This window comes from Echiichthys vipera (assembly GCF_963691815.1).
Source record: "Echiichthys vipera genome assembly, chromosome: 2".
Taxonomy (NCBI): domain Eukaryota; kingdom Metazoa; phylum Chordata; class Actinopteri; order Perciformes; family Trachinidae; genus Echiichthys; species Echiichthys vipera.
Genome location: NC_139827.1, coordinates 19,251,244 through 19,323,332, shown reverse-complemented (window position 1 = coordinate 19,323,332; position 72,089 = coordinate 19,251,244). Strand labels below are relative to the sequence as shown.

Below are 72,089 nucleotides of genomic sequence, written 5' to 3'. Positions count from 1 at the left end.
TTAAAAAGTGGTATCCCCTTAACTTCTCACAAGCTGAATGGGAATTAGAAAATTAAGAAATTATTGAACATCTTGTATGAGTTCATGGGCACCAAGAAATATCCTGTTGAAATAAAATCTGTGTGACAGCAAAGAGCTGTGGCCCCAATATATGGAATTAATAGGAGAACAGAATGACAGTTTTTTTTTAATATAAAATAAAGCACCAGTGAATAACAAAAAAAAGGCAGATAAGAGTTGGCTTTCTGGCTTTCTGGTAACCGAGGTTACCAAAGTATCCTAAAACGATGATAGTGTAAGAGTGGGCATTTTCTTCTTTTAATTTACTTTAAGATAATCAAGATAAGCCAAGAACAATGAAAAAAAGCTATCTTTATATAATATACGATCAGACAAAAAGATCCGACCATATAATTCCTGTTCTTCGAAGTCTTCATTAGTTACCTGCCATTTTCTGAATTAAATTCCAAATCCTCCTTTCCATTTACGAAGTACTTGCTGGTCTGGCTCCGCAGTACATCTCAGACATGCTGCAAGTTTATAAGCCCAGCAGATCTTTCCAGTCGCAAAGTGTCCTCACAGAGCACTTTCAAAGTCCGATGAGATGAAGCACCAAAGAAAGGAACAGCTTGATTTGCTGCTCTCAGATGTGTTCTTTTAAAACCAATTATCCGTATGCATGGATGTGTCTGTTCATTTATTTGCTTATTTGCTCTTTAATGTTTTTCTTTTATGTAAAGCACTCTGTCCTGTTTTTGTATGATTTGGTGCTAAACCAACAGCCTTCATTTGAATTGAATGAAATTAAGTAATACATTCTGAAAAGAAGGAAAGCTGCCTGGTGCCGGAAAAAAAGCTAGCTTTATATGTTTCGGCAGAGCACAGACATGTTGTTATTTAAAGATTTCTTTTTTACATCTGTATGCAACTTACCAGGTTTTCAACTGACACCAATGTTAAGTTATAGACGTTAATATTACAAGTTCAGAGCAAATGCTCAGTGAGTCAGGTGATGTTGTATAGATAGTAGTCAAACACACACAGGAGTTTCAACTATAGGAGACTGCACTTTGTGTGAGGGGACTGGAGCCGATCCCAGCTGACATTGGGTGTGAGACGGGGTACACCCTGGACAGGACGCCAGTCTATCGCAGGGCACATAGAGGCAAACAGAGACAGACAACCATTCACACTCACATTCACACCTATGGGCAATTTAGAGTCATCAATTAATTTAACATGTGCATGTCTTTGGACTGTGGGAGGAAGCTGGAGAACCCGGAGAGAACCCAAGCAGACACGGGGAGAACATACAAACTCCACAGAGAAGGGCCCCAGCCGGGTTTCGAACTAGAAACCCTCTTACTGTAAGGCGACCCTGGCCTGACTTGTGATGCCCCCCCGACCTACGTGGTGAGAAAGCAGGCAGCCCAAGTGAAACAACACACTACCGGTGTCATTAGCGCTGATGCTAATGCTAACACTTCCTTGCACAAATAACTTAGTCATACAGAACTATAGTAACTGATAACTGATAGCATCTGGATACTGCTTTATCAAATGTAATGCTGCATTCTAGGATCAGGCAAACTAAAAGTACCTGTCCACTAGAAACTCAACGACCATCTCATCTCCTACAAATAAAGCTACATTAGCCTCCGCCTTCGCTGGAAAGCAGAGCCAATGTTGACATGTCAGTTCTTCGCAATTCTTTGCGATCTTTAACAGACCTGTCGCTCTGCAGAGAGGTGCGTGACTCCCAAGTAGTGACCGTGGTAAGCAGCTGGAAGGGACGCTGCGACAGATGACAGGCAGGAAGCTTGGCAAATCATATTTCCGGACCGAATAAAATGATTGGTCAGACTTTTATCAGAAATATATGAGAATTGAATGTTGATGGGTTTAAACACTTGGTGGATTTATTTTACATTTTAGTGAGCCATATGCTTATTAGGAGCATTTTAAGATTTTAAAAGAAAAGTATAAAAATGCCAGAAAGGTAAAAATTGCTTTAATTAGCTCTGGTTGTTTTAAAGGTTATATACATAACATTGAAAAAAATAAAGTGTTTATTTATTTTACAAAATAAAGCCTTACAGGAGTTTTGGTACCTTTCTTGAACACTATCTGTAGAGGAGTAAATAATTAGGAATGTTTTTGTTCAAATCACAGTCAAATATTCAGGCGATTGTATGGGTTTACCGCATTCTGTGGCATTAGTCAAGGAAAGTAAACTTCTATAGAACATCTTTTTAGTGACTTCTCTTTTTTCTGTTTTCTTAAAAGTGTTGGCCTTCAGAGTCAGAGCGGTCAAAGGAACAAAGGCCTTTCTTCAGGTTTGTGTGTTGTTGACCTCTTGATGCCCAGCAGTTATAACATATCAGCCATAAGTTTTGTTGTCACGAACCCTGCCAAGGTTGAAAAAGGAAACATTGAATTCATGAAAAATTAACCTCTTCTTCCCTGAGACCCCGTCGGCGGGGGCAATCAGATAGTATAACAACATCCCCCTCTGCAGCAACATGTAGCTTGCATACAGACACACATGCTGCATACCCACAGAAAGCTAAGAATCTCTTCTACACGCTCATATAAACCATTTGTATGACCAACAAACACAGTTACAACAGCGAGCAATCAAACAATATGAGGCGAAAAAACAGAAATAAGAGCAACACAGACAAATAAAGCTGGCACAGTGGCTGCTCTGATATCAGCAAGATTTCACTGCATCCACTCCATAGCAGAGTCTCCACACGTTCCAAAAATACTATTTTCATCACTCTACGACCAAGTTTCACTGATCCAGCAGCCAAATATGACAGAAAACAACAAGCGCATTTGAAAACCAAAACCAGAAATGCTGTCTTACCTTTGCAGTATCACAGTGAAAAGTTTAATCCACAGAAATAAAAACCGCTGAAATGGAAGGACAACATCTCCCAGCATGCTTTGGAGGTCTTTCCGCCTTCTTTGACCTGCTAAGCCCGCTTTTCAAAGGCTCTGATTGGGTCATAGCGCCTGTCCGTCATGTAGTGTAGCTCGTCCTTATCCCTTTGTGATTCGCTAGTCGTGTGGTTTAAGTGAAAAAAACGCTCACAACTTGATTCTATTGGTTCTTACGATTTCAACGAGGTGTCATGCTTCAAGATTGACCAATGTGGACGGGAGATATAGCCCCGCGTAAGGGCAAAGGGGCTCTGTCGCGCGTTAACGCTGTGACGCACGGTGACAGACTGAGGCTGGCGTGAATACACGGACTGACACTCGCTGTTCTGCTGCTTTTATGCACTTTATCTTCCTGTGGCTGTGCAAGCCACGGATCTGTGTCTTGTAAATAGTTGTTTGCAGAATATTTTGGCCAGCACTTTGCTATTGCACTTTGTAGTGGCACATTGTTGTTGTTGCTGTTGCTGATTTCCATCATTATTGTTACTATTTTAATTACTATGTCCCTACTATTATTATATTATTACAGTTATTGTTGTATTATAGTGAATACAGTAATCTGACCCTTTTGGAGACAAATGTAGTTCTTTTGTAGGGTTTATGTGTGTGTGTGTAGGGGGGGGGGGGGGGGTCCTATTTATTTATTATTATTTTTTTTTTTCAAAAACTGTTTTCTCTTAGATCCAAAATGACATTTAAATTAAATTAAATCAATTTTACAACGTGGTACCTAAGAAATCTCAAATGGCACTAATGGTGCCAAGTTGTGCCAAATCGTGCCAAATCGTGCCAAATATGCCAAACTTGAGGACGCCTATATATTTCTTCAATAAGACCTCTATAATTGTTCCTCTGCTTTATTTCAGCAGCATCAAACTTCTCACAGGTGATGTCCAGATGTTGTTCCATGGCTTAATTGAGTTTTTTGGCTACTGTGGCATTATTTTCAAAGGGATATTTATATAAAATGACAATTTTTTTTTGGCGAGGGAAGAAATTCTTCCATTTTTGCTTTGTTCCATCTGCATTTACTCTGACACACTTGCATTAATAGTGCTGCTTACACTTCTGATGCCATCTCACATGTGTAACCTTTATTGTAATACCAAGATAATGCACATAAAGCTTGTAATTACAGAGATATACCCTATTTATTCTGAGCATGTCATTTTCGAGCAGGAACCTCAATTTAATTGATTAAAGAACATCAAGTTATTGAATATGGGATGTCAAAGGTCCCCACTGTGCATGTGTCAGCTTAGCTACTTAATAATAGGGAAACATACACATACTGTAGAGCACACAACGCTTAGCCTTCAGTATTATTATGACTCATGCAGGAATGAAGAAGACAAAAAAAAACAAATTTTGCTTTAATCTTTTTTTCACTCTAAATATAAATGTTAGTCTGTATAACCAATAAAGAAATTTCTTTATTATTGAGGGACTAGATTTTCTGACTGCTTGACTCATTTATTCTTGTGATTACCTCTGGCACATTCTGTTGTGCTATTTGTGCTGTGACATACAGCAGGGATAAGAACTCAGATGCACAACAGGAGGCAAAACCAAAAGCTACTGGAGATACTACTTAGACATGTGGGCAGGCATTAAGTCACCAGCAGGTAGAGAAAATAGACCAAATAAAATATGATCAAATAAAAGCAGAGAACTCAGAATGGCAAATTGAGTGTTGGAAAAAAATGAAAAGAAAAAGAAACCAATAAACAACACATCTTACTCAACAATAAGAATAACAGGATTATGCTTATATGTAGGTTCCCATTGAGAGGAAACGTAAAAGGGACACATAATAATAATTACCAACACAGCATTAAATATTCCAAAAATAATATACTCCATTAACACTTTGAAATACAACACACACAATTGTGAGTAGTTACAAGAGAACCAGTAAGGACAGACTCAGAATCAACTTCTAATTGAAGACTAATAAGCAGTTGTAATGAATATATACACTTTAGATCAAAATTAGAGTATGAATACTTGATTTATATCAAATACTGTTATTTGTTATTGTTTAGAATTGAATAGAATATCAGCTGTGTCGATACCACTGCTGTCCGAGCATGTTTTTCTTTTGTCTCTAAAATAACCAAGACACTTCAACAAAAACCTTTATTTTGTGAAAATGCACTGAGCAAAATTAGAGAACACTTTCAGATACCTATTGGTGTTAATCTGGCACCTGGTGACAATTTACTTAATTGTGACACACCCTATTTATCTGGCAGCTCTTGTGGTTACTTTGCAAGATAGCATGCCGCTCTAAAACCCAGTTCAGACCAAAGATTTGTGATGAGAAGAAAATGTTTTAGAACGCTGTGGGTAAAAGTTTCAGCGGTGTGAACTGATCTGTCCTGACTTGACTCAAACCAACTGATGTTTTCTCCTGCGACTCAGCTTGTCATATCGCCAGCAGCTGGTTTTAGAACGTAACACACGTCCCCTGTTTCAACAGCCAATAAGTCTTAACAAAGTCCGCTGGTCAAGTCACTTATATATAAGGTGGTTCTGTGTAACAAAGCTTTAGCATATTAAGAGTGAAACAGAATGATACTAAGCATGGCGTTAGTGTTATCAAAGATGGTGGATTCATATTAGCAGTACACTTCCTAGTTTTTAAAGGCAGTGGAATAAAAGTCTAACCAAGGCAAACATATAGACACACACATGCTAATACACTTGATGAATTGCCCTTAAGCACAATCCAAACATTTTAGTAGAGATCAGAGTCCCGAGTGGAAGCTGGTGCTAGTTAGTTTATGTGGTCTGGTTTGGTGACCCTGGAGGAAAAAAAGCGGTCTGGTATTGTAGCTTAAGGTTGATACCGTCTGGATTCAAACCATGAGACTTTCACTGGACTGATTTTTATACATGAAATGTTTACTTTTGTCACAATATAATACAGTTGTATAATTACTCAGTGTGTACAGAATTTATATAAAGATGATTTAGCATGCTATCACATTATTATCAATTTAACACATATGACACTTAATTAAATGATGATGCTGATAAGCCCCAGGTTAAAAATAGGTGCAGTAAGATTAAAAGAGATCAGCTCCAGGAAGCGGAAACCTACAGAGTAGGGAGGGTTATTTCAACAGGAACTGGCTGTTCATTGGAGGAACCATGTGACCAGGGGTGGAGGACTCATGTAGCAGCATTGATTGAATGAGAGCCTGTCTGGGAGTGATAGACGGTCCAAAGCCTGGACCAGGAGCAATATTCTTAAGCAATCACAACTAGCCAGTGAACTTTATTGCTGTATAAACTCTTTCTATGTGTTGTGCTTTGGGCTCTTTCTGGTTCTCATTGGTTGCAGCAACAGTTTATCCTTTGTTTTTTTAATAATAAAACATACTTTGAGAAGTAGTTTGGCTTTCCTTAAAAAAAGAACACTACAGCAGTGAAGCTCCCTCTTTGTATAAATATCTCTCCACTGCAACTAAGCTCAGACGCATTGTCAGACGAAACACAAAGAGAAAATGTCATTCTGAAAAACAGTTCTTTCGTGTACATTGTAGCAAATAGCATCCACGTATTCTTTTTACACATTATTTGTACAGCTGCTAATTACTACATTGCCTTCCACAATACTTTACCCACATTATAGTGGAAAAGTGAGATTTTTTCATTGACAGCTGTGTTTAACACTTGAAAATTACATGGTTGAATAATTTGATTTGCTAATTATGTATCTTTATCTCATAAACTCCACTTATTTTTCTAACTTCAACTTCAACAGCTAAAGAACAGCTTAGTAATTTTACTGCACATCCCTTTTCACGAAAGCCTTTAATAACAGAGTGTAAACTGCATTGTGTGTGATGAAAGGGAGGCTGTAACAATGAGGCAGTGTATTTTTAGGCTGTTTCAGTTGTTAACTACAACTGCAACACCCTGAGAACTGAGATTCAGATGCATTTAGAAAGTCTCCTTGATCTCAATTAAAGTAAATTAAAAGAAAAAGTAGATTTACCGCCTCTTCAACCAGTTAAGTTGCAGTTTACAACCATGTCTGTCCAGACTCTATTATTGATTATCTGTGATAATATACAGTATAGTGAAAACTTTGAAGAGAAAAAATGTGTTCTGTCAAAATGAACGTATAGTAACTATTGAGTTTTGACTAAAAACAGGTTTTGTGAGATCACATTGACCTTGACCTTTGACCACCAAAATCGTATCAGTTCATCCTCGAGTCTAAGTGGACATTTGTGCCAAATTTGCAGAAATCCCTTCAAGGCATTCCTGAGATAAAACATCTACGAGAATGGGACATTCGTACATACGGACAACCCAAAAACAGTACTACTTTTGCATGCAGTTTGCATACAGTACATCGAGCTCAGACAGATGATTAATTTACATAAGTAGTGTTATGAGAAAGTAGTGTGTCGCGCAGAGGATTGTGGCTCAGAACTGCCAGAAAAGCAGCAAATTGCGGATGACGTAGGACTTTCTGGTATTTTTGGCATACTACATTTGACAGATCATATATTGGGACATACTAAATAATTTATTGGCGTACTAAGTAGTATGATTGTACGAGTATTGAACAACGTGCCCTCATAAACAACAGAATAAGACAACGACTCCAATGATATCTTAGACTGCTCTATTTATTCAATTATTGGAAACAGACCTTTATAAGTTTAGGTAGTCAAAAATGACGGGCATAAATGAGTCATGGATGGAAGTTGGTCAATATACAAAATGTTACCACTTTTGGTTTCACACAGGATAGAACACCTTTCTCCTTGTTTAAAGTCATGTTTTTTTTTCATCCATCCACCACCAATCTTCCACCTTATAAAGAGTTTTGCACTATTTTAACTATGTCAGCTTACTTTCTCGTTTGCTCCCCCATTAATTACTACGGCGACTAGAGGTTGCTGTCTAACAACAAATGTAAATATGGCTAGTTAAGAGCTGCTTGCACAATCAACCTAGAAGTTTGATTACGGTCTGATATTGGAATGCACCCAGAATGGGGATGGAGGTATGAAAAATGAATTACCTGATTTTGACCTCAGGATGCAGAAGAATGAAAACAAGAAAATGTAGATGTGGTTTAAATGAAACAACCTTTTGCCAATTAGCAATGGCCAGGCTGTAAACAAAACAGTTCTGTTCGAGTAGGTTCAGGACGAAAGGTTGTTTGTCTCCCACAACTTATTTTATGTAACTCTGACTTCAGTAAGAAATGGAGATAAACTGGCTATGTGACTAACAGCATGCAGATGGAATTTAAAATGAAAATTCAAGTCTATTTTGTTATATAGCGAATTTCTTAAGCAGAGCATACTAAGGACGTTGAATCGGACCCGAAGCAGACAAGAGGAACAATCATGAAAATAAATAAATAAAAGAAATGGGACGAGTCCAGCTGGGCTTGATTTGACCCTTTCTTAAGCTATCCAGTGTGTGCTTAACTATCTGGTAACTACCAGATACTACTGTAGATAGTTGAGCACACTCATTCTACAGCTACAGTAAGAAGAAAGCCTTTAAATAAGTATAACAGTGACATGTCACAGACACGTGGTCATTGTGGCTGTGAAGTCATGTGTGTATGGTCTGTTTATTTGATTTCTTTTCATGGTTTTTGTTTGCTTAGATTCACTTAAATAACACCAGAGGGAGATGCAAAGAGCACTGATCACAATTGGTGGCATGCAGGTAAAGAGAGAGAGAGAAAGTGTCCCTGTTTAGTAGGATCACCTGGGCAGGTGAGCGCCCTGTGTCCTTTTCAGTAGGAGAGACAAGCCAGAGAGAAGCACTGAAAAATGTTTAGTCAAACCTGTAGAAGAAATATGTGTTTATAGCCAATTGGTATGGGGCATTGTTTGTCTCGCAGGTAATATTTGATGATACATTTGATGACATTTCAGTTGACAAAATACTGTAAAATTAAGTTTGTTTGCTGGAAATATTTGATTAGATTTGGAGTGATTGTATGAGTTATTGTTGGAGTTTAATTTATCTGATTTTTTTAGTTTAAAAATGGGATTAAAAGTAATTTTACAGTCAGTTAAAAAGCATAAATTAGTTAAATGTAAAATAGTACAAATACTATCATTTAAACATTGTAGGTGCAATAAATATATTTAATTTAAATTAGCACAGTCAAAGGTGACATATAATTGTCATTTTTTGTAATGGCTAAATTGACATGGCTTTGAATTGACAGTGATAAAATTCACTTAAGTCCAGTTTGCTGATTAATTATGGTTTGTCTTTAATCTACAAAATTATCGTTAATTGAACAATTGATATTGACTGGAGAGATTTTTGTTATTGACTGCATTGAACTACTGATTTATTTGTAATGCTGTTTTGTTTCTGTTTCTTTAAGGTTATCAACCCATACCTATACCCAAACATATGCCATCCTGCTCCATAAAAGTAAAGGAACTGTATGAGAATGAGTCAAGTTCAGGCAGGTATTGACTGGAAAACCAGCGACTCGACAGTGGCCACAAAATGCCACCGCGCAGTCGTTACAATGTTAAATAGAATGATATTGCTAGAATCTGAGTTTTGTCTGTCTTGTTTCTAGTTTTTTTTTTGTCATTTTCCTGGTTTATTTTGAAGTTCTCTCCTCTTGTGTCCTGTCTTCTCTTCCTGTCTGATTGTCTCCCGTGTCCTGATTTGTGCCATCGGTGTCCTCCCCAGCTGTATCTTTTCTGTAATTAGTCTTGTCTTTATCTACCCTGGTCCCCTGTTGTTCCTTGTCAGATCCTGTGAGTTTAAATTAAGTCATGTCTGTTCCACATGCAAGTTAAGTTTAAAATAAATTAGTTATTTCTTGAAGTGGCCATTGCCCATTGGCCATCATTGGCCATTGCCCTATTCCATCGTTTCGGTATGAGGATGCATTAAAATGTTCATATCTGAGTCAGTGAGACTCTCGGTACGTTGGCATTTTGTTGAGTAGCGTGTGGAGAAAAATAAGGTTAAACTGGTGTGCTTCTGAAAGTCTCCCAGTCATTTTGACATCATTACAAAGATATGTAAAGAGTCGTAGCATTTTCATAATGGCTCAGTGTACTCAAATGAGGGCTGACGCATGCTGAGAGCATCTCTTCATCCCTCCTTAATATGCAACTTCTGGTACATGGTGATCTGTAAATAGCATTGTGCTGATACCGCATCCTCCATCACTGAACGATGGGTATGATGCCTTAAAGCTGATTGACAGGTTGCATATGGTTCCAGTACATAACTGCATATATTCTGCATAATTGAACTGTGAATATAAAACTTTTATATTCATGTTTCTATTGTCAATTCAAGTTGTATGCTTCTTGACTGTTGCAGTGCTTTCTTTTGTGGAGATTTTTATACACAGTGTTTTTGTTACAATATAATTCAAGTTGTATTGCACATATAGAATTTAAATAAAAATGATTTGGCATCCTTTTACATTGTTATCAATTTAACACAGATGACACATAATCAAAGGATGTTGCAGATAGGCCCCAGGTTAAAAGTAGGTGCAGTAAGATGAGAGGGGATCAGCCCCAGGAAACGGAAACATACAGAGTAAGGAGGGTTCTTTCAACAGGAACTCGCTGCTCATACGAGGAATCGTGTGTCCAGGGGCGGAGGACTCAACCCGTACAGCAGCAGTGAACGGTTGAGAGTGTGGGTGTGAGAATATTGGATGGTCCAGAGCCAAGACCAGGGACCGCCTCAGCAATATTCAGCAATATATTGATAAGCAATCACAAATAGGTTTGAATGCCATTGCTGTATAAACTCTTTCTATGTGTTGTGCGCTGGGCTCTTTCTTGTTCTCAGTGGTTGCAGGTGTTGTGGGAATTTGGATATTTGTAATTCATAATCATAGTTTTGTCAGGTCAGACACAGTTCAGTGTCTCCTCTGTCTCACCTTCTTAATGGATAATGCAAATAACTAACTCATGATGATATATTGGCACATTTGTGCATCTGTACCCTGTGTTAGAGACCTTGTGATGAGAGAGGTTCAGAATGTTCAGAATTGTAATGACTAAGGCATGTTTTTGTTTGGTCTAAAGACGTCACCCAACCAAGGCTATTCGCGTACTGTCCCTCTCCCTAAAAGACTGTGCGAGATTTGGCAAATCGTCATTCCCTACTAGACTCTAACTTGTGAGGATGTGGGGATGAACGTATTTTTGTCTGCAGAAGAAAATGCTTTGGCAAAATAAACCACGGAGAAAAAGCTGATCCTGTTTGTTGATCTTTATTGAAGAATCCATTTCCACAACACAGGTAACAGCTTAGACTGACTGTGATTTCTGAAGACAAAGAGAGGCCTTGGCCAAGCAGAAAATCCTTTGTTGTTTTTATAATAAACTTTGTATACCTTAAGAAGTAGTTGGGTTTTTCTTGAGAAAAACAAACAGCATCTTTTCTTTTGTTTATTTATCTCATACCAAGGCAAACTCCTTGTATGTGAAAATCTATTTAGCAATGAACAAATTAAATATGAGGTGGGGCCTTGTTATCTTTAGCAGTTTAAAAAATTGAGGATTTATGGCTTTATCCACATCGGGGTCCAATAACTGACTTAAGACTTTTTACCCTTTTAAAAGCCACCAACCACAGTAGGACAAAGAAAGGCTTGTAGCACAGTCTTTTTACACTGTGGTTGTTGCATCCAAAGCTGCCCCGCTGTTCTGTATGCCCTGATCCTGTCACCTGTTGGCTGGCCATTAAAAGCCCCGTCAAACTTCACCCACACTCTCTCAACTACTGCAGCCTTATTACCAGCCACCACTTTCTGTTCCTTTAACTTGGTGTTGTTGTTGTTGTTGAGTGACCCCTATTTCTTTCCCTGAGCCAGGTCATAACAACTACTGAACTTTTGAGCGGTGCTCGGCATTTAGAGCATTAATATAGCAGCAAACAAATGCTATGTGTAGATATATTGGAGTAATGGCAACATGAGCCGAGAATGAAGTAAATCTTGTTCTGTGTATGTTGTCATCCAAGCTTCTTTGTTCTTGTTTTTGATAGCTGTTTTGGCTGTGCATGCATGTTAAAAAGCATTGGTATTTGTCCCACTAGGGAATATTCTGTGAGAGGTATGAAGGGCAGTTCCAGCCCACTTGTTTCTTCCAGTATTTTGAGTACAGCTCTACGTTTTTTAATAATACTTTACCCTCAAACTGATTCTTTTTATATCAGTTTCTCTCCAAATATAGCCTTTAATTCTTGACGAAACCTTTTTTTTGTGGCATGCCACAAAAGAATACAAGTATTAAGTATTGTGAGAGTAAATCCTTCATGCACTGAAGAAATAGGGGCCCACTACAAAACTATATAAAAACATTTGTTTACAAACTCTCTCACAACTCATTCAGTATGTGTCATTTATCCAGTAATATACTCAGTACTTCCCAAACACACGTATTGCAGCTAAAACCTTACTATTTAAAACTAACCTGTGCAATAAGGAGGCTATTTATGTGATACACGTACACGAGGCTGATATAGGACTGTCATTGTTCTTGTTGGTATGGTCACGAAGTTGAACAATTTGAAGTTGTTTTTCTCACTGCGTGTGTGTTTGGACTCACAGATTCAAAAGTTGGATTAGTTTGCTGTTTGCTGATAAGGGGGACTTTTCCCCGCATGCATTTATGAGATTTGTGTTTGATCCTGAACAAACATGCTGCTGGCCAGGATGCTGGAGATTTGTTTGCATTTTGGAACAGTCCTCAAGGAAAAGATTAGACCCCAAGGATGGTTCAGCTTAGAATGGCATACCCTTCCTCTTTTTAGCTGTAATCTTTCAGAGTTTAGAAGGAACAAAATATCTTGATAACATGATATAATTCCTGTTTGTCTCCAACATGAAAAATGACTATCAAAAAACACGTATAATAATCAAGTGTTGCATTTATAAAAGTTACCAGGGCTGGTCCTAGACTTTTAGAGGCCCAATGACAGCAGATGTTTTAAAAAAAGAACACACTTTTGACGTTAAGTCAGAATCCTGAACCTTTAACTCTTGAAAACTTCATTAAGAAGAGACATAAAGTCACAAATATTTTATTTTGGTATATTGAACGTTTCCCATAAGCCAGCCAACAAATTGAACATAAAGCAGTGGCTTAATAGATCACAGAGAAAAAATACTCAAGCAATTTTCAGCAGTTTTTCTTTTACATAATTTGCACATGTACACACATTTAACTGTCATTTTCTTTGACAGAATTAGGACTTGACATTAATACCCATCCACCTGCAAAAGGTGGGCAGAATTCAGCAGTTGCGTGTTAAGCAGTCACTCTTAGTAGCCACTTTGGCAGGAGGAGGCATATTATATATATTATAAATATACTGTATATATATATAGTTATATTGTACATTTAATGAAGCCTTGATTTGAGTGTTTACAGTGGTCATATACATTTAAAAGGGTTGTAAAACCTAGTGCTTCTAGCAATGGCGTGCAAAGACTTTTTGAAGGGCAGGGGCGAAAAGGGAAAAAAAGGGCACATGTAGCACGTCCTCGCCACTAAAGAGGGCACTTTAACATGTGTTTTGGCTTCCAAGAGGGCACTCTACCACATGTTTTGGCTGCTAGAGGGAACTTTAGCACACCTTTTATCAACCACCCCACACCACAGTCAAAATGCTGGGTGGCTAGTAATTGGAAAACCAGTAGCCACAGTGAAAAAAAAAAAAAGCCCTGCAAAGAATTTATTTTGAAGGAATACTGAACACTCACGATATATTTTCGGCAACTTTCACAAACATTGCTCTTTCCTGCATGAATGTGTAGATGTAGCAGGATTGTTAAAAGCAGCCTGAGAGAGGCTGCAGTTTCCATTTCCATTTCATTTTTACAAAGCTGGAGCACAATGACAAACCCTTCAAAGCTGAAAATACTGTATATAAAACATATATTTCAACCACAAAATTGTTTATTTTCCACTGTGATTGTCATGAGACGGCACACTGTCACAAGAAATATGTGTTGTTTAACATTTGATCAATGCACTTTTCTATGTAATGATGTTCTGCTACAATGAATGCACTGTATGTGGGTAAAATAGCAACACAAGCTTGAACAGCTGTAATAATTTTCATTTCATTCAAAAGATGTGCTTTTTTTCTCACCTAGATGCTTTAGTTCCTGTTTACCCCAGATGCACTGAAAAACATCTGCAGTCTGGGTTGAACACCATTAAGATTTCATTGGACTTCATGTTTCTCAGAGCCGTAATGCGGTGTGTTGGAATTGGACCTGTCTTCGAAAATGAAAATGTCTTTTTCCCTTTCAGTTTCTCCATGTTTTTTTTAAATGAGTCTGCCAAATAAGTAACATACATACAAAGATGTCCAGCTGGTATAAACAATTCCATTTTGCTTCCTTTCATTGGCAAAATAAAGTAACCACACTCTATACAAAAGGTGCTAATATTACTCCAGCCTGTGAGGAAATAACAGGTGAAAGGTCTACTATGTAATGGTTGCAAAGCTGGCAATAACAAATGTAGGCAATTATTTATTTTAGTTTGTTAGGTTAAGCTTAGTTATATTCTGTTTTTGAATGGATGTCTATCTACACACACACTTGTTACTTTAAAATGATCTTTAAAGCAATGACTGTAGGCATTTTTGTTGTGTACCTGAGATATATTTTTAAAAAAGCCTATCCAATGGTTGGACTAAATCATGTCACATATTCCAGGCATATCATTATGTGGATACATGGGCAAAATGAAACAAACTCCAGTTCAGCATTAATGTTAAATTAACTATGCTTTCATGTTCAACCTCAAAGCGCACACTTTGATGCACCTGCAAGCTTTTAAAAGTATGAACCAAAATGAAAATGGTTATTTATTCTACAAGAGTGGTTTGTAGATGATGCAAATCCTCTGTCTGGACTGATGATGAAAAGTTTTGTGATTCTGTCACGATTGTCCACTTTTGTGTCAGACGGACCACATTTTTATTTTTGAAACAACTAAGAGGCTCTGCAGTCTATTGTCATGTAGACTGCTGCCATATTCTGTTCTGTGCATTTTTATCCCATGCTGTGCATACTCCATAAACCCTCTGGCTACACATGGACCACAGAGAATCATAACAAATGATAAGCAGCAGGTATACTGTATTTAAAGTGGTCTATGTTGTTACATGTTCATATGTCCACTGGGGTTCTGTCCTTGTAGGCTGAATGGTTAAGATGCCAAAGTTGTTATGAATAGATCCTGTCACAGCTGAATACATCTTTTTCACAGTTTCAGTTAAGTCTGAAAGACGAGACACGCAGTTACATTCAAAAATCAATATCAAGGCCTTATATAGCACAGCTTTTGTTTGGACTAAAAGTTTATATCACTTTCTTTCTTTTTTTTTTAAATGACGATTAAGGAACTTCAGTTTAAGAAGTTTCACATGTCATGATGAATGAGCCCAGTTGTCACCCCCTGCATCCTCTGCATGTGTATCATAGTGTCAATGGCGCAACAGTTTTAAGACCGTTTCTAACAATTGGTCAAAAGCTACTTAATGGGTGAGATTGTGTTGTCAACGCTGTTTTAAAGATCAAAAATTGACTTTTACTCTCAAATGTCAAGACAATATGGAGGATAAGTCATTAAAGTGCCAAGAACAAAATACAAAAAGGAAATCCGACATGAACAGCTTGTCAAGCTCCATTTGCTGAGGGAGATTGTGCATTACGATGGAAAGCTCCTGAACAGCTGATATTTTTTTGAAGGGCTGAGGAATCTCAAAATTATCCCACAACCTTGTGGATGTTGTTTTCAGTCAGCTCACAGCAACGATGGGCTCCACTGAGAGGATGTCAGTTCTTCCTGTGAGGACCTGCCTAGCGATGAAGAGCACATGTGTATCTTTAAGGTTGCGGGACTGACTGGAGGAGGCATGACTCTGCTGTGAGGAGGAATGGCCCAAAGAATGCTTTGGCCTCAAGGACTCGTGGTTCTCTGGCCACGCAGTCCTGTTACAAGGAGCAGCAACAGGGGGGAGTTCTGGCTCCAACCCGACTACAGCACTTCGTTTCCTCCTGCATATGTCAAAGAGGAGCCTCAGTTCCTGGCGGAAGGTGGGATTCAGACAGCAGTAGATGAAAGGGTTGTAGCAGGTGGAACTCATAGCCAGCCAGTGAAAGCAGAAGTACAGGGCGTTAGAAGAATGGATGGCCTGGCTGGACAGCAGCACCACGTAGCAGTTGAGTGGGAACCAGCAGACGGCAAACACCCCGACCACCAGGAGCAACATAGCCAGCGTCCGCCGACGCTTTCTTCTCTGGGCAGCGTGCTGAGCTGTTGTGGTGTCACCGATGGCGTTGTGGCGCCAGAGGCGGCAGGCCACAGTGGTGTAGGAAACGGTGATGATGAGGAGCGGCAGCATGTAAAGTAATATAAAGGTCAGGAGGTCAATATACTGCCAGTAGACATCGGATGGTTCAGGGAAGTCGGGGACACACAGGCTGCGCTCCTTTTCTTTACTGGTGAGGAGAGTTCGTACAGAGGAGGTAAGACAAACAGATTAGGGAACGAGGTGAGAATTGGGTCACAGGTGAGTGTAGGGCTGCATCTACAGTAACAATTACTTTTATTATTACCTCCAACAAGTAGGTTATGTTTTAGGTTTGGTTGGTTTGTCTGTTTTTCTGTCAGCAAGATTACAAAAAATCTACTGGCCCAGTTTTCATGAAACTTGGTGGAAGGGCATCCTGACTCCGCCAGATGGATTGATTCGCAGAGTTGTATTTGCTCTGCATATCCATCTGGGAACTCTCGGTTGGAGATCTTTTGGGAAGAGGCGGAAATACTGATTGCTGATTGGATAAATCATTTCGCAAAATCCACCAATCAGATCAACCAATCAGATCAACCAATCATATGATGTACAAACAGAGCGTTGAAGCAAAGTAAACAACATGTCAGTAAAAGATATTTGCCATTTGTGTAACGTGAATTTTTGGATAAAAGGCACAATTTCGGGTGCCCGGTCCATTTTCCAACAGAGGGATCCAAGAGGAAAAAGTGTTAGCAAGTGGCTTGCTCATCTGCGGAAGCCGCCATGTTGTTTACACAGAACATTCGGTTCTTGCTGCGTCACACTTTGAGACGCCTCAAAACCAACGCTAATTGGTTTGGTCGCTTGGGCAAACCAATTCATTCATCTTCAACCGCTTATCCCGGGGGGTCCCAGGGAGAACATGCCAACACCACACAGAAAGGCCCAGACTGATCTGTGAGTAAAATACAATGGAGCCATCCTGATCTCACGAGGCTAGTGGATGGGTGCATTGGCCTGGGAAGAACCCATTAAATTTGGAGCGGAGCTGATTCACGACGTAGATACACACATTATTTTTACGGACTCTCTTTCTCTATCCTTATTGAAATGTAAGAGTGTGTATCATTTTACCTGTATGTAAAAGTCAGGAGCTTTTGGTAGATGGCATGTGGGAGGGAAAAGCAGCTGGCCATTATCCAGATAACAGCAACCCAGAAACTGCCTTGTGCCAGAGACATGCGGGGTCTCAAAGGGTGCAAAATCACCTAGAACAAAAACACCAGAAACAAATCAAAGTCAGTGTGAAGACAAACATTAGATCAATAAAATAATCCTTTCATGCCTGTGTACTTATGCTGGTTGAATTCTAATAACAGCTCCAGTTTCTCTTCATCAGTGAACCACCCTGACAAGACTGACCAAGTAAATATAGTGGTATTTTCATCACAGTCTAATAAACAGTACAAGGCCACCCTCGGAGAAATGTCCCCGATTTAAATGTGAGCCGCCCCTAGCGGCTGTTTGACCGGGCTTTTGTTAGTCCGGCTGAAGGGCAAGGGCTTTTTTCTCCCCTGAAAAAAGCCTGGTTGCTGATTGGATACAACCCTTAGCGGGATGTGACGTAGGTAGTAGTCGACAACAACACGACAACAACACGCCCCATTTTTAAAAGCCAGCAAAGTAGAGAGTAGACACTTTTATCCAGTGGTGTAGTGTTTGTTTTTTTTACTACCGGAGCGCAGAAAACGATCTGTGCACGCACATCTTTTCACGGGCTTGTAAATGAGTGCTGCAGCAGCCTGGGTTGGATTCCAATCAGCGGCCATTTGCTGCATGTCGCACCCTCTTTCAATCCCATTTTCACACACACACACACACACACACACACACACACACACACACACACACACACACACACACACACACACACACACACACACACACACACACACACACACACACACACACACACACACACACACACACACACAGAGCTATTCCTGAATAGAGATCAGCTATATAACATCCTTCACACCGTCCGAGAGTTTTCTTTCATCTTAGTTGTACATCAGTAGATGTCGTGAATCAAAGGAGCCACCTTAGAGGTCAAAATGATGACAAACGTGTTGTTTTCATCGTCTTTCTTCAATGACATACATTTTAATAATGGTCAGATCTTGAAGTGCTTGAACTGCAACTATACTGTATTTCTCACTTTGAGAAAGAAGTGCTGGAGCGCCGCTCTGGTGTATCAGCAATTACCTCGACGAAACCCATTCAGCGCAATAAGTCACCTACGGAGTCTGTAAATCCACCTGGGGCCTTTTTTGTAATGGAGAAACACCAAGTGAGAGGACATTTGAAAGGTCGTTCCCTGCAACTTTCCCAGCGGCCACATTTTACAACAACGGAAACACGCCGGATATATTACAGGAGCACAGGCCAAGAAGCAGCATGGCCATGTTGATTACTGAAAGAATTCTGGATTCCGCTAAACAGAATTACTGTACGTCACAAAAGGACTGTTTTCAGATGTTTATTTAGTATAAACATAACATTGTTGCTAAGCGGTTTACAGACTTAATAGACCTTGAGTATTAACTAACACTGACTAACACAAACTGACAGAATAAAAAGCTGCCTGTTTCTTAGTGAAAATTAGTGGCGAAATGCAATAAAGTACATTTACTCAAGCACTTATATGCTTGCACTTTACTTGAATACCGTCATCTTACTTTTCAAAAGGAAATATTATACTATATACTACATTTATTTTACACTTTACTATTTACCTTTTATATAAAAAAATGATATGCTTATGTAATATTATGCAGTTATGTACTACATATTATCTGGATTATTATTATTTAAAATAATATTGATACACATGTAAGCACAGTTTTAATTTATACGTTTTTCAAGGTGCAGCGCATTTTAACTGCTTCATACTTTTAGGTATTGGTACTGTTATTTAAAGCTTTTCTGACCTTCAGTAGACATTTTTATCTTTAGCAATCCACCATATTTCCTAAAAAGTTGTTTTGTCAGATATTTTTGAAAAAAAATGTAACAAGAAACTTAAAGCTGTGTAAAATAGTAGTAGTATAATACTCAATTCAATTAAAAGTACCTCAAACAGTGCTTGAGCAAATATACATATCATAACTTGAGTCACAATCAAGAGCTCCCTGTTTACTTATGTTCAAAATCTGGCACCATCAGACTTACGGTATAATAATAACGGCTGTTATTAAAGTTGAGAAGAAAGAAGGCGTTTTAATAATCATATGCAAACAGCAAGCAACACTGCCTTCACTGCTACATTGGGGGAGAAAACTGAGAATAATAAATCTTAAATTCATGCAGATAAATTAACAGAAAAAAAGACGTTTATTCCTGTTTATCCGTTTATAAGTTGTGGCATATTTAATGAAACTGAACTTTACTCTGAGGTGTCACTGGTGATGAGAGTACGTGGGTCATTAATCATCTAGGAATAAAAATGTTACAAAGTCATTTCCACCAGTAGCAGAGTTCACATTAGTCAGTAGAACTGCTATTAATTATTTGACCCAAGGTTGTTGAGACGATGTCTCCGCATTTACGTTAAGCTGTGGAGGAAAGTTAAAGTGCATCTGGTACTTTGACACAGTTGCCAGATTTTTTTTTTTTTGTATTTTGCAAACCACAGACAGCCTACATTGATGACACGTATTTAGCATATTTTAGTGCAAAAGTGTAAAACTAATTTCAGTTCATGCTCTTCAACTTAGATCTATTTATCCAAGTAACTTTGTGGTGGTTTGAAAAAACTGTCTTCAGTCAAGTAAGCACACATACAGAAGCTTAAATCATTGCAAAATATTAGTCTTGCTTAATCTTTATTCTACACATATAATGAAATAAATGAAATAATTCATTATACTTATGAAATTATTTTTTTTACAAAATGTAGTTATAAAAACACTAGTCTTGCTTGATCTACACAAGAATCTGATGCAAAAAACGAGGGAACACAAGTAAAAGGTAAAAAGTGAGGGTAAATACTTTTTAACGCCCATTCAACAATCCTTGAAGAACTCATTTCTGAAAGAGTTAAATGACCTGTGCAATTTTCAAACTTTGCAAATTCATCCAGTGGGCTGGATGGGACCCTTTGGCAGGTCGGTTGTGTCCCTAAGGCCGTATATTTGAAAACCTTGCTGTATGATAGGCACCAGGCTTTCAACTTACTCCACTGTAAAAATCATCCTCACCCAAGAGACTGTTACTCCTATCCATGAGTGAAACTTAAGTTACGAAACAAACTCTCATGTTAACCTAAACCACAATCTTTCCCTACCTATCTTCACCACCCAGTTTGTCAAAAAGTGATGCAAAGCATGTGGTTTGAAATGGTTTCAATGGCAAAATGTTATTCTTGCGACTAGGTTTGGTACTTGAAATCTTTTCAGCTTGAAAATGTTTTCACATGCTGTACTTTGCAAGATCATAATCGTATCATAAAATGGTAGACGAGTGTGGTTTATGGATGGAAATGATGCACTGTACATTCAAAATTAGGAGCCATTCCAGCACTAAAGCGTGTTGTATAATGACATCTTTGGGGATATGTACAGCCAAGGCTAAAGTACAGCAGAGGACGTCTGCTGGACCTGTGGTGCACAAAGAGTAAATGAACATAAAAGATGTAATTATATAGAAGAGGAAACCGTCATAGCTAAAGGTGCTGAATTTTTTTTTTTCGAAGCCATCACGTTTTTTGCATGGCATTTCATTGCCACTGGCATATTCTCTGTGTTTGTGGCTTTTCAAGGCTAAAACTAGTCTATAGCTAAGACTCACCCCAAACAAACCTGTAGCATACATTGACAAACAGATTTGCGTCTTGTCTCTTACCTTTATCTGAGAGTAAATATAAGCCAGAATGCTTTAAGCTTGACAGTCAAAGGTACACCCACACCTCTGCTATCATGAGAGGACTGGCACTGCAGATGAATGGAAAAAAACTAATAGACAACGCCATGAAACTTCCCCATTTGATTTTTTACTTTAAGACAAATATTTTATGTATAACAAGTTTCCGGAGATGTTATGTTTATGCTAAATTATTAAATTCCTGTTTCATTTTGTTGCCATATTAGGGTAAAAGGTTTTCACAGAGGGAATTGTGGATATCTCCTTTTATAATTTCATAAATCATAAAATTCTGGCAACAGCCTTTTCTAAAAAAAAAAAAAAATGTAATTTGTTTTTTAGGAATAAAATGAAATCTATAAATGATGAAGTAGTAAAGACCTTCAGAATACAGATAGGAACTTAACTTGAAACTCTGGTGTATGTAAGTGCTACTGAAGTGGAGATCAGAGGGAGAAAAATGTGTTATAAGGAAACGTGCTTTAAAGATATGAATTGTAAAGTTAAATACATTTTGAAAGCCACAGGTGAAGAGGCTCCAGTTGATTACTGAAGACAGTTACTTTTGTATTACAAGTTTTCTGATTTTCTATGTTAAATATGCAAATGATAACTTCTAGTGAATTTTGGATGTTTTCTTTCCACTAGTCTGAAAGAAGACATGCAAAGAAAGGAACATAGCTCAAAATCTCAAAATTGCCCAAATGATGATTTGACCTGGAGCGTATCCCCTGAAATATTCCCTTGAAATCATTATTCTCCATCTCAACACTCCATTCAAATTCAGCACCGTGCATAGCACTGGCAAAACACCCTGTCCCAAATCCCCACTATGTCTAAGCAGGTTTTGAAAATTAATTGTGTTCACACTGGAAAATGAAAGAATAAAGGACACATTATTTGTAGGCCTTGGTGGACAATACGTTTCAAACAAAGCTATGCACAAAGGAAAGTGAGGATTGAATGGTGGTACAAAGAATAAAAGATTTCCATCAGTGCTATTCTCTGTACACCATTTCTACTTATTAGACTCCCTATTAGTGTTTGAGACGCAAATCATATCTACGTTTATTTTTGTCATGTTTATTCTGAATAACATGAGCCTGTGATTTACATTGATACCTTCGGTAGATTTATGGCCAACTATTTTTGTTCTAAAGGGGGTTGATTACCACTGCTATATGTAGTATGGGATTGCATTTCCATTATACTTTTACTCGCTGATGCCGTCATTGTTCTCAGTGAAGTTTCCTGTAAGTGATGCAAAATAGCCACAGTGTGTTATAACTGAAGTGACTGCATTGGACACCATTTTAAAAATAGCCTTTTAAATGCTACATTTAGGAGGCAATTTGGACTTGTGTGCTCTGTGCTCACCAGTTGTAATTAAGTTTTAATGACAATTCAACTCCTGGCATTTGGTGTTCCTCACCAATGCTGTGGAAGGTGTGTTTTACAGCAAGTGATATGTGGTGGATGCTAATGTGGATCATGTGACTTCCAAAAAATAATGACAAATATCCCGGGCTAAAATTATTTTTTCTCATACAGCTGGAATTTTAGAGTTCCCCCACCTGCCAAATCCCACTCTTTAATCCCTGGGTTTGTGAGATTCAATGAATGTAAACCGTCATGAATAATTCACAAATACTTATCCTATGATAATTAATGACATTTGTGATGGATTCCAAACAAGGTTGTTATGTAGTCTATTACACTGATGGTACAGCACTGTATTGTATCTCTTTATACAGGCCTTATTTTTCTATCAAAATTGTTTTTTCGCTGGCCAGGGGGTACTTGGCTGGAATAATATTTTAAAGGGGGTGCATTAATAAAACTAGAATTACTGCAATGCTTTTGTATGCCTCCGCCAAACAGTCGAGTTGCAGTTTACTATGAAACTGTTCAGTCTGTGAAGTGCTTTGAAGGAATTTAAGAAACGTTTAAGCGTATATTTTGGTGAAATGTTGATGCTTCACACACATCTTTAACCAGGCAGAACATTAGATCTCCCTTTGTTTCCCCTTCTGCTCCTGAGTTATGGCATTGAATAATGGACGGGAAATATTATGATGTCATGGTGAAGATGACTTTTGACCTTCTGGATATAAAATGTCATCACTTTATCCTTTAATCCTATCAGTCATTTGTGTGAAATGTTGTCAAAATGTGTGTAGGAATTTCTGAGTTACACACAAAAAATGCGCTTTGTCAAGTCACAATGACAAACTCCTTCCAGGGGCCCCTCGACGCAAGAACGGGACGTACAGATATGTGGATATGCGTACGACCTAAGAACAGTACGTACTCATTTGCTGGCTTTATCCACAATGTCTGAAAACTTTAAAAAGCCCATAGAGCTATATTATTTGTACGTCAAACAAAGTATTTATCGAGTCACTTCATTTACTGTGTCATTATTATTCACATATCTGGTGTGTGATCTCTGTGTGCTTCCGTTGCCTGGCAAAGGCAGCAGTGTCGGCAGCACAGAGGTCCCCAGGGACCGTCAGAAAATAGCCTTATATTATCAGTTCCATAAAATGTACTCAAATTCATGAATATGTATTAAATACAATCAAATATTCCTGTAGTGCTGCATTGTCTGCTGTGTTAGCCATGTGTTTACAATGTTTTTAACTGCATAAAGAGCGGGGTGAGGTCTGATCACCAGTGGTTGCTCAAGACACTTGGAGGCTCACTCTAATGCTGGTGTGAACTGATGTACTTGAAGCTAACCACTTGTGATAAGCCAAGACCATAAACTGTATAAAAGATGGACGTAGCATACCCGTCGAGGTCCGTTCTCTTAACTTGATCCAATCTTACTCGCCTACGGGAGTTGCAATCTTGTCAGACTTAATCTCCGCCTCATTTCTTCTTACTAAAAAAGGGCATTGATGTGACGTTGGAAGGAGATATGTCCGTCTGGGTGACATATAGCTCCGAGGAAAAGTGAGGGCCAGCAGCTAGCTGTCACTACACAAACTTTAACCTCCAATAAAATAAAAACTAGCCTGGTCTAAAAAAATTCACCCTCCTTAGTGTTGTCATAGAGATATGACCTAAACATACAGACTAGAGTGTTTTTTTGTACCAGGCCTTAAATAGGTTTGATGATGCTGTGAAAACGGCCTGTTTAACATGGGGGTCAATGAGAAATTGCTCTATTGTGCAAACTAGAACTGCAGGTTTTGGCACTTCCTTATTGGATCAACCAGGAAGTCGCTGTGGTGGGGGCTTGGCCAAGACACATATTAATGCCAGGTCTAAGCAGTGTCCTTTAATTAAACTAAACAAACTGAAGTAAACACGCATGTTATTAAATCCATCAGCAACGAATGTGGGCAAGTTGTGGAAGTGTTGCAAAAAACAATTGTCCTCGTAAATAACCAAAATGGAATTTAAAATGTATCCATGTTTTATGCCAATGTGGAAGAGAAGTCCTTGAAGTACTCAATCTGCTAATGAAGATTATTTTCTAGTCTTCCACAAGGCGCTTTTACATTACTTGCCACATCCACCCATTCCACACATTCATTTACTGATGGCAGAGGCTATGCAAGGTGCCGTCTCAACAGGATCTAATCTAAGAATTCAGACGCACATTGACACACTGACGCCACAGCCTTCGGGAAAAATTTGGTGCTCAGTGTCTTGCCTAGGGACACTTTGACATGCGGACTGGAGGAGCCAAGGACTGAACCGCAGATCTTCTGATATGTCCTGAGCCACAGTTATGAATCCCATTCATGACACACTACTTGCAGAAGTGAGAAAAGTGATGAAATATGACTGTCTGAAATCCCAGTTTACTACTCACTCTAGTACCATATGAGGGCTTATCGTGAGCAAAGTGTTTCATGTAGGGAAAAAATAATGAACAAAGTTCAGACACAGCTGTAAACAAGCCTGAAAAAAAGATTACAACGTATAATCTCTTCCTCAGGTATCTTCACTTCACACAACAGTTGTCTTTCTATGTATAACCACAACTATGGTGAGAGGAGAGGAGGGGAAAGTTTGTCTGACTCATGATTTAATTGTTACCTTCAAATACAACAAGAGGGTGTATATACAGCTTTTAGCGATTATGACAGCCTGTTTAAAATGTATACATTTTTGTCATGTTTTTAGGAATAGTATGTTGCATAAATCAGGGGTCATGAGCCAAACATGCAGTGAACCATTCGTTTGAGCTTCAGAAATGTTTTTTTTTTTTTAGAATACCTATACGTTTATCTAAAATGTAAAATCCTAATCTGAAATATAACTGAAATATTACATATTTCTCTCTGAAATGTAGGGTGTTACAAGTATATAGTAGCAGAAAGGGATCAAGCGTTTAGTTTGGTTTGTTTGTTCTGGGCTAGTGTAGAAACACAGGCGTGCACCAGACCCTGTGGAAGAGGACCCACTCCATATGTAGATATAAATAAAGATATTTCTATGGTATTGTTTTCACCTTGTGAGTCTGTGCCTGTGTGTCATCATGGCAATATGTGGTCCTGGAGACACCTACTGTAGTGGTAACTACCACAGAGGTGGTGTTGAGTATTTTGCCAAGTGTTTGTCTGTCTGCATACAGATGTTGTTGCCATGATAGCGTTGCAACCGTGCAAAATACAGTCTTGAAACTTTAACGATGTGTAGCTGAGATTGAAATAAAGGCCAAGTTCTAAGATGTATGTTGTCCGAGCAAGACAAGTATGGAAGGGGACATTGCTAAGATAAGCATTTTCCTGTATGCCATTTACTAAATACCCACTATTTACACCCTCAATGTTGGACACAACTCAGGCAGGAAAGGTCTGAGCTAAGTGACATTATTTTCATATTTTTTCACGCAGATAGTCATAGGATTTGGTATTCCATTGTCTCAATTTTTGGACCTTAGCTCACCCAAATATGAGACAGTTTTGGGTTATTGTCCTTGAAGCACTCTCATACATGTTTGACAAGGCCATGGACCCACAGACAGGTCTGGCAGTGTTTGGCATTGCTCACAGAGATCTGAATCTCTCTGGAGCTCAGGCCCACGCTTTTGTTTTTCTTGTCACTGCAAGCAAGATGTCTCATGTAAATAACTGAAATGTGCGCATGTATGTATTTTGGACCTACTTGTGTATGATGGTTGCAATGTCACAACTATACAGAATATATAGATAGGTAGAAAGGGCTGCTACAGTGCTGCATTACAGAGAGTGATTTCAGGTATATTCAGACAGACATTTTTTTTAAACATTAAAGCATGTAAACATGTTCTAGTAGAAAGGCAAAACAAGTATGAACCTGAAAATGAGCATATGGGTTTTATTTTAATTTTTAATTTTTATGTTATAGATCCACTGTAGAATATTTTATTGTGTTTATTTTATTTTAGCATGTGAGTTTGTTTGTTTGTTTGTTTGTTTCATATATTTATTCTATATGAATTCTTTCATTCTATATTTGTGTCAGCTGTTGACCCCCGGGTGTTTGATGTGTTTATGTTTGAAAACCCAATAAAAATGACTGAATAACAAAACATTCACCTCCATGGTATAAGGTCACAGTATAGTGTTCTGTACATTAAGCTATGATACTCCCCATGGACAGAAGAACATAACAGCTTAATCTCCTCATGTAGACAAACCTGCCGACGATCCAGTGCGATGGCGGTGAGGGTGAGAGTGGAGACATGTAGGGAGCAGTACTGCACAAAGCGACTGATGTGACACATTGCCCTCCCAAACACCCAGGTGCTGTTCACGAAACGGACCTGAGGGAACACACACACACACACACACACATACACACAAACACACACACACACACACACACACACACACACACACACCATAAATCCTGTACACAATTTTCCGACCCTATCCATCTATCAAAATTACCTGACACTGTTAAATTCAGTTCCTGTGATGATTGATCGTTTTATGAACACTAAAGCCACTCTAAAAGCACTCACACACAAACGCACTGTATTGACAAGTCTTGTTAATATTCTGGTTCTCATGTATGTAAGTCCAGCTCAACACCACTGTACACTATAACCTCAATAATAGGCTTAACACATAGTTAGCCCATACACACACACACACACACACACACACACACACACACACACACACACACACACACACACACACACACACACACATATATATATATATATAAAATAGCCACTATTAACATTTGGTACTTTAATTTAAGAGAAACTGTGGAATTAAAAAAACATCTTTCCCTCACACATTTCATGTTATTTGTTGATGAAAATCTAATAAACTATAAACATTTCACATAATATTTCACCATACCGCCCACACCTTAATCAACACGTTTCAACAATTATCAATTTGTTTAAAAGTGTAAAGACAATGGACTGTTTTGGGCTATACTATTTAATTTCCATCAGTCAAGGTGAAAGGTGATCCTACCAGGGTGAAGGGCGTATTGAGAACAGTGATGAAGATATCAGCCACAGCGAGGTTCACGATAAACATACTGGTTGCGGACAGAGTGCGCTTGTTTTTCACCACCACATGGCACACCAGAGTGTTCCCGAACAGGGAGATCACAATGATCAAACTGTAGGCGGCCACCAACAGCACCTTGACTCCTCCGTCCTGAGACTCCCCGCCACTGCGTTTCTTACTGGCCAGAGAGCGCCAGTCCTCCAGCATCCCCTCGTCAAAGTCCAGGAGGAAAAATCCAGAAGTTCGGTTATCCAACTGTCCCGAAACGTTAACTAATTGCTCTCTGTAAGAAAACATCTCCTCTGCCAGAAGTGAGGATGCGTTGAGTGTGTGCCCCGCTACTGCTGCGTGTGGGCTGCCCATCCAGAGCACCACACACAACCAAACACACACACTTCTCATTTTAACACTCTATCTGTTTATTCCCTCTTATTATAATCTCCAAACTGCACATGTGCTGCAGAACTCTTGCAACTGGGGATGATGCTGAAGCATGAGCAACAAGTTGTGTGACGCGACTCAGCAGCGCGACTGCTGTTTATAAACCTTTAGAGAGAGAGGGGGGGGAGAGAGAAAGAGAGAGAGAGAGAGAGGGAGAGAAAGAGAAAGAGAGAGAGAGAGTGGGAGAGAGAGAGAAAGAGAGAGAGAGAGAGAGAGAGAGAGAGAGAGGGAGATTAAAATACATCAATAGGTTACTTTCCTCCTTAACAACACTCCACGCAAAACCACAGACATGTATATTCAGACAGACATTTTTTTTAACATTAAAGCATGTAAACATGTTCTAGTAGAAAGGCAAAACAAGTATGAACCTGAAACCGAGCATATTGGACTTTTAATTCCTGTAACTGAAAATCATAACTTTATAGATCCCCTGTAGAATATTTTGTTGTGTTTTATTTTAGCATGTGAGTTTGTTTGGTTTTTGTTTCATATAAATATTCTATATACATGATTTCCTTCTGTATTTGTGTCCTCCCCATGGACAGAAGAACATAACAGCTTCATCTCCTCATGTAGACAAACCTGCCGACGATTCAGTGCGATGGCGGTGAGGGTGAGAGTGGAGACATGTAGGGAGCAGTACTGCACAAAGCGATTGATGTGACACATTGTCCTCCCAAACACCTAGGTGCTGTTCACGAAACGGACCTGAGGGAACACACACACACACACACACACACACACACACACACACACACACACACACACACACACACACACACACACACACACACACACACACACACCTTGCCCTTGTTGTTTCTTTCTTTCAATGAGGGAGAAGGTTTTTGAAGCTTTATCAGTGCATGCTTGCCTTCTTTATATGGAACACAATGTCCTGACAATGGGCAAAGTGACTTTTTACCAAATCACCACACACCTGACCATTTCTACACTCTACACACTAATTAATCATCACCAAAAGCTCAAGTGTGACATTTTGCATGTTTTATTGATTAAAAAAAGGCTTTTGATTCAATTTGGCAAGAGGGTTACATAAAATATATAAAACTCAAAACAAACGCAATTGCTATTTGGCTCTAAACCTTGAATATAAATTGGCATCTCTTTACTGTCAGAGATGAAAAGCAATGACAGATATATATCCACAGAGAAAGGACGATACACGAAGTTCTGGCTAACAGAGGGAAGAGTCTACGGCCACTGCATGACAGGTGAGGTGAAGCAGAGATTCTCTTCCTCTTAAAATGTGGCAAATGCAGTATTCAACATCTGAGTAGAATACAGAGCTAGATTATTAACAGAAATCATGAATGCTAATCAGACACTGAAACAACGGCACTGTATAACACACAAAAGCATGAACTGATCTTTCAAGCACTTTACAATGAAGAAGATTTTTTTTAATTAGAAAAAGTCAAAGCTGTTAATACTGCAGATGATGAAAGCAGTAACCATTTCATTAGGTACACTTGTAGAAACAATTGCAAATATGGCTTTACTGTCAATTCCAGCTTTAGAAATCATGACCATGACTTCAAACATTTATTTCTATGATTTCAAAAAACTGATTGTGGGAGGCATTATGCAAATATGCTATGGATCTACATGTATTGGACTGCATTAGAGTATGTCTTATTTGTCTTAGGGTCAGAATGAACTCAACTGGGTTTACCACATTGAAATGTTTTTTTTTTTTACAATACTGGGTCCTTTTGTTGGCTATAGCTAGGGGGGCATCCTTTGCAAAGCATAGGTAAACGACAGGACACACTGTTTCAGCAAGCTCCTTCACAACTGACTCATTAACTGTAACAGAACATTTTTTTAAGGATATGTGTAATTCCACGAGTAATTCATCAATAGCTGTAGCTGGTATAAAATAAACATGCTCCAACTTTAGTAAAACTGAAGCTATATTCTGCTCAATAACTTTGGGAATATCTTAAATACTAGAAGCATGTGTATCTACATCAGTTTGAAATTCTGAGACTCCTGTAACCTTGCAACAACACTAACAGCCTCAGCTTTAAAATCATTTACAGTATGGGGATCATGTTTCCCGTTTGAGTATGAAATGTATAGTAAATGCTAGTTTTAAAAGCACAACCTTTGAACATGCAGGTTACAGTGTCTTTGTAAATGTTAATTTAGATGACTAAAGTAATCTCGTTCATTCCAACAACATAACGGGGGTGGAAGCAGCTTAAAGCCATATCCTGGCGTGCGCTAATCAAACTTCACCAGACTTTCAAAAACATAAAAGGGCAAAGCATTCACATTATCTTTGAGAAACTCCAAAAAACGAGAACATATCGATATTTTTTTTAAAAAGCAGTTACCATGGTGACAACAAGCTGGCACACCCACTTTCCTCTCAGGTAAAGTTTGCTTGATGTGTTTACATTCTGTTTGTAGAGAGCATATTTACATACTGTTAACTTATTTTTGGAGTGAGAAAGAGAGAGGAGAAGAGACTTTGGAAATGTTTCTGTACATTTTTAATAACTTAGTTAAGGCTACTATGAACATTGCTTAGTCACTTTATGACCCTCCTCTGGCCGACTCACGCATCAATACTGGGTGTCGTTCGTTGTCCCTTTCACACAGATGAATGTTATGTCCCCCCATTATGTCTTCCTACTTTTCACACAGGAAGGCAAAATAAAGGTGCAACAGCCCGGAAACAAACAGGCTGTGTGAAAGGGACTAGTCACACACTCAATCACATGTAGTGTTATATGTATTATGGTACGTTACTGCTACCTAGTGGACAGGTACGTAACATTATGTTATAGGGTTTGAGGGAGATATTAATGTTACCCAGTGGAACACAAGACATGTGGTGCCAAGATCTTCTTTTATACTCAGTTCTGGCCATCCTAACATACCATGATGTCAGAATACTTCGGTCACAAGGGCCAAAAAGTCATCTGAGAAGGTTGTTTCATAGAGAACGAAGGACGGAGGACGAGTCGAGTGAGTACAGCACAATCATAGCTAAACTGGGAATACATTTTGCAGTGAAATGTGATTTTCAATAGAGCTAAATTCAACCACAGGCAGCAAGAAAAAAACTGGAGAATGAACTGTTTGTCTGGACATTGTGGATATAGAGAACTATATAGTGAGATGAAACATAGCACGTCCATTGTGGGCTTGATGGACAAAAGACTATCTGAGCTAACACGGGACAAAGCAGTCACTCGTGTCCGCCAAAGCAAAAAGCAGAGCTGGACAACAAAACGCAATTCAAGAGACAAAAACATCCTCAGTCACACCTACATAGTGACACAGTGTAAAATATGTAGTAGAGCACCATATCATAGCACACAACAGATGTGTTTTGCAGCCAATGTCACAAAAAAGTAAAATGCAAAAGTTCATGTCTGGGGCCATACCACCACCTGTGAAGATGACACAGAGGAGGGAGGAGAGGCACAGATGTGTGCATGGAAGCCTGGCGAACAAAGATAAAGACAAGCGACTGTGAATCTTGGTTAAGAATAGATACAGATGCTAATGTGACAACAATAACAGATTCTGAATACCAAGCATGTGGACAGTTTCAAGTACTGAAGTCATCAGCTTGCACTCTCTATGGAGACAGAGAGAAAGGTGAGAGGAAAATTCACACGTGCCGCACTGAGAACACACAACTATCCAGGATGCATGCATAGTCTCAGGTCTGAAGACAAGTCGACACAAGATGCAAAATCGTTTTCCTTGACAACTCCAAGAAGAATCCCTTTTGTGTCCCTTTTGACCAAAGTAAAGAAGGGACTGGCTCATATGGAACACCTGAGTGAACAACCCACAGACAGCTGCACAGGTTTGGTCTCTATACCCAAACCAAATATGCAGAGCTTTGCCTGTGGGTTGACCTGACAAAACTGACTCAGTCAAGAGAGAGAGACACATGCTTCCCTCAGTTGAACACACACTGGGTCAACTAGAAGGCGCTAAAGTGTTTGCAAAACTGGATGCAAATTTTTGGTTTTGGCAAATCCCCTTAGCCATCAAATCTGCAATTTTAAACAACATTTACCACATCATCCGGCAGGTACTGCTTTAACTTCCTTTGTTCTGGAATATCCTCTGCATCGGATCATTTCCAAAGGAGAATGTCCTAGATCATGGAGAGCGTAAAATGGTGAATTCTCAAAAGGCCGTGTCAAGTTCCTGTCGTAGACCATCGATAGGTCTGGAGTCAGACCAAATTCTTGTATAGTGGAAGCTCTCGTCAACATGAAACGGCCAGCCGAGTTGAGTGGAGTCAGACTGTTCCTAGGGATGGCAAATACCTGCCACTAGCTACAGAAAAAACTGCGCTTCTCAGACATCTGCTGAGAGAAATGGGGAAAGAAACAACAAAAAGCATTCGACAAAGGATCTGAGCATGGCAACAGAGACAGAGAAGAGACTGCAGGAAAATAGGGAGCATGAGGGCAAAGATGACACACTCATGCAAATAAAGTACTGCAGTGAGGGGTGGTCCGACAGATCCACTATGGACATAGCGTTCCCACCTAGGATGGTCTGACATCAAAACTGAAGGAGGAGAAACAAAACAGCTGTAAAAATATTGATAGAATCCACAAAGCTCATGACCTGCCAGAACTGACATTGGGCAAAAAGGGTATGGGCAAGAGCTGATGCACCCAGAGGCGATTCTAGAGTCTGTTGAGGCCCTACTCAAAAAAATTACAGTTATTTTCAAAATCTGAACATAATCATTAAACAAACTTGCAATTCAAACATATTTATATGAGGAGCAATAAAAAAACAGGGGGGAAAATCAATAATAAAAACCTGGGTCGAGTCAGGTGCCCTGGAGTGAGATCAGGTCCCCTACTGTCATTGCAAACTTTTTGCATTGTCTCTGCTGTAGTTTTAAGTTTGTCAGCCCTCAGGCCCCCTCTACTGACATGGGGACCCTTGCAGTCGCCAGTGCCTCTCGATGCACCAAGGTCTTACATTTTTGAGACACAAAGGACATTCTGATTCTGATTCTGAATACAGCTACACCAATAGACCGACCAGACATAACTCATCCAGACAGCAAAGTGGGTTGCTATACAGCAGTGTGTTTGTGTTTATGTATATTTGCTTTCTGTGTTTTGTCTGTTTTGGTCACAGACAATCAAATGAGTTCCCCAAGGCAGCTTATTTCTCAACAAAGTGGTGTGTGTGTGTGTGTGTGTGTGTGTGTGTGTGTGTGTGTGTGTGTGTGTGTGTGTGTGTGTGTGTGTGTGTGTGTGTGTGTGTGTGTGTGTGTGTGTGTGTGTGTGTGTGTGTGTGTGTGTGTGTGTGTGTGTGTGTGTGTGTGTGTGTGTGTTGGGAGGACAATGTGTCACATCAGTCGCTTTGTGCAGTACTGCTCCCTACATGTCTCCACTCTCACCCTCACCGCCATCTCACTGGATCGTCGGCAGGTTTGTCTACATGAGGAGATGAAGCTGTTATGTTCTTCTGTCCTTAGGGAGCATCATGGCTCAATGTACAGAACACTATACACTGTTTCCTCCACACCCGGTTTGTGTTGTGCCTGTCTCTGTAATCAAGTCATAGCCACTTTTAGTTAAATCAGTTCAAGTAAAACTGTGTGGTTTGGTTTAGGCAAGAAAAAACACTTGATTAGGATTAGGGAAAGGGGGTTAGGATTAAAATAACATTTGGATGGATGTATTTGATGCACCGTATGCAGGGGACATGAACGGGACATGAACCTTGTACCTCTGTACATTGACTTTGGAGCTCTTATTCCCGGAGCACTTGCTCTGAGTGTGGAGTATCACCACGGACGGGATTACAGTTGAAGTCCTTCCCCTTCAAGGTGAAGTGATAATCTTGACTTTAAAAAAATATATTTTAGGGCCTTTATTATTTCAGTTTACATGCCCTCACATGGTGTCAATGTCTGGTTAATGAAGTAACCACAAACTATTTACTAATAAATAACTACTACATAGGCTACTGTACGCAATGCATAGGAAGTGTGTAAAGAGGATGGACTAAGTGTCCGCTAATTTTCATCCCAGGGCCCCAAAGAGGCTAGATTCAGTCCTGATAGAGAGCCCCTGTGTTTTTAGTATTACATTTTTTCTTAACTTTCAGTTGAGAGAAAAAAAATAAGAGGTCAACTCCAGAGGCATCAAATGTTCTTAACCATCCAAATCTGCTCTTAACCAGCTTTGCTGAGGGATGAATCCCACTTTAGTTTTGTTAACAGTATGCCAGACGTACTTAACTAAACCTCTCAGTTTAGTTCATGAGCATATGTAAATATAAGGACAGGTGTGCCATGTGCAAACACTGGAGAGATGTCAAAAAAGACTAAGATAAATAAAGTAATTTATACATTTATGTGACAGTATTTGCAAATGAATAGAATAAAAATAGAAAGTAGACTGTAACAGGTAGACAGGTATGCTGTAAATAGACATTATAAATATACACAGAGGTACAAACAGTTTGTTTGTATAAAATGTAAGTGATGAGCTCAAACGTATGTTTCTTTGCATTGGACAAACAATCTGTGAACTGTGAAAACAAGATTTTTTTGTCATATCTGGGTAAAAGTGGTTACTGGTTACTAACAAACTAAAATAAAATCGTGGATACGTACAAAAATGAAAGAAAAATGTGTTTGTATATAGATTCTTGCATGAGGCTCATTAACTGTTGAAAACTCAAGACAGATAAAAACACATTTTTCTGTGCAGTAGAACTCGATTTTTTTTCACTAATTAGTAAAGAAATAGATGACAGCTGTGTGAAGAGACACATTTGAGCTATAAAGCAGCCAAACCAACAGAAGTCAGCCTGCATGGTGGCTCTGCTCCTGTTAGTATAACTTTATAAAACCAGACAGATACTGATCCCCAAATTCTCCATTTTATAGACTTCAGGCTGTTCTCATGCACTTTTCGTACATATATCAATGAAAAGTAATATGCAGTAATTTGTTCATTTTCCATGTATTTATATTTCATGTTTTTGTTACTGAAGAAAGGAATGCAGTGTAACGTGTGTTTTCCATGTATTTTTTGTGTTTATTTCACTTATTTTATGGGTATTTCACATGTTAAAACACAGGACAAGTCGCTATTCATGTCCCGGGCCTACTAAGCCAAACCACAACCTATTTTCTAATCCTAACCAAGTCGTTTTGATGCCTAACCCTAATCTTCACCTTTTTGTAGGTGCCTAAACTTAACCGACACCAAAAGCAGGAGCCTGTTGCCGTCTCACTGTTGACTTGTGTTTGTGGTTTCCTAAGATATCATGCTCATTTTTGTGCCGAACTTTTCGTAAGATATCATACGAAACTGTTGATGAGAATACCTTGATGTCTTACATAATCACTTTTTGTGCTAAAGGAGCCCTGAAATGATCTTTGCTCTTACTTGATTTGAGAATAACATTTTGTGGACTAGTAATCTGGTGGGTTTAAGGGAACTGTAATCAAAATGCCATTAAAATCTGGTATATATATATATAATAAAAATATATATATTATTGGAATGATTTTTTCCTGTATCCTACGATATTAAGAACTCCAAATTCATCACTGAAGATGATTTCTTATCACCATCTTATCACCATAATATGTGGGAAAAATTAATGCGGAAAACAATGGATAATATAGTCTGAGGTCCATTCACACACATATCCGTTAAGTTAATCCATGCTTAAGTGAATGATGATAAAAGGAAGCGTGGAAAGTGTTAAGACATGAGGACCAGTTGTTTACTAATCATATCAATAATTCAGTAATTTTTGTATTCATGCAACACCAGATGAGTAGTAATTTACAAGTAAATGATAACATGCTGGCATCGTCTGTATATATGATGACCAGTGATTAATGACATGACATCAACACAATGAGCCCTAGTTTTCCCCACAGTGGAATCGGAAGAGTCAGTCTGGGAGCAGCCAGTGGGTCTATCCATCACAATATTCTAGACAAATTAAATTTGATAAAACTTTAAATGAATCGCAAATATATGATTTATCTAATAAGGTTGGCTGATTCGGTATCATCTCATATTTTCACTCTATGGTACAGCTCTGCTTTTCCCTCCCTGAGTCACTTTTTGGTACCAGTATTTTTCTCTTTTCATTTTCCACTGCAGATAATAAACTCTGAGTGTAGGCTGGATTGTCAGCTGATCACTATAGCAACACTGTGGGCAACTGCGGTGACATGATCTTCAAGATGACGCTCGCTGAATCCTTTCTGAGAACTGATCCTTTAATCAGCAACTAAACAGAGGGTCCACTGCACTTTGTCAGCTGTCGAGTGAATGAAAAAGTTGTAATGACAATGACAATTATCTCTGACCTGCAGTGTTTTAACTCCACCTCTTAGTATCAGCTAAGCTCGAACAAGGTGGTACCAACAAAAAGTACCAGGGACTATCCAAAAACTTTTCCAAAACCAAAAAAAGAGCGAGTTGAGTTGAGTCAAGCAATATTCTTGATTTGGCCTGAATTGTCAATTTTATCAGTCTTTTATCTTTTAAAACTGAAATTAGTTTTATTTATTTGATCATGGTCCAGTTAATATCTTTCATTGTCTTTTAAGCAATAGTTCCCCACATTTTGGGAATAACTTTCAAACTGTTTCTTGATGGGATGAGAAGAACGTTACCTCTCATGTTTGTACACTAAACATAAAGCTACAACAGCTGCCAGTTAGCTCAGCTTAGCACAAAGACTGGAAAAGGGGGGAAACCATTGACCACCTCTAAAGCCCATTAACAAACACAAATTATATCATGGAAAATGAGCTTTATAAATAAAGATTATTATTTTCAGAATTGTTGTTGAATTGTTTCTTTTGGTATTCCCAAAACTACAATAATTAGCCATTAAATGTTTTTTAATGTTAAGTACATCATTCTTGAACACCAACAAGTGACATACTCTTTCAACATGAAGATACATAAGACAGCTCTGTCCCTTCTCCGACTAAATAATTACACGTCCTGGTGACATTTCTGTCCTTTATATGTTCCATTTCTCTAAATATTTTATTTTTAGATAGCCTAGGGTGTTGTTTTGTTGTTTTGAGAACATTGTAATATCATACATTTATGCTGGATTTGTTCTCAATAAGACACTGGCTTAACAGGGAAGAGCAGTATAATTTTGTCTTTTACCAGCACAGCATTAACAAACATATTACTAAGCCGTGCTGGCACCATGTTTAACTTATAACAGAGACACTGTGCTTACAGTACTTCATTATACTGCTCATATCCAAAGGAGACAATATGCAGTGACTCATTTGTGATGCCTCTTTTGGAGATGAGAATTGATTGAATGAACTTCAGATATTCTGGTTTTCCCTGCATGCGTTTGCAAATCTATACAAAAGGTTTCATTAGTGTTTCTCACTGTAATTATTATGTGTTTCTGCTGTGCCTCTGTTGTACCCAGCACTGATAACCATACAAAAACAAGCTTCTTAATGTATCAACATGGTTATAGTAATTAATGTAGATGTTTGTGAGACATATCAAACGTATAACTGAATTGTGATTACTCTGTTTATTTGAAAATATCTTTTAGTGAGACCACTTACTACTTAGAGCGTGAGCCTATGTTTTATTTGCTTTCTTCTTTTGTTGTTTGCTGTGGAGCCATAGTCTCCATATGGATCCTCTCAAGACCACTTTTGAGGGTTTGAAAGCAATGATATGTATTATCTGTTATTATTAGTCTTTTAATGCATATATTTGGAGGTTTTTACCTTGACAAAGACTACTCTGTCTTGGGTCCATATGATAAAATAAAATACATATCATCCTAGTCAACAATAGTTTTACTAACACAGTTACACTTCATACAGTACACAATAAAGTTTCATTAACACTGTATCAAAGCCCTAACCCAATGTGATGAGTGAAAGGGCCCGGCCAGGCGCTGTGGTGTAGCTTTTTGTTCTGTCGTATGAGCAGGCTGGAGGCTCAGTGGGGGATGAGGCAGCTCAAAAGACATTGAAGAGAGACATAATGTAGACGTAAGGTTGGGAGTCTGATTATAAAGCTATTAACAAGAGAAACATAACTGCTGTGTGGCAGAAGGAGTGGGGACATCAAAAGAAGGGTCGGTAAGTCGGTAGTGCTAGCATCAGACTTGACAAAGATTGGCATGAGAATGGACTTTGTGCAAACTGCAGGAAACAAACTGTGAAACTCATGAAACACAACTATTATATGGAAGAAAGAACAACATACTGCATTATCACATCTGGGGAAAAAGACAGTGACAATAAGGAGCCTTCCTTATCCTAGTATAAAGGCTATGAGAGCAGTCCTTGAATTAATTACCGCAACATGATTACGCCTTTGGAAATATTATTGCTCCGAACTCCGATATAATCCAGGCAACAATGTGTGGAAATGGCAGGTGCCAAACGAAATGGGAGAGGGCGCCGAGCATTTGAAATTAAAAGCATGGAAACCTTGATAAAAAGAAAGAAAATGAGAGTGAATTAATTAAGTCATAGCGACAGGGAGAAAGAAACCTACACGGTGGGTATAAAGATGCAGGGTTTGAAGGAAGTGGTATTATGTGAAACTCTTTCAGAAAAGCACATGTGGTGAGACAGAAGAAGGTGGGAGAAGTCAAACGGGAGATTGGGATTGAAGTGTATATCCAGTAATATGCTTTCTGCTTAACAAGAAAGCTCCAGTTAAAGTTTTTTCTCATCACTCTGACGTATTCAATACACTTCACACAGGCTTAAACTGAACATTTCTGGCAAAAATTACACATTTTGTTTGCAAAATGCAATAACACTCACAAAACAATTAACACATGCAACAAAAGCAAATATTTCCATCAAACAACACAACTTTTAGTCAAATTAATAAATTCTTTCAAGAGATCATTACCCAATGGACAACAAATTACAAAATACAGTTATCAACATGAACCGGTTTAACCTTAATTTGAGTTTGTTGATACTTTACATAGTTGCAGGAAAGCATATCACAGCATTAGTTGAATTGCTGTTATTGCTAATTGCAGCAAAGAGAGTTTTGAGTGTTGTGTGTGTCTGGAGAAGGTGTGAAGCAGCTTTTGTGAGAAGCGTGTAGGCTCCCTCTGACCACTGGGAAACAGTAGAGCAGAGTGGGAAATGGTTGGGAAGGTTTAATGTTTTTTTTGTTTGTTTTTTAATTTAGTAAATTGATATGTTAGTCTATCCAACAGTAAGCTCTGATGCAGTAATGTGATTGGACAAGAAGCATACCACAAGTGCTGATATACAGTATAACATCACTGAGACTTTTAACTATATGAGTCACTCCGCCTTACTATAGTGTTTTAATAACCACTAATTACATTATGGGTCGTCGGCTTATCTATCTTAGATAATAACAAACTTTGCAAGGCAAAATTAACATATTCCATTAAGTGATATATATTCAAAAACATGTAGGCATTGGTGGAATATGGAGCAGAAGCCAAAGGGGTGAGATGGTCATTACCCATCTGAGAACAGGAAATACAGGGTTAAAAGAAACTATGCACTGAAATAAACTGGGAACTGTCAAACATGCACTCATAGATTGGAGAAGGTATGACAAAGAAATAAGAAAATGAATATCAGGAATAGGTTGATTATTGAAAAACACAACATCACATTGTGGGATCTGCTACTTTAGTTTAGTTTAGTTTAGTTTAGTTTAGTTTAGTTTAGTTTAGTTTAGTTAAGTTTAGTTTAGTTTAGTTTAGTTTATTGCGTATCCCCATTAGTCATCACCTTAGTGAAGACTATTCTTACTTGGGGCCATTACAAGAGAAATATAAACAAATGTTATAGAGCAACATACATATTGTTATCATTTTATAACACAAAGGCATAGTAGCATGTTTTTCATGTTATAAAAAAAAAACAATGACAGGAAATAAAATAAATGAGAAAAATAATGAAAGATGAAAAAGAGACTAATGGAAAGTTGACAATGTGTCTTTTTTTTGTTTTCCTGTTAATCTAACCGCTCCACACTGCAGCCCAGTAGGTGGCAGTAATGCGCCTATGGCTAGTTTGCCAACTGCCAGTAAACCTCATGGAAGAAGAAGAAGAAGAAGAAGAAGAAGAAGGAAAAAAAGAACCCTAGTCCTTATTTTGACTCCCCAAAACAACAAGGTGAGAGTAGAAATCGCAAATACTGTCCCTTGTGTGTGACAATGTGTTTCAAATGTAAGCTGCAACAGTCAGGTGTAACGTTAACGTAAATTTCAAACATATAACCGTTGCTACGTAACGTTAAAGTGACGTGAAAAGCAACGTTGACGTCACCAGAGTTCTAACTTCAGCTGTTATGTAAATATCATTGAAGGCTAAATCCATTGAATGCAACGTTCATCTGAACGTTTGTTATTGGTATATGTTAATTTAACGTTAGTCTTCTTGCTAATGCACTACCTTGTCTTCTACTACAAAAGTACTACCAACCTCAGCTTGAATGTTTGTTTGTGTTTTGTGGATGCTGTTTTAAAGAGGTTTACATTTAACTTAATAGTCATTTATAGTTAAGAGTTTTGGAGACTCCCTTTTCTGGCGCTGTTGAACTGTAGTGCATGATAGACTACTGAGAAGTGTTTCTATGGGGCAGCCCTATGTTCCCTCAGCCCTATGTTTCCTCAGCCCTATGTTTCCTCAGCCCTATGTTTCCTCAGCCCTATGTTCCCTCAGCCCTATGTTCCCTCAGCCCTTTGTTTCCTCAGCCCTATGTTCCCTCAACTCTGTGGCTATGTTCAAAATCATTCCCCATCATAGAAGTAGTGCACTACATAGTGTGTACGCCATTTTGTTGTGGTTTCGAATCTATGGCAGAACTAGCAGCTTCCACTGACCTGAAGTGATCCAGCTGCTACTGTAGACAGTGTTACACAGTTAAAAATGAAAATGTGTTGTGTTTGAGCCGCCTGATATACAACAAAAGGTGTAGGTTTTTATCGATTTCCGTCAGAAAAAAATAAATGTACAGTATCCAGCAGGACCCGTGGGTGAGGAGGTTAAAGCGATGGGATGTCGTCAAAAGTACCAGTGCTACAGAGAAGACCTCCAATGCCTGGTGGAGGAGTAGCCTTTTCTAACAGGGCAGACTGGGAACCAAACCTCCATCATCGTGTGGAGACGTTTTCTCACAGATCTCTGTTTTCAGACGGACATTTTTGCTAAATTCTATCAAACTTTCTGTGGAACCTGCCAATTTAAATGCTGGTTTAATGTTTTAAGTTGATTTAATGATGTAAAACTAAAGTCTAACTTCTTATCTTTTTAACCATATATCGTTTTAACGGCCCAATTTCTCTCTGCCCTAGTCGGACACCCCGATCTCCTCACCGTAAACACGGGGAGCTGCTGGTCATCCACATTAACATCAATGTTGTCAAAACATCCAGGACCATACTTTATTCCTTAACAGTAAAATGACGTGCTTTAACAGCTCCAAAATATACCGTAAAGTCTTCTTCATTTCCACCTGAGCCGCTCAGGCTGAGCGTCGCCCAAACGTTCTGACTGCTTTCACTCATCAAGTTAGTTTATTAACTTGATGAGTGAAATTAGTTTACTAATTTGACATGTAAATAGCCATGTACTCATATAAAGTTTCACTTGTAGATTCTTAGAAGTGTGTAAATAAATTGTTGTTACTTCATGACGAATTGTCGTATATAGTCCACTTTAAAATACCCACAATGCACAAGTAATTTGAGTGTACATTGTACTGCCGCGTGAAATAAATAAACCATTGGCAATTTCAGCTCGCAATCTGCACACACAACCATTGAAAATAGCATCAACATCAATACAACCCTTTACCATCCTCCTGAGTGCAGGTTTGTATTATAAACAAACTGTAAAACGGGTTCACAGCTCCGTTTGTTTGCATGACGCTGGGCTCATCTGTCGTGTGTCCCCTTAGTCGTGTGTCCCTTCGGTCGTGTGTTCCCTCAGCTTTGTGTTCCCTCAGTCGTGTGTCCTCTCAGTCGTGTGTTCCCTCACTTATGTGTTCCCTCAGCTTTGTGTCCCCTCAGTCGTGTGTCCCCTCTGTCGTGTGTCCCCTTAGTCGTGTGTCCCTTCAGTCGTCTGTCCCCTCAGTCATGTGTTCCCTCAGCTTTGTGTTCCCTCAGTCGTGTGTCTTCTCAGTTTTGTGTCCCCTCAGTCATGTGTTCCCTCAGCTTTGTGTTCCCTCAGTCGTGTGTCCCTTCAGTCCTGTGTCCCCTCAGTCATGTGTTCCCTCAGCTTTGTGTTCCCTCAGTTGTGTGTCCTCTCAGTCCTGGGTCCCCTCAGTCATGTGTTCCCTCCGCTTTGTGTTCCCTCAGTCGTGTGTCCTCTCAGTCGTGTGTCCCCTCAGTCGTGTGTTCCCTCAGCTTTGTGTTCCCTCAGTCGTTTGTCCTCTCAGTCGTGTGTCCTCTCAGTCGTGTGTTCCCTCAGCTTTGTGTTCCCTCAGTCGTGTGTTCCCTCAGTCGTGTGTTCCCTCAGTCGTGTGTCCTCTCAGTCGTGTGTCCCCTCAGACATGTGTCCCCTCAGTCATGTGTTCCCTCAGCTTTGTGTTCCCTCAGCTTTGTGTTCCGTCAGTCGTATGTCCCCTCTGTCGTGTGTCCCCTCAGCCATGTGTTCCCTCAGCTTTGTGTCCTCTCAGCCGTGTGTCCTCTCAGCCGTGTGTCCACTCAGTCATGTGTTCCCTCAGCTTTGTGTTCCATCAGTCGTGTGTCTTCTCAGTCGTGTGTCCCCTCAGTCATGTGTCCCCTCAGACATGTATTCCCTCAGCTTTGTGTCCTCTCAGTCATGTGTCCTCTCAGTCATGTGTCCCCTCAGACTGTGTTCCCTCAGCTTTGTGTTCCCTCAGTCGTGTGTCCTCTCAGTCGTGTGTGTCCTCAGTCATGTGTTCCCTCACTTGTGTTCCCTCAGCTTTGTGTCCCCTCAGTCGTGCGTCCCCTCAGTTGTGTGTCCCCTCAGTCATGTGTTCCCTCAGTCATGTGTTCCCTCAGTCATGTGTCCCCTCAGTCATGTGTCCCCTCAGTCATGTGTTCCCTTGGTCGTATGTTCCCTCAGTCATGTGTTGTTGTTTGTGTTCCAGTTTCTATACAGTACAAAATAGAAAATGAAAGTCAAAGCACGATTCTAGGGCTGCATCTAAAAATAATTTCCATTTCCCATGTATCTGTATTATTATCATATAGGATTTTAAAGATTTACCCTGTAGGATTCTCATCTCTTTCATTTTCTTTTAGGTTACTTTCTATCAAAGAGTGATTTAAAACCATGGTGAGTGATCATATGACCCACTTTTTGCTGAGTTTTCCAATATCCTTGACTGTGGCGACATCCACGGGCTAGCTGTAAATAAGCCGCCACGTAATGAAGCTGCTGGCAGCAGTTGTTCTGCCAGCTAACTCTTCACTAACGGTTATGCTGCGTTCACTTGCAATCGGAAATCGGGTATGTCCAACTTGAGTCAGGCTGCAGTAAGAGCAGAAGTGTAATAGGAACATGTGTGTGTGTGTGAAAGAGGGTGATATATAGGGGATGGGCTCGCCTGCAGTTACATCTCGCCGCCGAAGAGGCTGCTTGAAACAAGTTATCTCAAATCTTATGGAGTACAACTTTCATGTAATCATTATAGGCCTATCATTCTTTTTATTAATCCTTCAGTCTGTAAAATAACAGAAACTAGTGGAAAAATGCCCATCACAATTTCTCAGAATAACCCAAGGCGACATCATTGCCTGTTTCGTTCAACAAATACACCCAAATATATTCAATATACAAAGAAACAGAAACAAAAAAAAACATCGCTTTTGAGAATCTGCAAAACAAAGATGTGGCATTAGTGATATAGCGGCCGATATAGTGAAAAATCAATCTTTTCTAAGTGGACTGATAATCAACATTATACATGCAACGTATTACACTGTTCACCAATCTAGAAATTAAGCTGGAGCTGATCCATCTGGCATTGGGCCAGACGGTTTTTGCACTGTGGGAGGAAGCCGGAGAACCCGGAGAAAACCCACACAGACACAGGGAGACCATGCAAACTCCTCACAGAAGGGCCCTAGCTCTGGTTTAAACCTGGAATACTTGTGCTGTGAGGTGACAGCGCTAACCACTACTCCACCTGTTACTGTTTTCTGCATTATTTTTTCATAAAAAAGTTTTGCCTGGAGGGCATTGAAGGCTTTTCAAGGGGGGAAAAGTGCCGTTCCCCAATCTGTTACCAATGAAGACTTCTCCGACGTTTCTGTGTAACAAACCATCAGGCAAGCTTGAGCTTACTGCTTGAGGGTACATGGAATGAATTAACTACTGGCGGCCTTGATTGAATACACATACAGTATATACCTTTTGAAAAATGCAATACGAAACAACTGAAATAATGAAATTTTGAACACTCGATTTTGAAAGACCACAAGTCCGACTATTCAGAATCAAGCTCACATTACTTGATAGAAATATTTAATTAGCACGTTGATATCATCAACAGGGATTTGTGTAAACGTATGAAAAGTTAATTTAAAGTTTCAGTTTTCCCTCATACCATGTCCGATTTTAATTTCGGCTCGGTTCTAATTTCTCTGTGTCTTGGATTCTCTAATAAAAACAGCAAGAGATGGAGTTTCCTGAAGATTTCAACCAGCTTGAGCTCCTGAATACACATGGACACCTGATCCCCCGAGGAGCCAGCAGCCTGTGGACTGGAAGCAAGGGTGAGGAGGAAGAGGTGGAAGAAGAGGAGGAGGACCATGGTGAGGATTGGTATCGAGAAAAAGAAGAAAGCCTCAAAGATCTTCCAAATGTGCTCATTCTGTGGGCAGCAGAAAACAATCGCGTAAGTCATGTACTGTTCTGGCACAACACATACTCCTGTGGTGCTCCACTAGTGGATAAACTGGGCTTGAAGAGCTTATAATGACTGCTACATGATCAACCTATGCTGCTCATTATTTTTTAAGTATTTCTGCCTTTCAGGTCTCTTTGACATCACAGCAAGCTATTTATTGTCTCTTCCAAAAAACCTTCACATAATATTTAATGACTGCTTAGTGGGGATGAGCAAGACATCGGCACTCTATCTAGCTTGTATAGAGAGTTGCTACCCAGAAAGCCTTATGTTGTCCGATTTGGAATATTATGATCTGAAAGGACTGCACTTTAAATAAAAAATAAAAACTTTAAACACACACATTATTAAACAGCACGTTGTGAACTACTCCAGCCTAGTGTAAGACTCCGGCTTAGTAACGTTTGGACATAAAGTATTCATGATCATCTTGCAGATGATGGAACACATTCAAAGTTTTGGAGCGTCTACACATAACGTTATGTAACCGCGATTATGGTAAAGCTGATTAATCCCGACATCCCTAGTCCAGAAAACTTTAAATTCCCATTTAAAACAGGGACTATCTGATCAAAGGATAAGTAAAGTAATTTAGTATCAATTAGGGATCCAAATTATCGAGTAATTCATTAATCTTTTTATGGAATTCCATTACTAGGCAACAGCCTTGGTCCTTTTTAACTTCCTGTCAGCTGATGTCGTTCCACATTCACTGCAACAGGAATCAAACTTGGACACATTTAGAATGTTTATGATTACAACTTTGAAAAGGTCCACCCGTAACATAAAATGCTATCTTCCTTATGATATTAAGAAAAAATGCAAATCATATTCCTTAATCACTCACTTGAGGGCAGGGCATAACATTTTGGTCATCAAACACATCAAACATATTCTTAATAGAAAATATCAAAATTTTACACAGGCTACATAACATTAAGATAAATTGGGCATTCTCTCATCTGTGACACTGGAAACATTAATAGCAGCAGCATAAAAAAATAATTCCTGAATAGAAGAATACAATCAGGGCTCCAGACTAACTTTTTTCACTAGGAGCACTGTGGCCCCCGACTGAAAAGTTACCAGAAATTTTAGGGGCGCACACAGTATTAGATGCTTAATTCTTTTGAAGATGCAAGATAGAAGGTAAACCAACAGCACCATCGCTGTCATGACAGTACAATATTAAAAAAAATATACCATAAATTCAGAATAAGGGGTTGTGACGATACACGATATTGAGTCCACGAGAACGAGACGCTAAGAGATTTTAACACTAAACTTCTCCCACTAAAATTTTAGTATTTTCTTTACAGGGGTTAATTTAGCAGAGAGCTGCGGTGGTGCTGCAGGTGTCTTTGCATAGTACTTGTGTTAGCCGCGGTGTAGCCTATGGTACTCAGAAGTAAAGTAATCCCCCCAACTGGGTCCACTGCGGTTTCTTCAAGATCGCTGATTTGCTCATTCAGCTGCCAATCAAAAAAGGATTCTGTCTCAGACAGCTCATCCAATCATCATGCAGAAACCGAGCGTCCGGGCCAGCCCACTGTCCCATAGATGCCCAGAGACGCTGAGCGTCAGATGGGCGGGACAAAGCCCAGCATTTATCCAATGAGCGCTTGGTTTTGCTGCAGTGGAACAACCCACTCTACTCTTCCCCATATTTCACAGCTTTTTTTTTTTTGGTGACATTTTAGGGGAAGCTGAGCTTCCCTTGCAGTCCCTAGAGCAATCACCACTGCTGTCTCACTCGCTGTGCTTGGAGGAGAAATAAAGTCAGTGAATCAGTTAAACACTGTTGATTTCTTCCCATAAAGCTGATATGAAAACTATTTTGGTTTAATACATTTCTGCTGTCACTCTGCTCGGGAGGCAGCTCATCACATACAGAGCCTTCAGATGCGACACTGTGATTATAACTTGTAGCCTGATGTTAACAAAACTGCAGGAGCTCACAAGTGGCACCATACTGCACTCCGTTTTGTCCTCTTCATCCTGTCAGTTTACCACTTCTCGTTTGTCGTGTTGTTGTTGTCAGAGAACTGCTTCGCTTGTGTTCCCGCGTGTGCGTCAAGTACGTCTGGTGTCAAGTGGCCCTCTCTTTGACTTGTGGGGAAATAAAGGTTCATAACGCAATTATTAATTCATTCATCTTCAACCGCTTGTCCCTGTCGGGGTCGCGGGGGCTGGAGCCAATCCCAGCTGACATCGGGCGTGAGGCGGGGTACACCCTGGACAGGATGCCAGTCTATCAATTACAATTAATTTATTCTAATCAAGTAATTTCTTATCTACAATTAATCGATAATCAATTGTTTGCATCTCTAGAATCAATGTTGACTTTCGACAGATGATAGTTTTCAAAGTTTTGCTTCAGATACATTTCTGTCTGTACTTAAGAACACTCCGCTTTAGTCATACTGCAGCTTGACTTTTACCGTGCTAGCCTCTTAATACCAGCACTTAACACATCTCTCCTGTTGTTCCTCCTTCCCTTTTCTCCCTTAAAACATTCACCCATAAACTGCAACATCTAGCAGTGACTAGGCATTTGTTAACGTTGAATTTGCACATGCAGGAGTCAGTTAAAACAACAGCTCACCAATTTGTCATTTCCCTTGAGAGCAGTTACCTAAGATGCATAACTATTGGACTGGGAGGAAACACACACAGAGAAAACATAAATCCACACTGAGGCCTCAAGCAGGACCGATGCTGGTTGAAATCAGGCCCTTCAGTCACTTAGCTGCCTTGTCAGAAAAAAGTGAGGGAGTTTTCTAGAGCCCAACCAATTTTTAAGACCAATACTGATAGCGATTTTAGAGAGAGAAAAAATCACAGATTACCAATATGGCAGTTATAGTAAAAAATTTTAACTGAAATAAAAATAGTCCTTTTCTTTGTGGATTTTGCACCAATATCACTCTGCAAGTGAGTTTTATACACTATTATGCATTATATATAGAGTGTATTACATTTAAACCAATGCTAAACAAACAGTGAGAAAATAAAATAATCTAAAAATCAGTATCGGCCAATTGCTTAACATTTTAATCAGGGCTATTCCATTAATATGGAATGGGGGCTGGTTGACGAAAATGATCCAAAATGAGGGGCCGGAAAAATATGAGCATCACAATAATAGATATTGCAGGGCTTTACAGGGGGGCAGGAGGGGCAGCTGCCCCCCTTCTATAGAGCCTTGCCCCCCCCCCCCCCCCCTCAGCTGCCCCACTAACTTTTGTGTTCTCTAAACTGTACTTGTAAACAACAACAAACAAACTGCCACCATATCCACAAGCTTTTCAAAGCATTGAAACAAACAATGTATTAGCCAAAAGTGAATAATTGTAAATATAATCTTAGGCCCCTGAGCCACTCAGCTACGGCCCTGCACGTCTGGCTCACACAGCGAGTCTGCTGCAGTAGAAAGAGTGGAATGACTGAGCTGCCCCCGAGCATCTGAAGGTGAAGTTAGTTTCCCCAGCTGAAGTTTAAAGACACCAGTTTGACTTAAAATTACAATTGTAATGAATGTCTGTAGACTAAAGGTGATTCAGCATCACTCAGTCACTCTGATCCTTTCCCACCTTTGTATTGAAACTGTTGCACAATAATTTCCCTCGGGATAAATAAAGCTTCTTGAATCTTGAATCTTGAATCTTGAATCTTGAATCTTGAATCAGAAATATAAGTGTTTGTGTTATTTAGCCAAACGTCTTTATTCGCTCACTCGTGATTTGTGCGAGCATGTTGCCCTTTGGTTAGTTTTGGTTTTAGTAAAGACAAGAACAGCTTCTTTCAAAATATTAAAACCTGTCTGTTTCAATCCATAACATTTACAGAGGTAGGGCCATGTAGCTAATAATGCAGGCAAGAGTAGCTGGAGAGAGCAGAACAATGAAAAGGAAAGCAAAAAGTGGGGATATCGACAGGTTTTTAGTAAGAAAAGTGCACCGCAGGAAGAGAGAAGGGAAATTAAGTAGAAGGTACTCAATTGGAGAGACCAGGAGGGTCAGAGCAGGAGAACACAGAAGAAGATGAAGAAATAAGTGAAGGAGAAGAGGATGTGAGGGCTCAAGAGGAGGCTGCTGCAGATTCAGAAAGTGGGACAGAGGCAGGGAGGAAGAGGGTCCTAGGCCTACTGCAATTACCCCTGGACCACATGGTATGTTTTTATTCTCTTTCCATATAAACTGCAGTACAGTAAACATCCACATATCATGTCACTCAGGTCACCCACTGACATTTGGGGATTCCTGCGTGCCGTCCTCCCATACCACCCTGCCAAGACCTTATCAATGACCTTGACCTCGATGTGAATAGTAAAGGCCTGAAAGTGCAACAACCTTGTCTAAAAACAATCCTAAAATCCTAAATGAACATACCTGTTAACCAGAGGTTTTTGCTCAACTACTGTACTAAAGTACAAGTTTGAGGCTCCCACCTTGAGTATTTTCTTTTCATGCTACTTTATTCTTCTGCTCCACTACAAATCAGTGGAAATATTCTACTTTTTAGTCCACTACATTTATCTGATTACTTCAGTTACTAGTTACTTAATCAATTGAGATTTTTTTCACATTAAACATATTCAAGGTTCACAAATATTGTATAATACCTAACAGTGTTTAGGCTAACGAGATCATATGAAACATTAGTTTATTAATCAAAAACTTGAGTATTTTTCACAGTTCAAAGGGAAAGCGGTGTTGAAGTTAGCATGATTTTTCTTAAAATGCCTTATCAGCTTATACTCTTTACACACACAGTGTAAACAGGCTTCACCGTGACAGTTCTAAACAAATACTTCTCTGTTCATTCGCTGATTTTATATGTCAACCTTTTGTTTTTTCAAAGTAGAAAGAAACATTGTGGGCGTGATTTAACCAGACTGAAACGATTAAACTATTAACCGACTGAACGAAGAACAACACCAGAGCGGAGCTTGGCAAGCTGTTGCCAAGAGGATTCAGAAACCCATGAAGAAGAGCATAGCGGGAGCTCAGAGCATTGTGGCTGCACACCTACAGCAAGCGTGTGGAGCAAGACTCCCAGCGCGCCAGTATTTGATGTGCCACGTGAAACTGTGGCCAGGAATTACTTTTTCACATAGGCTTCTACTAAATCGATAGTATACACCAAGACTGATAGATACAGATATCTCAATGATAATTTATATCGGCCTAGAGCTCAGGAGGTCAAGCTCACAGGAGTGCCATTAGTGATCACTTTAGCAGACCTAATTACAGCAATTACACCGTGAACCTTTTAGTTCCATGGCAGTTTTTTTCATCAAAGAGCTAAGTGAACTCAAAAGGCTCTGAGAAATAATTTCAGCAGAGCAGATTTAGACTCCCACAGTTGTACTTAACATTATACACATTTTTGTGCCACAGATCACACAAAAGCAAAACTGAAGTGCTGCATTAACAGTAATTAGTCTCTAAACGGAGGAGCAGTTCGTCACTACAATAAGAGTAGCTGGTCAATCTACAGGGACTAATAAAGGTATGCTTCCAAAAAAATAAAATAAACTTAACCATTTTAATATAACACCAGGTTTGAGGGCTCCTTGCACAATTTACTGCATTAGCTCTCTGAGAATGTCTTTTCGTATCCGAGAAAAATCGGTTTCGCAACTGAATTATCCATAATCAAATCGTATTGGGGCCTCAATCGAATCGAATCAATTGGGAAAATCAGTAGCGATACTTACCAATCTTAAAATAACAGCCTTACTACCATTGTACCTACACAAGTATGTAATATGTTCTGCACTAGGATTTTAATACATAATAAGTTTAACTCTAATCCTGTAATGCAATGAAGCAACTGCACTATCAACTAACTATAAAGGGTGAATTAACACTTGGTGGGTGTGTGTATTGTTAAGGACCAAGTGACGTGCTTTGTGTCGAATGCGGTGCAGTTGGACCGAATTGGCACTTTACTTGTTAAAGTTAATGTTTTTAGGAAAATCAGAGTGGACAACAAGACAGGGAGATCATTCACACACCCCTCATTCACCCCAACAAGCATTTCTCAAAACCGTTATCTGTGTGTAAACTGCATGCACTTATTTAAACCTGTTGTTTTGTGTGCCTGTTTTTTGATATTAAGAGCTTATTATAATTGATGGAAAGCAATTGGAGCTTAATAAATATGTTTGTTAGAGACTTACTTCCGTGCTGATAATAAAGTAGCCAACATTGTTCCATTTAGCCATAAAGTATTTATGTAAGGAGTTTATTCTATTAATGTGTCTGAAAAGACAGATCTCTGCAAAGAGAAAACATTAAGCAATAAGTCGTACGTCAAAACAACACTTTGATCAACTGGGTGATAAAACTCACAAATTATCATAGTCCAATGTGAAACGTCTTTTCTTTTTTTTGGTAGTTTTTTTCTTCTTCTTTTGTCGGACCAACTGTACAAAACCACAGTCTATGTATAAAACCTGGAGAGGCAGAATAATATCAAATAACTGAAAGCATAGACTGGTTTGAGTTTTTGTTTGGAAGTCATTGCAGGAGAACAAGGAGCGAGTGTTACCTTTCTGGCATTTTTACACTTTTCTTTTGGAATCTTAGAATGCTCCTAATAAGCGTATACAGTATATACTATATACTATTTTCACAATAGGAATATTTTGCCCATTCTTTAAAGCTCTACTTGTAAAGACTCAGTACATCTGAATGAAGTTGTTAGAGCAGAACTACTGAGGAATAAAACACTTTTTTATACAGACTATACAGCTGTCCATTGCAGCGACGTCAATTAGGCTGAAGAATGGAAAAGCTGCATGACTTTGCACACAGTGAGGCAATACTTGGCAGAGAGGAAACAGTCGACGGAGCGAACACATTTAATGAACCCTGCAGCCGCACAAAGGCGTAAGACCATGAAAAAGGATATGCTCCCTAAGGATATAAAAAAAAAACAATGTTTCACTTGTGGAAAAATCTGCCCAAGCTAATTTAATCACAAACTCTTGTCATGTCAACACATAAATATAAATTGAACAAATCAATTGCACAGGGATGGAAAAAATAAAGTTATTTCCCTCTTTGCTGGATTTATTTAGACTGTGGTAAGTAATTGAATGCGATCCAGTTGATTCAGACATCCGGCTTCAGATTCTGACACTGAATCTGTATGAGCTCACAATCAAACGGTAGCAGGTGGAGAGGACTTTCATTTCATCTTTTAACAGCTTTTATTGGCACTCTGTGTATGTTTTACTGGATAAGTGTGACAGGAATAGAAGATAATTGTAATAATGTTCACAGCATAAGAGGCTGTAAGAGGATTAAAATATAATATGTACTTATTCCAAATACAGGACTTCCTCAAGTAAAACATACCACATAAGACAATTAGTTTCCTGATCCTCTCCATTTTTGCATATCCTCTCAGGTGTCAACAGTCAGCAGGTTGTTAACTGCTGATCCGTTGCTGGTGCACTGCCATGATGAGGACGGATACACTCCACTACATCGTGCAGCATACAGCGGCCATGTCGATGTGGTTTCCGCTTTAATCACAGCTGGGTCTAAGGTCAACCCTCGCACCATCGACGGCTGGACGCCCCTTCACAGCGCCTGTCGCTGGAGCCGCGTCACTGTGGCAAGTTTTCTACTGCAACATGGTGCCGAACTGAACGCCCAGACCAACGGTGGGCTCACACCGCTACACCTGGCAGCCTCCAACACCACCCCCTTCAGAACAGACTGTCCTCACACGTTAGAGCTTCTCCTCTCTCAGCGGCATCTGAATCCGGGGCTTCGCAGCAGCAGCGGGGAGACGGCCAGTGAGGTAGCCCGCCGTACTGGCCCACATCACGCCCTGTTTGAAATGGTAGAAGACTGTGTCAATGTGATCCCTGTCTCATGAATGAAAAACATGAATACAGATGCTTTTAGCCTCTTCTTGTTAGCAGCATGAAAGTTTATTTTGCAGATGTTATAAACTCAGAAGATATGAATTTAAGCCACATATCAGTTCATTACCTAAACTTGTTTTTATTCATGAAACTGGCTATAATAAAATCATGTGAATATGTTTGTGTTCTTGTCCCCTTGACCATCTTTAAAGTTGTGTTGACGGTCATATTCTTAGGGTAAATGGACTTTTGGCCTTTCTAGTCTTCTGACCACTCAAAGCGCTTTAACAATACATGCTACATTCTCACATTCATGCAAGTCTATGGTGTTTGTTGAAGCATTAGATAAGAAAATGTCATACCGGTTCAAAACTTTGAACTTCCCCAAGGAGACACCGAGTGGTGGTTCAGTTTGACCTACTTTGGTAGCTCCTCCATCTAAGCCTACAAGTAGAGGGCTGGACCCCACTTCCCCCTCTTTGTCTCCAGGTGCAGGTGTTTGCCATGTGTGTTTTGAGTGAGCTTCAATAAACATGGCAATTGTCAAAACAATCTCCATTCATCAAGATTCTGGTTAAATAAATGGACAGATTATTGCAACAGTTGTCTGCTGGTGGTTTGTGGCTCCAGTTAGAACCAAGGCCCCACCACAGTGACTCCAATACGAGTGTCCACTTGGAGTAGTTTGCACAATAGAGCAGTTTCTCATTGGCCCCATGTTAAATAGGCTGTTTTTCACAGCATCATTAGACCTATTTAAGGCCTGGTACAAAAAAAACATTCTAGTCTATATGGTTAGGTCATATCTCCAACACTGAGGGGGGGTGAATTTTTTTGTACCAGGCTAGTTTTTATTTTATTGGAGGTTAAACTTAACGACTAATTAGGGGCCCAGCCTCTTGATTGACAGTTAGCCTCTGGCCCTCACTTCACCTCGGAGGATAGTTCGTCCGTCATCTCGACCTGGACTGCTGTCATTTGTGTGGTGGTGTTACTATAAGTGACAAGATGGTTTCCCTTCGATCGACTGTACAAACAGATGGTTTAGGAACACACCGTGTTAATGTTAGCTCTGTTATGCTCATTAAATAGCCGCACTTGCACCATGACTTGCAGTACTGCCTACTATCGATGGCACATACACTAGATGCTAATCTGGAGCAGCGGGAGGATTCGGGCCGTGAGGTCTGTGTTTGACAGTCAATGGCCGTGGTCGCATGTCTCAGCTAACATCGAACACCGCACAAAGGGCGTGGGTCTGCAGGCAATCTATGGAAGCTTTTGCTCCACTTCCTGCGTCAACCGTGTGGCGCTAGAGAGCACCTACCAAACATGCTTTGCCTTGTATATCAAACAAAGAACACACATTGAAAATTTGATGTAAATCTGATGAAATTTGTCATATTAACGTCCACTATCATACCATGCTAACTTCCTGTTGCCAACAGGTGACGCTGTGGCTGGGAGTTGATATTGAGATGGTAGTGTGAAAATTTTTAATTTTTTGTATCTCTTCCGATGTCCACTATGTGGCACCAGAGAACACGATACACTATAGGTGCGTTTCCACTATGGTCGACTACCCTGAATGAGGCAGGTCTATCTCGCCAAAAACGCCCCTAATTCGCATGAGAGTCGCTCAGGAGGCCGTTTGACCAAGTAGAAGGAGGCCCCATCGGAGAGCAGGCCCTCTTTTGTCCCATGATTTACCCGATTGCTGATTGGATGTAGCTCTCAGCGGGATGTGACGTGGTAGTGCAGACCATAGACTGTATAAATGAATAATTTATCATCATACATCATACATTATACATCATACATCATTTATTCATCATCATTATACAGTCTATGGTACAGACGCCACCACAATATGGTGAAGTAGAGCAGACACTTTTATCCAGTGATGTAGAAGATTGCAGTGCAGAAAATCGTTTGTTCACGGATTCTGGATTTAATTTCCAACCTGTGGTCCTTTGCTGCATGCTCCATACCGCTCTCTCTCTCTCTCTCTCTCTCTCTCTCTCTCTCTCTCGCTCTCACTCTCTCATTTACACACAAATGAACGTGCACATACGCTCACAGACACACACACACCCAGCGTACTGCACATGGGGGGCAACCTGTCTTTTACAGCGCCTCAAATATTTAAGGTGGAGTGTTTTCCTTCATGTTACTTGAACATACGTTGACGTTGTGAATCATATGAGCCACCTTAAATCAAATTACAACTATTCTGTATTTCTTACTTAGAGAAAGAACATGCAGCTGTATCACTGATCAGCTGATCACCGGCAATCTTAACCCATTCAGAGTGATACGTCACCTCATGAGTCTTGTAAATCCCTCCGTGCCCTGAAACTTTACGGGAGGCCACTCTATAGGGCTAATTGAAAAACGCATCATGTTGCTGGATATCAGATGTCGGCCACACCATATAAATTCCATGTAAATCAGACGATGTCTGTCACATAAGCTTTACTTGCTGTTGTCAGTAGGTGGCGCTGACTCAATATGTGTAGATGTCTTCAGGTCTGGACTCTCATACAGAATGTGAAATCTGGGGTCAGAATGGACAGTGTAAAGTCATCTTACAACAGTTTACTGTGTCATGGCGAAATATACAATCTGCCCACCAACGCCAACGGCAACCCGTTCCAGTAAAACACATATGCTTTTGGCATCGTGAAGGTCTCGTGATTCTGCTGAACGCATTTGAGATTGATCTGTTGAAATCTCTAGGAGAAGTTATGAAAAATACCATACCAGCCTAAAATGGCGGGTGGTCAAAGAAATGATGAAATCATCGTTCGAGGTATTGACTATTCCTTCAGAATTTATTGTGTCACATTAGTGGGAGGAATATACCAAGAAAATATTAAATAATTTCCGATAATCTCCCTGGGAGGAATTCATAAAAGTTTGCATAAAATACATGAAAACTGCACAAAATTCAAAATGGCCGACTTCCTGTTGGGCAGCGCTAATGAAAGCTAATGGGAAATATGTCTGAAATGATTACAGCCATGTGGGTACCAAATTTTGTGAATATCAGAGCAACTTTGTTTCAACGAAGGCCTTCCAGGCGTTTGGTGGTGCTATGGAGCCAGCTTAACTCGCATGGACCAGATCGCTGTATATTTCCGTAATGTTTAAGGGTTTTCATGTGTCTGCCAAGTATTGGGCGCTTTTGAGTATAACAAGTGCGCTAAAAATGTGTTCAAGTGCTCAAAGTAATTTGGGGGCGCTATATATTGTTAAATTATAACATCAAATCAAAAACATAATTGGTTTGAACATGCGTCCACAGTTTCGTGCATTTTTGTGCATCCTAAAGGCCTTGAACATGTGTTCGTAAAATGAAAATGAATACACAATATCCAAGATGGCAAACTTTCTGTTTCTTTCTGTAAAAATTGAAAGATGAGATGAGAGCAATGATCTCGCCAAATTTCGTGAACATTAAAATCATTTTTTCCAAACCATGGCGTGCAATTTAGCATCACAAAGGTCTGTAGATGCAACCTACCAGATTTGAGGTCACTCGAGTTAATTCTCTAAGAGGAATTTGTACAACAAATCCGACTGGCTTCACTTTGCAAAAAAAAAGCCACAGTAAATCCAAAATGGCAAACTTCCTTTTGGTATTAGGGTATGGCTCCAAGAGGATTTTTTAAGTCTCCAGACTTTACATCTGCGTACCAAATTTTGTACGTCTACATAAAATTTCAAGTTGGGGGCAGTGACTTTGAAATATTGGCTGGAGCTGATCCCAGCTGACATTGGGCGGGGTACACCCTGGGTAGGACGCCAGTCATTTGCAGGGAACATAGAGACAAACAACCGTTCATATTCACAGCTACGGGCAATTTAGAGTAATCAATTAACCTAGCCCGAATTCAACCCGGTAACCCTCTTGCTGTGAGGCGACAGTGCTAACCACCACACATTCGTGCCATCCTCCACCAACTGTCATGAACATCAAAAGAACTTTATCCCAATGTGCATCCTATCAAAAATGTGACGGTAGAAAAATAATAATAATTTCATCAAAAACAATAGGTTTCCTTGCACTTTTAGTGCCAAGGACCGTCTTGGCCCCTGACAGTTGCATGCTTGGGCCCTTATGAATAATGAATAAATAAAATAAATATCCATTACTTTATATTGTACAGCTGCGACGGTACTATGGTGACAAAACCTGTCCACAGACAGACAGGCAGAAATGTAAACCTGGCCAAATACTCAATACTCCCGCTACAGTAGGTGTCCCCAGGACCACAATTTGCCATGATGACACACACACACACACACACACATATATATACACACACACACACACACACACACACACACACACACACACACTCACACACACACACACAGACTCGTAAAAAACATATTTAAATCTTTTTTTTTTTTAAATGAAGAGCCAGGTAAGGGCACCTTTGATGCGAATGTCAGATAATTCCATGGATAACTCAAGAAATGTGTGAAATAAATTCGCTGGAGTTGATCCTATGATGTTCATGAACTAATCACTGGCAAAGATAGCACCTTGTAATTTGAATGCCCTAAGTTACTCTTTCCCAGGTGCATGGTGTTTTTGAGCAACCATTTACTATGACTCAGTAAATCCGAAGCCTGAAAGATTGGGCAATTAATACTGTACCAGTCAGATTTATCCTCATAAAGTATACATCCATCCAGCAGAGAGTCTCTGCCCTGTGGGGGATCTTCATGCACTTTTCTTTTCTCTCTCAGGTTAATGCCAAAGACATTTACAGGAAGCGCCTATTTTGCAGAATTTCTTAATGTCATTGTTATTGTATTTAAGTGAAGTTGCATCAGAGGCTTTAGGGGGCAGTCAGTACAGAGCACATGCAATACTATTAGTTTAATTCAACATAGTTAAGCATTATGTTGATGTTGTAAGTGTAATGTAAAGTGTAATTAGATCAGAACCGACATCAGGGCTTGAAGATGTACTGAATTTTAAGGCTCTTTGAAAGATAGTCTTTCATACATATGCAAACCTCCAAAGGTTCTTTAAGCTGTTACCTTCTGTCATTGCAATGTTAACCTCAATGACAAGCAAATAAAAGGGTGAAAAAAATGGTTGTTCTTTTCCTTCAGCTTGTGCAGAAAAAAAAATCAAAGTAAAATGACTAATAGCTTTAACAGCCTGATAACATGTCCTTGTACAAGTTGTACATTTGTGATTACTGTTCAAGATAGTGCAGAATGTGTCTTTGATGAGGCAATTTTAGGTATATTTATGTAATTATTTACTGTGAATGGTTTAACATTTAATCAGTGAGGCAGCTGGGGAATCTGAGTAAAAACACTCATTACACACATTACAAGTAAATCCTAATTATTGATCACATTTCTGTTTGTCACATGCAGGTCCTGGTCCTTTTAAGGACAGCATATCATTCAGACCTGCACAGATATTTGCATTAAAACACAGTGAAACAGTGCTTTTATTTTATTCATTATTCCACCACAAATTGTCATTTGAGCTTCTGTCACTCTTCAGCTCATTCTTTGTCACTCCAAGCACATACAGACATCATCCAAGCAAGACATGACTTTTTTTTTAATTAGCTTTGCTCTTGGCCTGCAATTTGTTCAGTTCAATAATTTCATCCAAGTAAGAGTATCAACCAATTTCCCCAACCAACCAATCAATGAAGTATTTCTATTCAAATGTCCTCAATGCTCTAGTATAAAAGGCTGGTAAAATCAAAACAGCAATCACAATATAATCATTTTCATTTTAGAGGCAGAATAAGCATCGTTACATAAAGGACAATGTGTCTATGTTGTAACAGTCCTCCCTGAAATTGGTTAAATGCGGTTGTATTTTTCTAAAACTAGATGTCAAAGGAAAGAAAGTCGGTATGAATAATGTGTCTCGAGTCACACAGTCACAGTGTTCTGCTGTCATTATAGAAGAACTTGACATTTGTTGTCATCTTTTAGAACAGAGCTGTTGTGAAATCCTGATACATTTGTACATTTTCGGAGTGATTGGTTTAAGGTATGCTATGGTTGGTATTGAATCCTTGAGCTACTTCCTAAATTAGCAAAGCCGGCTCTGCATCATTTTAACCACCTGTCCCTGATCACTTTTAATTGCTTCCACTTGGCAATCACTGTAAAGTTTGTGTGTTCACAAATAAAGCTTCACTTGAACTTTATACTACCTTCAGCTAGTTATTTATTTTTTGTAACTCACATTGTCCTGCTAGCACTTCTTCTTCCCGTAATCACATTCAGTCTCACAGAGGCCCCTAAAGTTATACTGCTATTACATATCACTACAGTCACCACATGATGGAAGGCACTAGGGTTTTCTTTTTCCTTTTTCTATGTCGCTTGATTTGTATATAGCGTGCCTTTATCAATTAACATCTTAAACCAACTTTATAAACAAACCTTTTTGTTGAAGAGATAAGGAAGATATACATCTTTTTGATCTCCGATGTACATCTTTAAACAAAAGTTTATATCAAACAAGATTGAATAAATCGATACAATAAAGTGCTGCGTGGCTGAGGTAACAAGCTGGCTTCAAAAGTGGCCGTCCTTACTGATTAAGATATTTTCTTGACTCCAGGGACTGTTCTATGCCCTGAGGGCAGCAGCTGAAAGAGGTGATTTAAGGGATTACTGTGGTCGCCTAAGATTTTGTCACTTAAGCACGGACTGCTTTGACAGGAAATGGTGGGGTTTGTTCCACAGCCTGTATTTTGTACTGCCCAGTTTATCTGTGGAAAGCTTTGTTTTGCTTTTGACACTTTGATACACAAACCAGGACACAATTCTTTCAATTCTTTCAATGCTTTTTTCTGACTACTCTTTACACCGGTGGGGCAGAGGCTACCTGCCCATCATCTAATCCTCTAATCAATGTTATCATCCAAACCACATTCACACACGCATGCGCCCAAGGAGACTTCGACATGCGGACCATAGAGCCGAAGGACGCCCCGCTCTACCTCTGAGCCACAAGCCGCCATCAATTATGGATAGCCATACTCAGTTTGAAGTGACCTGACCTCAGTTCATACAGCAGGAAGAGTCTCTGCTGTATTTTATTTTGTAAATGCATTCCAAATGATTTGTGAAGGTAAAAGATTGATCAAACAGTTCCCAGGTAAAGAAGCAGTTGGTTAAAATAGAGGGTTTGACAGGTTGTTTTTTTATTGTTCGTTCCTTCAGATATGAAAAGTAGCACACTTGTGGCATTTCATACGCATATACCCAACGTAATCGTGAGCCAGGACATACAGGGCTGCCTCTAGGCAGGAAGTCAGGTCCTTGTGGATGGATGGGTCAAACAAACACATTTATTTTATGTATTCTTAGTTATGTAACTTACATACTTAACGCCACAAACGAAGTTATTTAACAAACATAGTTATTATAACCCAGCTATGATCTTTTCTTATATTCAAGTAGTCTTGTTGGCCAAACTGCAGGGGCATGCACAGGTGCACTGACTGCTCCTGTTGCTGCACATTCATAGGAAAAAACATGGAAAGTTGTGCATACATTTTCGTAAGATCGTCATACAATCATTTTAAGAGGATATGCTGTTTTGCTACCATTTAGACACATTTCTTTTGTTTTGGTCAAATTCATCCAACCACTGTATGAATTATTTTATATAGTAAAGGTGCACAATGGTAAGGCAAACCACTAAAGCCATGTCATATGTGTACTTAACACATGTAAGATATAAGTTTAACATATATGTATGCAGATTGAAAAGCAAATTGCAATTGTTGTCTGTTGTCTGTTGTGCATATTAATGTTCACAGACAGTTGTTTCCCATGCAAACTATCACATCCATACTCAGGTTACTGTCATCTCTGTGGTCAACAAGTTATTCCACAGAGAAGCTCTCTATCATTATAGTCTATCACAGTCCAGTCTGCAATTTTGTTCAGCACAGTTTTACAGGCTCATGAAGCGCAGATCAAACCGTCAAACTAGGCATCGATGATCAAATATGAATCTGTATTCTGTTACTGTATTGCTTATTTCTTGCATAAAATGTTTTCAGAAACGCATTTAGTGTGCGGTTTAGCTGTAAAAGTTTGTGAACCATTGTTTTCCACTGACCCAGCTGTTTTGTTGCTGTGACTGGTTGTAGATATATCCAATTGTGTCCAGAGGCAGTTACATTACACTATTGATAACGCCCCAAAATGGAAAAAGAACTTAGAAACTGATGCCAGGCTAAAGTTGCAGTAGCAACTGTGCAGATGAAGTTTCAGTTTGTTATAAACACTGCAGCTCCCCTAGACCCAAGTCAATTTCCTGTGTGTTGATTCCCAATTGCATCCACTTCGGCCCTGAGGGCAGAGAGTCTCCCCTGTGTTCCTCTACCACAGGATTGGTTTCATTTATTTATCAGTTAATAATTAAGCAAATGCTGCCTGTTCTTTCATTACTGAAAGGTCAGTATACATTTTAAAATATTCATGCTGGAATTTATTTTGAAAGGTTTCACAAGTTAATGATTACCAAGCTAGACATGTTTTGCAGTGAGAAAACAACTTATTTAATCTGTCATTTGATGAGGTTACTCTAACACTTGTTTAATATTTGAAGAAGGAAAAGCTGCACAGGAATAATGTTTTTTTCATTGGTAGCTTCAAGGCATTTCTTTGCATTAACATACAGTATGAACTGGGGAATATAAATCTATATTGAATGTCAAACAAGCACAAGTTTATTGAAATGAACACGAGACTAGGTTAGACTGAGATAGACTGAGCTAATTATATTTATTGCATAGCTCTAGTTTTCATGACATCACAGATGGGAATATATTCATTTAGCACAATTACATTTACATTTATAGTACAGGCAACATAATTGGCTGGTAGTTAATTAAGTACGAGGTAGAATGTAGAGCGGCTTTAGGGGATTAAGAGAGCAATGGCTTGGTTCATTTGGCCTAATAGGTAAAAAAGGGAAGTCAGAAGGCTTTGTTGTTCTTTCATTGGGCTCTTTTTTTGGGTTGAAGCTTTCTGAGGTATTGAATTTCTCCGCTCGTCACATAAAGGGTCCTATGTTCCCTGGCCTGTTATTTTTTCCACAATGAGTGCTGGATTCCACGGCAAATAGGCCTATGTAGACCCTGACCCTAACCTTAACCCCTAGCCCTAACAAAATGCCAAATTAAATCAGCGAAGGCAGAGGCATATGCGATCGGAGAACATAGGAATGGCCCCTATAATACCTTACTTCCTGGACCACTGTGGTTGATAAAACAAGATCAGGTTGATCAGAAAGGCTGTCTCAGTGATTGGACTTAAACCCAGTATAACTTGAGATCACCGTAGAAAAGAGAACAAGAGCCAAGGGTCTCAGGTGCCTCTTAGTGTTATTTATTTGTTTGTATTTGTATTTATTATGCACTGAGTTACCCCACTGGAGATTCATAGAGTTTTCTTATCTGAAAACAAGCTCTGAAATCAGTCAGTTTAGATCTGAGCTAACTGACCTTTAGCTTTGGTCGTCTCTACCAAATCCTCAGGCAAATATCTGGTTCTTTAGTCAGATTCAGATTAATATTAAACAAACAACTGTGAGAGGCATTTAAAGATATTCAGATTTTGAATATTTGCTTTCAGATTTTGGTAGATGAGTGAAATAATGAATATGAATTATTAGGGCTGGCCCGGAATATTTAACTCAAGTCACAGAGCTGTGACTCATTCATTCCATGCGGAAAGTGAAAACCGATTCAGTTTCTGTTTGACATGGCATCAGAAAGTAAATGTGTGATTTTTTTAGAGAGAGAGAAATTGCGTTGCTGTGGATGGATAATGTGGACATGCATGTGACATGATCAAGTGTTAAATAAAGGTTTTGATAACACGTAGAACATTTTCTTCACCTTCTAGAAGTCATGTCTGTGCTCATGTTGAAATGAATACGCAGAACGCCAGTATGAGGTGGGTTTGCAGTTTTCTCTGTGTAGTTTTCACTGCATTCTGAGACGATATACGAGTTATTTAGAGTAATAAAATCATTGTGTTACTTTGCGTCACTGCAGCCAAACAACATGTTGAATGCCCTCATTCATGCAAGGATGTACAATATACAATAGCCTTTCAATATACAATACATATCATATTGTATATACATCAAAGCAAAGGGTCAAGGATACATCAGCATTACTAAAGAAATTACAGCAAACAGAATGGCTAATCAAAACAGTGCCACTGTGTGTGTGTGTGCGCGTGCACGCGTGTGTGCGTGCGTGTGTGTGTGTGTGTGTGTGGGTGTGTGTGTGTGTGTGTGTGTGTGTGTGTGTGTGTGTGTGTGTGTGTGTGTGTGTGCGTGCGTGTGTGTGTGTGTGTGTGCACACAACGTAAAACAAAAAAGAAAATGATTGGTGGTAGTAGTAGACTGATACAACATCCACTTCAAGTGTTCAGCATGACTCTAAAGTAGTGGTGGAAAATACAAGAATATTATATTCAGAGCCTGCAGTCAGTCAGTCAGTAAAGCAAATCCGCTCTGAAGCTGGGGACCAGAGACTAAAAAACCTTGCTTAAAGGCAGCCCTGGTGGTTAAGGAAATCAGATATATAAAAATTGCACGGCTCAGCTTGTGGGACTCATGAATCATAAAAGTAATTTATATTATACCAACCAAGCTTATGATCACCATTGCAGCTATTCAATCAAACTCAGAAACTATGTTTTATAATGTAGATTTTGTAGATCAGAGTTGATAATTGCTGTTTTGTTTCCCAGCATGAGATAAAAAATCATTTAAAGTGTGTTTGATCATTCTGGGGGAACAAGCCAGCAATAAGGATAAACAGCCAGTGGCTCATCATTGATGAACTCCTATGCTAGAATACTAGCTCCTGTAGGGACTTAACTGTATTGAAAATCAAGGGAAATACTTTATTATTATGCTTTTGATGTTGTCTGGTACCCAGCCTTATGTTGGCCCCTCAATCACATTTAACACAATTTTTTTTTCTGAGACTTGGCTCTCCAAGTCCATGAAGCAGATAATGGCTTCAATATTTATTTCTGCTACGAGCATCCCAGGAAAGGTGGTGGCATGGCAATCTATGTAAAATCCATGCTCTCCAAGTATTGTTTTGTCATCACTTAGTGCTGTAAGGGACACCAAAATCCCCCGTACTAAGCCTTGTATTGTTCAGAAAATAAATCTTTAGCATTTTATTGAGCCAGCAATTCTTTAGGATCTATTTCATTTTAAAATGGATAGTATTTTACTGATTAATGACGTTTACACTGCTTGGAAGTATTTTTATGGCGGTTTCAGTTATGGCCTAAGAGGCTCCTCAGACTGAGGTAAGTTCAGTGACATCATACTACTACTGATGATAATAATAATAATAAAAATAATAATAAAATATTAAATTTGATGATTTTATTTCCTTATAAGCAAAGCAGAAGTGTAATAAACGTTTCACAGTTTGCTCACAACAGCCACTTATCTTCTCTTGTGTTTCTCCTCAGCAGGAGAATATACAGGGCTTCCTGGCTTTCTGGTTAAGGACACATCCTGTCTTGGCTAAGAGAGTCTCCAATGGTAAGACTCTTTTCAAATGTCACCATTTCATCGTGTTACTACCTGCTGTATATTCAACCTCACCGTTCTCTACACGACTCTTTCAGCTGGTGCCTTTTTCGTAACCAACTCGGACGGCCCTTTCACGTCCACGTCCTCTGGGAGCAGCCAGGAGGACCCTCGACAGAAGGACTGCCTCCTCTTCCTCCAGTTGTGGAGCAGCTGGGACCCTTATCTGGTGCCCTTTCTCCCCCTGCCCCTGCCCCCCATCGCTCCTGCCCCTGCTGGTCCGCTCCCTCTTCTTGGACCACAGAACAGCCTCAGGTCGACAACTTACAGGAAAAGGAAGGCCGCTGGGGCATATATTCATAACATTGAGCCTTGAACTTTGACCTTTGGCTCATACACTGCATCTGTTGGTTTTATATATAATTGAATATATTGAATGAAGAATGAAATGAAAACTGTGCAAACTGCACTTCGTTTGGAAGCTTCATTATTCAGCATAATTATACAATAAATTACACCATTAAATAACTATATTAGAAATAGAAAAACATGATATTAGTCTGTATATAATATCCCCATCATCACCACAGTGTTTCACAGTCATTATGTCTCAATATTACAGCCTTCACAGCTCTTCTACATCATCATCACCACAGCGCTTCACCTTCTACATCGACGATCGAACCTGCGGCCATCTGCTCCACTGCAGAAACACATGTATAAACCACCCCTTTCCTCCCTGACTTTAGCTCTTTCAATTTGTTCAACGCTTCGGTTTATGACCAAATACCTAGGTAGGCTACTACTCACCAAAACGACGGCTTCCTCATCAGCCTCGGCTGTACTTTGTGTTGGTGCTAAACATTGTCATTGTGAACATGATGTCATGCCGACATAGGAAACGAGCTCAAGGCGCTACCATATTCTTGGAATAAATTCTTATTCAATTTATAGATTAATAGCACATACAGTGAGATTATCTTTGAACGCTAAGAACAGACTTCATTTAAGTCTCCGGTAATGCAGCTGAAATGTACCCAAGTGTCTCAAATAGGACTGATATTACATCAGTCAATGTCCTTTGAATCTATTTCTAAAGTGATTCTTCGTAAAGTTTGCCGGCAAACTCGTGTTCCTGTTTCGCAGAAGACCTTTTGACTTTTCTGTTGAGAAACTACTTATATCCTGAAAATGACTATAATCAATGGGTTCATGTAAAGTATCCCAAGTGAATAATAATGTAGCCAAATGTCCCTTGGTAATACTTAGGCCATGTTGTGGAATAGCCTTCTGCTGCACATCCAGTTTTTAAATGAGAGAGGGGCTTTTAGAAGTCAGGGTCTGACTTTTTATTATAGACCAAGGTAACAGATTAGTATTGAATTCCTCAAATGTCATTGTTATTTAAGCTGAGATCAATGACAAGAGCTTGAAAATGCTTCACATTCACCCACACTCACACATACAGTACTGTATACTAGAGATGTGGACTTGAGTTGACCCGAGTCACTGTTTTGATGACTTGCAAACTTGACTTGACAGAAAATAAAAAACCTTGTGACTTAATTTGAGAAATGATGACTTATAATAGTTTAAAAGTAAAAAAGTTGAAATATTAAATATTATCACTGTTTAACATTGACAGTGTTGACATTACAGTTGTTCCCTCACAGCTCTGTAGCGACCGTTAGCCTGATTGATGTCACTAATTAACCCACTTGTCAGAATAAAGCATTTTGATTGAGAGGAAATTAAGAGATAATTTGTATTTTGTCTGATTACGTTGGGGTCTCGCTGTCAGTTTAAAAGTGAAGGGGAGATGATATGTTTTTGATTAAGAGGAATTTTAGAAATAAATTAGCTTTTATATATATTTTTTTGTTTTTCTTTGATGACATTCATTTAATTGAATATCAATTTATTAGGATCAGTAGCTGTTTTGGGCGAGTTTTTCTTTTTTACACATGGGGGACATGAGCACTTAAAACATCTTTTTCATGCAAATTGGCCCCCGCTTGCTGAGAGTCAAAGCAATCTCAAACTACACTCAGCTGCAGCAGATGACACGTACGTTACCCTTACAGAAACTAGAGTAAAGAGGAGAACTCCTAGCCGGCCTTGTGGACTGAAAGTCAGGCTAGGATATTTAAAATCAGACATCCATGGTTAGTGTGGAGGGACAGAAATTTAGGTAAATATCAGCACACGTGGAAAGCAGATATAAACAATTGAAATGCATAAAATCAAAGACTATGCAAATGAGAATAATTCATGGTCATCTTAAGATGTGCATTGATTATATGTGGCAATGTTAGTTATCAATAGTTGTCTGATAATTAGCTATTAAAAGATTGGAACATTTTCCATTATTGTTAATAATATTTGCTCTTAAATGTGCATTAAAAATTACTGATAAATGCAATTGCTGATAAAACCAACCTGTGCTCCAGGGACCATATTCAAATAACATCTGAGGCTAAATGTAGTCCTTAACTGTCCTGTCCTGTCAAGTCCAGTCTCCCCAACTGTAAATCTTCATTTAATGATACACATAAGCTCCCAAATACATGATATAGTGTATTTTATCCATTAGTGAGTGTATTGGTGCTTATGGGGTGTCGTTCTGGGACTGAACCTCTGTTAATAACAACTTTTAACATCATGGCTGTGTCAAGAATGTCACTTTATTTGGTTGTGATGATGACATTTTGTAGGTGAATTCTCTGGGATATTGCTGAGGGACAGAGAGTATGCCTGTGAGCCTTTTCTCCTCACACCCTTTACAGACCCTCAGAAAGCCCAGCTGGCGTATAATCATGCCTACGCCATGACAAAGGCCTGGAAAGATATGACCTTTGCCTCCTGAAGGCACGCTTTCAATGCCTCCACCACTTCAGGGTCAGCCCAGGGCCTGTGACATCACTGGCCTGTGCGGTCCTCTACAATGTGGCCTGCCTGAGGAAGGAGGGCCCCCCCAGAGTGCCATCACAGGTGGAGCTGCCATCTTCCCGGATAACAACACTTTGGCTGGTCATTGACCAACACGTCGGAAATTATTTCAGTTAAATGCATCCAGAAAATTTAGGTTAAATTGGGCCAATTATGTTTTTTGTGCTGTATACTGTGTGTGTATACAGACCTACAGGGAGGATACTGTATACATTCATTTGTAGTGTATGGATTTGCTGCAGACATGGAAGTATACAGATCTTTGTGAATGTGTATTTATTCTTGTGTTGTATCATATGCTTTGATTCTTTCTATCTTGTAGAGCACTGTGTGACTTCAGTTTTGAAAGGAGCTTATGATTTACTTGCTTTGATTTATCCTTATTCAATAAAGGAACATCATGTTATCTCTGATGTGTATGCATATTTATATGCGATATGTATTTTATATTGAGTCTATGGGAAACTAAATTACCAAATGATTCATTTATCTAAAAATATAGCATTTCATGATCACAAATGTTTAAATAATGACAATGGGTCTAGTTGAAAGTGATAACAATATGCAGTGGGCAGTGAAATTAATATTGGTTTCCATTTGTGGTAACTGTTGACTGAGATAAGGGAGGAGATCAAATAGATCCTGGAACTAAGTCTGGTCTGGAGCAGGCTAGCTCCATGGAGGAAATCTCCACGGTAACTTACCATATGTCATAATATATCCCACTTTTATCATCCTGCTTTTGTGCAACCGGATCACGGAAAAGTTGAGCCAGGATAACAAAGCTATCCTGGCTCAGTCTTGTAGGAATTTTACACACAATACTTTAGTCAAATCAGAAGGACCTCACAGAGTATATATTGCGTAATTCAAATTCTACAGGAGGCTTCCTGGAGTCAGCAGAGTCGTTGGCAGTTTAGTGCGCCAGCAGGCATTTATTAGCAGAAGAACATCGGATTCTACAGACGTCTGGAGAAATGTTCTATTCTCTATCTAGAGTAACTGTGCAACACAGTACCCGTGATCAGAGGCAAGAAGTTCCTGATCTCTATTCTATCTGCTCCAGCATATAAACTTGTTACAAAGGCGTGGTTTATGTGTCCGCTTGTGCCTGCATAACTGTGTATTTCAGAAGCAGCCGCTGCTCCAGCCTCCATCTTCCTCCCTGCGCGTCGGAGTATCATCTGTTTGGCATGACTCGTCTTCTTTATCTGTGAAGGAAGCACAGCACGGACAGCAATTCTCTAATCTCAACTATTTTGCCAGGTGCATGTGTGCAAGCTGGGTAGTTCATTGTCTTTGTGACCTTGACCAAAAGTTTGTGTGCTTTTGGAGAAAGCAGAAAAGCTTGTGCCTGGTCAAATAATAGCAGAGGCACATACTATCACATTCTTAAATGATTATACTTATTGCGTCTTATAATCACACTCTCATTAATCATTACTAATACACATGCTAACACATGATTATGATACTTCTTATTAATTATTAATTATTCAGTCCCTTATCTTGGTTTTGTGCAACAGACCCCCGGTGTTCAAATGTTATTGTTGTTTATAACATTGATGCTGTCTGTGTGGGCCATGTAACACCGTGCTGTTATGCTGTTAATCATTTTGTGACTGTAACATTACCTATGGTCCTATAGACCTGACCTTCCTCTCTTAGTGAGTTTTTGCTGCAGTCTTGCCAACTAGTGCTGATGTTTTTCTTTGTGTGCCTTCTCAGTTCTTCGTACCTCGCCGCATTGTGCCTGAGTACCTGAGTTTGCCCCATGTCTGAGCGTCTTCTGGTGGTTGAGTTCCCCTGCGTGCCTTGCCAGCCACTTCTTGCTTTTACTTGTGGAGCCCCTTTGTTAACATAAAAAATTTTGACGCACCTATCTAACCTGCCTGCCTCTGCTTTAGGGTCCAGCTGTCAGTAGGCCCGCAACAGCACAGCTTGTCTGAATAAACTTAAGTGCATTGAGTCAAGTACAGATGTAAAGGCTTTTAGTAAACATACACGTGTTAGGACATATTAAGCATGACTTGTCTGACGAGGTAGCGGCCCACCCATTCTTCTCCAGGCCCAGCCACACTTTGATTTCTGCCCACGCCACTGCTACACTTTTTTTGTCTATCTGATCAAGATGGTTTGATCATGAGAGGATGGTTCATGGTTCGTTTCAACCTTTTACCATCTTCTGGACCAAAGTGGATTATTATACATGCACTTTGAGTGGTTAAGACAAGAAACATTGAGTGAGCACTTTCAAACTCTTTTGAAAGCAAAGCATTGACATTTAAAAAGGAGAAAGTGACAATCTCTTAAATGCCGAGGTCCTTGAGAACTGATTTGGTCGCCAACTACGAAATGTTGACACAAGTGATTCAAATATCAAGTTGAGGCTCTGATAATGATTAGTTTAATTAAATTGATCAGACACAATCAGTGACACTCGTCGTCAACACAAACTTGTATTTTGCTGCAGCTTGTGAGTTTAATATTTTATTGTTGCTTCACCTAGTTCACAACGTGGGGTGAGAACATTTTATATTCTTAAATCACAGAACAAATGCAGATAATAAAAAGAAAGACAGGTCCTCAAAGCACACAGTGATTTGATTCTAAGAACTGTATTAAATTCAATTAGCACAGAGAAAATAGAATACCAGCTGTTCAGCACTTAGTTCATATTCAGGGAGTTCGACAACCCAAGTGACACAAATAATGTTTTGTGTGCTTTACTGTCCTCTCTTAAGTGAGAACATGAAGTGCTTTGTTACCTCAGGTGACGGCTTCACGGTGGGTCTTGCCTTCATTTCAGAAAGTCACAGACTGGACCTGAAGATGAGGTTACTGGTCACACGGACAGTATGATCAGCAGCCAACTGAATCACCAAGACTGAGGACAGAGGCCGATGAATTTACTTTCCCGTGCTTTCTCAGGTATCTATTAGATGAGTCATTACATGTGGCCACTTAGCAGTGCAGAAAAAACAGTGTCTCAACATCTGTCACTGTTGGAGACATCTGTATTCTTTCCTCTCGCAGAACTGTTTATGGTTTATGAACGAACAGCTCCATCTAGTGTCTTTAACAGTGAACTGCAAATGAACAAAGCTACAACTTTAGCAGGTTTCTTATTACACTACAATATTTACAACAGAGAGAATTATTTCATTTTGGCGAAATAGGGCACTGAAATAAAGAAACACAGAACAACATAGAGCTTTACATTTTTATAAGACTTATAAAAAAGAAAAAACATAACAATAACCAAGGCATGTCATACATTGTGTTTTTTCTTTGTTTCTCTGAGGAGTATTTACAAACAGGCTTATTTACAGATAGCAACAACTCAGAAATGGAAGAAGCTACATATAGCCTATACACAAACGACCAGTTAGCATAATGATAATATATTTGTTATGTACAATGTAACTGGCAAGGCTAGAGCAAGAAAGGACATAAAGATTTTGCAAAAGGTTTAAATAACTTCAAGTATCTGTCTTGAGGTTTCATGGGGTTTTAGTCCGATGGGACGCAGATTTTTCGGCAACACCGAAGAGAAACCAAAGATCTGGTCCAGCTGTGTTTAGTGTGGCTGGGAAAGGACAGGAGAAGCTCTGGTTACTGGAAAAGACAACAGAGACGATGCACATACATTGTGACGGAACGATCATTTCGCTGATAAATGCCCCACTTTTTAAGAAGCTTTTAACACAACCCAGGGAAATCTCCTCTCCACATATAAAGTGATATCCAGCTCATTGGCCTACAGCACCTTTTTTTTACTGCTTTGAATAACGAATGTGCAACAGGCAGAAAAAGAACAACAAACAATAGGAACCGAGAACAGGGGAACATGGTAGCTGTTGACATTTTGAGTCTAATGCAACAAGTTTCCGAACAGTTTTTGTGGTTTAACTAAACATCTTAGGTATCCAAGAGTAACTTCACAACATTCTGAGGCCATTTAATTGTCTCTCTCATGAAACCCACACTCTGGAGTTTGTTACAAATAACAGCAAAGGAGTAACTTATTCATCACCTAGTACCTTACATGTAAATGATGGTCCAGATATAATGAAACCATTGTCAGAATTGCACAGTCAGCTGTATGATAAAGAAGAACTAGCTTGCTTCAGGAAAGATCTGGTTATTTTTCTAGGTTAGCTGTAGTTAGGCCTAATCTATTTATATAGCCACTATTAAGAAAAGTGTGGCCCAAGCACAGGCCATTTGTCCTATTAACGTCTCCAAGTGCATAAAACACTAATGCTACTTCACAACGTTCATATAACAACACTGTAGGGCTCAACTGCCTCCCTTGTTTACATTTCAGTTTAGTGTATCTGTTTCGGAAGGAGAGAAAAAAAAAGTCCATGTACAGCACAAGACAGGCTGCGGCCAGTGCCATGGTCTCTGAAATCCCCCTAAGCATGTCAGCGCCCATCCAAGACAGGCACTGTAACCCTCAAACCAGCACCCTAAAGACGCTAGTGTCATCTTTTAAGACCATTAAGTAGAGCAGCAAAAATTCAGATTATCTGTTCTTTTGTGGCTCAAAATAAAAATTCCATCAGGTGTCAAATTAGAAGTCATGTTAAAAAACAAAGCAGGCTACCAGAAGAGTGAAATTTAGGACCATCCTCTCAAAAATAGTGCATTTCCTGGGCAGCAGG

General features: G+C 39.4%; 2 protein-coding genes across 2 annotated transcripts; one reads left to right on the top strand and one right to left on the bottom strand.

Annotated features, from left to right (window-relative positions):
- Nucleotides 1–15,759: 15,759 nt before the first annotated feature.
- LOC310955548 (G-protein coupled receptor 83-like) lies at nt 15,760–28,052 on the bottom strand (the record flags this gene model as incomplete). Its single annotated transcript, XM_083925434.1, has 4 exons — nt 15,760–16,462; nt 17,392–17,525; nt 26,816–26,941; nt 27,612–28,052. 4 exons carry the CDS (start codon nt 28,050–28,052, stop codon nt 15,760–15,762), a joined length of 1,404 nt encoding a protein of 467 aa, XP_083781560.1.
- A 12,182-nt stretch (nt 28,053–40,234) lies between these two features.
- Nucleotides 40,235–53,157, top strand: ankrd49 (ankyrin repeat domain 49). Its single transcript, XM_083938587.1, has 3 exons — nt 40,235–40,284; nt 44,756–44,980; nt 52,415–53,157. The coding sequence occupies exons 2-3, from the start codon at nt 44,762–44,764 to the stop codon at nt 52,889–52,891; spliced, it is 696 nt and encodes a 231-aa protein (XP_083794713.1). The 5' UTR covers nt 40,235–40,284; nt 44,756–44,761; the 3' UTR covers nt 52,892–53,157.
- Nucleotides 53,158–72,089: the final 18,932 nt, after the last annotated feature.

Bases quoted from the DNA above. Each gene is read 5' to 3' on its own strand.
- ankrd49 (XM_083938587.1), top strand. From the start codon at position 44,762: ATGGAGTTTCCTGAAGATTTCAACCAGCTTGAGCTCCTGAATACACAT. The intron at 44,981-52,414 runs GTAAGTCATGTA...ATATCCTCTCAG, and splicing joins GGGCAGCAGAAAACAATCGC to GTGTCAACAGTCAGCAGGTT.